This window comes from Lolium rigidum, chromosome 1, assembly GCF_022539505.1.
Source record: "Lolium rigidum isolate FL_2022 chromosome 1, APGP_CSIRO_Lrig_0.1, whole genome shotgun sequence".
Classification (NCBI taxonomy): Eukaryota; Viridiplantae; Streptophyta; class Magnoliopsida; order Poales; family Poaceae; genus Lolium; species Lolium rigidum.
This window is the reverse complement of record NC_061508.1, coordinates 9,939,156-10,008,479: the sequence shown is the minus strand read 5'-3', so window position 1 is coordinate 10,008,479 and position 69,324 is coordinate 9,939,156. Positions and strand designations below refer to the sequence as shown.

At 44.0% G+C, this 69,324-nt stretch overlaps 9 protein-coding genes across 9 annotated transcripts in view; 5 read left to right on the top strand and 4 right to left on the bottom strand.

The window, feature by feature from the left end:
- Positions 1-1,931, top strand: part of LOC124684890 (nonsense-mediated mRNA decay factor SMG9-like) — a 4,035-nt gene extending 2,104 nt beyond the window's left edge. The window contains exons 6-8 of the mRNA XM_047219152.1: positions 539-672; positions 877-1,141; positions 1,472-1,931. Coding sequence (XP_047075108.1) covers positions 539-672; positions 877-1,141; positions 1,472-1,624 — 552 coding nt within the window. The 3' untranslated portion in view covers positions 1,625-1,931. The remainder of the gene's footprint in view (positions 1-538; positions 673-876; positions 1,142-1,471) is intronic.
- Positions 1,932-2,777: 846 nt separating this feature from the next.
- Positions 2,778-5,417, top strand: LOC124703832 (putative laccase-9). Its single transcript, XM_047236073.1, has 6 exons — positions 2,778-2,783; positions 3,149-3,328; positions 3,447-3,598; positions 3,722-3,978; positions 4,088-5,179; positions 5,287-5,417. The coding sequence occupies exons 1-6, from the start codon at positions 2,778-2,780 to the stop codon at positions 5,415-5,417; spliced, it is 1,818 nt and encodes a 605-aa protein (XP_047092029.1).
- A 5,360-nt stretch (positions 5,418-10,777) lies between these two features.
- LOC124684888 (gluconokinase-like) lies at positions 10,778-12,234 on the top strand. Its single transcript, XM_047219148.1, has 4 exons — positions 10,778-11,040; positions 11,200-11,242; positions 11,449-11,528; positions 11,634-12,234. The coding sequence occupies exons 1-4, from the start codon at positions 11,013-11,015 to the stop codon at positions 12,071-12,073; spliced, it is 591 nt and encodes a 196-aa protein (XP_047075104.1). The 5' UTR covers positions 10,778-11,012; the 3' UTR covers positions 12,074-12,234.
- Positions 12,199-14,538, bottom strand: LOC124684887 (protein MODIFYING WALL LIGNIN-1-like). Its single transcript, XM_047219147.1, has 3 exons — positions 14,426-14,538; positions 13,430-13,641; positions 12,199-12,741 (listed from the first exon to the last, which is right to left on the bottom strand). Exons 1-3 carry the CDS (start codon positions 14,519-14,521, stop codon positions 12,423-12,425), a joined length of 627 nt encoding a protein of 208 aa, XP_047075103.1. The 5' UTR covers positions 14,522-14,538; the 3' UTR covers positions 12,199-12,422.
- Positions 14,539-27,736: 13,198 nt separating this feature from the next.
- On the top strand, positions 27,737-29,325 carry LOC124667315. Its single transcript, XM_047204621.1, has 3 exons — positions 27,737-27,831; positions 28,835-28,933; positions 29,026-29,325. The coding sequence occupies exons 2-3, from the start codon at positions 28,840-28,842 to the stop codon at positions 29,160-29,162; spliced, it is 231 nt and encodes a 76-aa protein (XP_047060577.1). The 5' UTR covers positions 27,737-27,831; positions 28,835-28,839; the 3' UTR covers positions 29,163-29,325.
- Positions 29,326-30,466: 1,141 nt separating this feature from the next.
- On the bottom strand, positions 30,467-32,613 carry LOC124703823 (uncharacterized membrane protein At1g75140-like). Its single transcript, XM_047236068.1, has one exon. It carries the CDS (start codon positions 32,611-32,613, stop codon positions 30,682-30,684), a length of 1,932 nt encoding a protein of 643 aa, XP_047092024.1. The 3' UTR covers positions 30,467-30,681.
- A 5,119-nt stretch (positions 32,614-37,732) lies between these two features.
- On the bottom strand, positions 37,733-50,326 carry LOC124684886 (phosphoglucan, water dikinase, chloroplastic-like). Its single transcript, XM_047219146.1, has 19 exons — positions 50,145-50,326; positions 48,449-49,040; positions 47,052-47,138; positions 46,673-46,804; positions 46,339-46,464; positions 46,083-46,261; positions 45,283-45,367; positions 44,621-44,761; positions 44,481-44,533; positions 43,030-43,235; positions 42,815-42,933; positions 41,992-42,062; positions 41,793-41,910; positions 40,427-40,513; positions 40,253-40,339; positions 40,097-40,173; positions 39,821-39,968; positions 39,555-39,678; positions 37,733-38,896 (listed from the first exon to the last, which is right to left on the bottom strand). Exons 1-19 carry the CDS (start codon positions 50,324-50,326, stop codon positions 37,992-37,994), a joined length of 3,519 nt encoding a protein of 1,172 aa, XP_047075102.1. The 3' UTR covers positions 37,733-37,991.
- A 3,462-nt stretch (positions 50,327-53,788) lies between these two features.
- Positions 53,789-56,788, bottom strand: LOC124703818 (cytochrome P450 89A2-like). Its single transcript, XM_047236058.1, has 3 exons — positions 56,783-56,788; positions 54,293-55,328; positions 53,789-54,199 (listed from the first exon to the last, which is right to left on the bottom strand). The coding sequence occupies exons 1-3, from the start codon at positions 56,786-56,788 to the stop codon at positions 53,865-53,867; spliced, it is 1,377 nt and encodes a 458-aa protein (XP_047092014.1). The 3' UTR covers positions 53,789-53,864.
- A 1,419-nt stretch (positions 56,789-58,207) lies between these two features.
- Positions 58,208-59,678, top strand: LOC124667304 (acyl-CoA-binding domain-containing protein 1-like). The gene is made up of 4 exons (XM_047204610.1): positions 58,208-58,307; positions 58,846-58,963; positions 59,314-59,376; positions 59,500-59,678. The coding sequence occupies exons 1-4, from the start codon at positions 58,296-58,298 to the stop codon at positions 59,589-59,591; spliced, it is 285 nt and encodes a 94-aa protein (XP_047060566.1). The 5' UTR covers positions 58,208-58,295; the 3' UTR covers positions 59,592-59,678.
- Positions 59,679-69,324: the final 9,646 nt, after the last annotated feature.

The window sequence follows — 69,324 nt, the reverse complement described above, 5'->3', positions numbered from 1 at the left end:
CAAAACCAAAAGCAGTACCGGTTTTACTCTTTGATTCCTGCAACCTTTTGACTTTACTGGAGCAGTTTGGTAATTTGCAAAGGTAGTATTCTCTTCTTCATTTAGTTTATTTGTGTGCTCTTCCATTTATATACGCTTGCAATGGAAACCGATATCTCTTGTCATTTTCTCGTTCTTCTCTTCAAGAAAGAAAAAATCTGGCGTGCGTGGGGTACATACTACTGCCACAGATCTTCTGATTCTTCCATTTGATTCGAAAATTGAAATTTTCTTGCCGTGTATCTCACTGTGATTGTTTCACCTATCACACTCTTCAGCATATTATGCATGTTTATATTCGTAGTTGGTAATAACACACTTTTCTTAACCAACACTTAGAGAGTGCAATCCTTGTATTGTATTCTATTGATAGAAGTTCGGCACTTGCTCTGTAGTCTGTTCATGTTATTAAAACATGGTGAGTGATGACCCTAAGCTACAAGTGATATTTGCCAGTATTGCAGAAAGCTGAAACGAGTGGTAAAATACATTTTTACAGGTTGATTTGCTGAAGAATAACATACCTGACCCATCATTATTGACCTCATCTTCTTCGCCAGATAAGGAAAATAAAAATGATAACCAATCAGTCAGTGAAGATTACATGGCTGATCTCTGTTTTGTGCATGCTAGGTGAGCATTGTGAAATGTTATACTTGTTTGCTTTAAGAGGGTGTATTTTTCCTGTTATCAGATGTTCATATGTATTTTTCCATTGGTTAAAATTGAATATTTCTGCCATATGGTCATATGAGTACATACCGCTTCCATACTTTATTCAGCCCTCTACTCGTTTAACATTAGTAATTTGATTGGTGTGGTTTTCTAATTGAACAGATTGCGGGAACATGACTTTTCTCCTTCAAAGCTCATGCTTCTAAGGAAGACTCTTGAGAAACACTTCGAGTCATCCACATTTAACATTGGTAGCTCTAGTGCGACACCTGAAGTCACTGATTGCTCAGTTCCTTTAAGCACGAAAGTTGAAGATTTGAGCTCCAGCCAGCAGGATGTATTTCTTCTTCCATTGCGATCACATGACAACTCAACGAATTTTGAGTATGGAACATACTCATCCATGTTAGGGATGCTTCGTGACCAGGTATGTTTGCTACTGTCTTTTTTGTTGTAGCGTGAGACAAGTCGATCTTTTGCATATTGTTGCTATCTTACTAGAAAGGAAAAATGAATTAGCCTGCAAATCTTGCATATTTTTTCATGTAACATAAAGGGATATTTCTTGATATCTGTAAGAACTGAAGTTACATCTAGATTTATACACTCGAGTATTGAAGCCGTTAAAACAGACAAAAAAAAGTTCATTATCAGATGCGGCCATCGTTGTGTCTTGCTTCTGTTGTTTTGTTACCTTAGAGCATTTATTCTTGACCCTGTTAAGTCGTTCTTGTTGCCATACTTTTTTCATCATCAGGTGCTGTCAAGAACTTATAGGCCATTCTTGAAGAATCTGACAGAGCGCGATTGGCTGAGAAGCTCGGCAAAGATTTGGGACATGGTGAGGAGATCTCCCGTCATCTCCGATTACTGCAAGGCGCTTCAGAGCTCGGGCTTGTTCAGAAAGTAGCCTTATCTGCTTGTATGTCCTTGAAACACAATGATTCGGCGTTGGATCATATTTGTTATATCCATGATGATGTATGGGACCCTTCGCGTTTTTTCTTTCTTTCTAGTTTGTGCATCCCAAACGCGATAGATTCTGGGAGCAGAAATTTTGAAAGTTGATGCTGTCCCTTTTAGTTTGGATGCAAGGATGTGTTGTAAGCTAGGAGTCAGCGACGTGACCTATGTATCTATGAAATTGAAAGTTGAAGTTCAAAGCTGATAGTGGCAGCCGAGGCCTGCAAAGTAATTATGCTGAATTAAAGAACTTATATCTACTATTGTTTTGGCTGAACGTATTTAACGAATTTCAAGGTCCAAACTAAAATCAAATATAAACATAACCACACCAATCAGTTGCATACCGATGAACAGAACAGCGGAGTTGTTGAAAGAATCGCACAACTGTACTGAATTATGTCAAAATTTGGTGGTGAAACGGCACGGCAAGTTGGTAACCAAAGTCAACCCTTAGAAAGAGAGCAGGCACGGTCGTTGTCATCCTCGTCATAAGTTGATGCAAAACGACATGATCACCGTCTAGTCGTTGGTATTCTACAGTACGTACTTCGAAGAATAGTTAATTACCGTTTGCTCTGTACGGACGCATGTTAGTATGATGCAGCCCGCTTGACATTATCTTTCCGTGGTAGCAGCAGCCCCAGCTGTTAGCATGAGCTGACATTATTTGATTTTATTGGGCAGCCTACTTAATGTTCCCTTAAATTTAAATGAAATTACAGCAGCAAATATCACCGCTGACATCTCAGGAATTGCAAACTCTATTAGTACAAGGGATCTTAATCACAAATGTTTCACATCTGCCCAACATTCACCGTAAAAAAAAACGGCTAGTGCACAGCAGGTAAATTCTTAAGTAGTATTACCTTCATCCCAAGGCTTAAGAGTTTTTTTTTTTTGAAAAGTTAAATAAAGTAAAGTTTGTCTGAACTTTTATAAGAATCTATGAAAAAATATGATATTTTGTAGATACCTATTTTATTATCTATCTAATGATATTAATTTTATAATTTTCATGTTAATATTTTTTGATAAAAACTTGATCAAACTTGACATAGTTTGACTTTATGAAAAAAATATAGACCTTAACCTTTGGGATGGAGGTATGTGATAGCAGCGTACGTGGTCGCTGACAATATATGTGCGCGGCAAAGTACGATCTGTGCGCATCTCCATATCTATGTTTTCAAACCTCGACTCCTCTAATTAACTTAGGCGTGCGCACGCTGTGGAATTATATGAATTAAACTGTTTAACGGAAATGACGGGCCGGCCGTCGTGCGCGCGTTGGCTCTGAAATCGGACAGCTAATTGAGACCATGTGAGATATTCGGAACAGTTTGATTGCACAAGTATTTTAAAGCATGCATGCCTGGTGGATCGATCGACCAGTCGGTAGGTCTATCGGCCTCTCGATCGACCAGCTGCTATAAGTACCTGAGGCATCTGCTTCAATTCCAACAACAAGCAAAGCAAGTGTTACCAAGCTAGCCAGCTCCCTACAGTGCCGCCTGACGGTCGAAGCTTGAAGGCAATGGCGGGCGTAGGTAAAATGGCGGCGATGCTTTGGTTACTTGCTGCAGTCTTTATGCTTGGAGCAGCTGTTGGCTTGGCTGAGGGTTCCAAGCATAACTACTATGATTTCTTCGTAAGTCTCCTTCTCATGCCCTTGCATTTTGGTTGATGTATCTATATTCTATAATATACGTGCGCAGCAATATTAGATGAACAAGCTAACGACATCAGTCGATCGTGTGATTTTGCAGGTGAAAGAGACTACCTACTCAAGGCTCTGCAAGAACAAGACCTTGCTCACCGTCAACGGCCAGTTCCCCGGCCCGACCATCACGGCCAGGAGGGGCGAAAGGGTCATCGTGAACGTGCACAACCAAGGCGATAAGAACATCACCATCCACTGGTAATTGCCTAAACGTTTTACGTTTACGAACAGACTCATAGTTAACTACGGCTGCATAAATATCGATCGTTCATATATGCATTTATGCGGACGTAACCAAGGAACTACGAATTGCATCCGCAGGCACGGCGTGGACCAACCCCGGAACCCTTGGTACGACGGGCCAGAGTTCATAACACAGTGTCCCATTCAGCCAGGAACCAACTTCACTTACGAGATCCTTCTATCCGAGGAGGAGGGCACCATCTGGTGGCATGCGCACAGCGGCTTGGATCGGGCCGGCGTCCACGGCGCCTTCATTGTTCACCCCAAGAAGGGCACGGACTACCCCTTCATCAAGAACTACAAGAAGCTGCACAAGGAGATACCCATCATCCTCGGTATACATGCATGGCACACACACATATATGTGTATATATATGTACTGAAAATTCCTGATCGATCCAACTTAAATGATCATCGCGTGACTAATTATACTCACGCATGCAGGAGAGTGGTGGAACAGCGATCTGAACCTTCAGTTAGAGGAGTACCTAAAGACTGGGGGCGAGATCCATAACTCAAATGCGCACACCATCAACGGCCAGCCCGGAGACCTGTACCCGTGCTCCAGGAAGAACACTTTCAATGTGGGCGTGAAGAGAGGGAAGACATACCTGCTACGGATCATCAATGCTGGACTCGACGGCGACATGTTCTTTGGCGTGGCCGGGCACCTCCTCACCGTCGTCGGGACCGACGGGCGCTACCTGAAGCCATTCACCGTCCAGACGATCATGATCTCGCCGGGACAGACGATGGACGCGCTCCTCCAGGCTAAGCGTTCCCCGTCCAGCGGCCGGTACTACATGGCCTCAAAGACGTACTTGTCCAACCCCCGGCTCGCGTACCAGAACGGCACTGCCACGGCCATCCTCGAGTACAAGGACATGCCGCTCGCTGCTCGTCGGGCAACGCCGGTCTTCCCCAACCTTCCCAACAACACCGACGACGCCGTCGCGACAGGGTACACCGCCATGCTCCGGTCCCTGGCCAGCAAGGAACACCCGGTCAACGTGCCGACGAAAGTCAACGAGCACATGCTCATCACCCTAGCCATCAACACTCTCCCCTGCACCACGGGCAACGGGACATGCGACGGGCCAAGCGGCACCCGCTTGGCGGCGAGCCTCAACAACGCCAGCTTCGAGGACCCTCACGTCGACATCCTCGACGCATACTACTACTCCATCCAAGGAGTCTACGAGCCAGACTTCCCCAACATCCCACCCTTCCTCTTCAACTTCACCAACACTAACGGATCCAGGAGGTATTGGCCCACAAAGCGCAGCACCAAGGTGAAGGTGCTGGAGTACGGCGCCGTCGTGGAGATTGTGTTCCAGGACACGGACATCCTCGGCGCCGAGAACCACCCCATGCACCTGCACGGATATGCCTTCTACGTGGTAGGGAGAGGGTTGGGGGTCTTCAACAAGACCACGGACCCAGCCACGTACAACTTGGTCGACCCGCCATACCAGAACACTGTCACCGTTCCCAAGGCTGGCTGGGTCGCCATGCGCTTCAAAGCAACAAATCCTGGTAAGTTTTTTTTAGCTTCATCTACAATCATTATTCATTCAACGAGATATGTGTATATTTCTTACACGTGACTCTAATGTGTGTTTGATTATACTTTGATTGGTTAGGTGTGTGGTTCATGCATTGCCACTTCGATCGGCATACGGTGTTTGGGATGAGCACCTCATTTATCGTGAAACAAGGCAAGACTCCAGAGTCTAAAATAAGGCCCCGCCCTAAGAACATGCCTAAATGTTAGGTGCCCTGATTGATTCAGTTGAGGGTAGCCGCATTCCACATGGCACAATCATTTTTTTTTTGTCAATTCATTTAACTCTTAATTTGTTATGCATTATTGGTTCGGTTGAAAGAGAAAAGTAAAATCTTATCATCCCGTGATGTAATTTGTTCAATTTGTTTGAACTTCTATCTCTACATGGAATCAAGAGATGTTTATTCTCAATATCCACGTGCATGGAAGTGACTAGTATATGACTTAATATCTGGACAGCGTTGCAAACGAGCTGTTGTAACTCCACATGTGTTTCTTAATAGACGAGACTACCCACTTTCATGCCAAATCTTTCCCTAGATACCAACCGGTAAGGGGTTGGGTCTTGTCAGGGCGAAGCCATGATTTATGTAGGGGGGATAATGGAGCTAAAAATGTCTCCCTGAACTACCAAAAAAATTTATATCAGCCTATCGTTGACGTTTAATTTTGCTCCTACGTAGAAAATAATTATGAGCATGACAACATAACTAAGAATGGTAAAAAATCATATATGTAGCCGTGTAACCGAGGATGGTAATCAAACTACACCTCTATATGGCGTGAAATGACCTTCCACAAAACACATCATATTAAAGTTTACGGATGAAGCCCGGTGATCAGGGGGTACGTGAGCACCCCTAGCTACTCAACACGTGTCTAACGGCATCCAGCAATCCGTTACCACACTGCAGTTTTTTACTCTCCTTGAAACATCCCGTCGGAGCACCTCCTTTTGATTTCGGACAGAGGAGGGCGGAGCAACCCGTCCACTGTACGCAGCGGGGCTCCTCTAGCAGTTCCATGTAAGTTAGGTCGATTTGGTCGGGGGTTTGTCATTGGGAGCGCGATGCAGCCGGTGGCGGCGCGTAGAACACAATTGAGCTCCTGTTGGCTCGATTTTTGGTCCGCAATGGCCGCGCCATGGACGACGCTGGCGCGAGGTGCCACAACAAGACGACGAGCTACGACGCATGGTCGACGGTGAAGGAGGTGGCCTCCCTGGATTGCGCGAGGTAGCAGAGGAAGGAGGTGGGGGTCGCCGCGGCCTAGTGCGTGCGATGCCATTCGTTCCCTTTTCCCTATCCAGACGTCCGTGCCACCGTTCCCCAACAAATAAATTGATCGGAGGTGCTCTCAGCAAATCGAGCTGTCTTCTGCGATTCGCGGCGCATCGAGCGAGGCCATCTTCTCAGATGGAGCTCGATCGACCGTTGACTCGATTGGCCCGCCGAGGTAAGGGCGTGCCGTTGGGAGAGCGATGCGGCCGGTGGTGCCGCATGGCATCGATCTGGAGGCTCGAGCGGAGCCGCCCGTTGGCAGAATCTCTCGATGGTGTGGAATAAAAGCGTGCCGTCCGCTGTAGTTGCGGCCGTCGACCGCCTGATGTAGTCGTGACTCGCCGCCGCCGCTGCAGTCCCGGCCGCCACCCGTCGGCGGGAGTCCCTGCCGCTGCCCGCCTGCTGTAATGGTGACCTGTTCTGCAGTCGCGGCCGTCGCCGGCATGCGGTAGTCGTTGTCGCCAGCCTGCTGTAGTCACGGCCGCCGCCCGCCTGCAAGCCGCCGTTGCCGTTGCGCAGCGGTTCGTGCGTCTGTCCCTGCTCGCTCCTCTCGGCTCAGGGATGGATCGCTCCTGCCCATGGTATCGCCCTGACCTCCAGCAGAGGAGCTCGGGGACGGAAGGTGGAGATAGAGGCGGGGAAGAGGGGATCGATGGGAAGCCGGCTCGGGGATTGGCGCAGTGGTCCGCGGCGAGACCGAGCAGAATACGAGTGCGATTTGGGCCGCCATGGCCGCGCCCAAGGTCCCCCGTTGACTGGATTTAGGTGCCCAAGGGGAAAGCAGGGTCTGGGAGGGGGGAAGCAACCAAAAAGGGTTTTCAGGCCGTTGGTCGCCGTGAGCCAGCAATTGAATCTCAACATTGATCCAACGGTGGTTAGGGGGTGCTCACGTACCCCCTGATCACCAAATCCACTCTCTTAAAGTTTAAAATAAACTAATAAAAGTAATCAGTTAACTAAATTGTTGGCTAGGTTTGGTTGCCAAATCATTGGTCGGATGCACAGGCGTACCTTAGTGGGAACGAAATGGGCTATCATCCCCAACCCATGAAGAAACTGTCTACTATGCACATACATAACGGAATGGGATTAAAAGAATGAAATTGTTTAATTAGTGTTGATCATTGTTTCTGGAGTACATACCTAGAGAAATGTGAATCTAGATAATGTGTGTTCCCTCCGCAAGTGAGTAGAGTTACAGGTTGAAGGGGATCCACTAAGTGGTGATTAAGCTTGTCCATGCCTATATCTTAGATTGGCGACATCGGGTGATAAAAATTACTCTAAAATTTGGTGGCACCACGACATTGACGAGTGGCTGAAATGCACAACGAGCGGTGGAGGCTGTTGAATAGCACGTCAACAGAGGGGAGGGGGTAATGGACCTAAAATTGCCTGACCAAACCGCGAAAGAAATTTTGATATTAGCATATTGTTGATGTTAATTTTGCACCTACATAGAAACAATTACGATAATATACAACATAACTAAGAATGGTTATGCAACCATGTAAACGAGAGAGGTAATCAAATTACACCTTTATATAGCGTGAAATAACCTTTCACAAAACATAGCATATGAAAGTTTGTGATAAACTAATAAAAGTAATCAGTTAACTAGACTATTGGATAGGTTTGGTTATCAAATCATTGGTTGGATGATCACTTGGCTTGATAGCTACTAATGCATGCACATACATAACCAAATGGGATTAAAAGAATGGAATTATTTAATTAGTATAGATCATTGTTGCCGAGTAAAACACTGACCTCTTAAAAAGCCGATCGTCTGTCTAGCATTCACCGGCCCGCAGAGTGAATACAAGTCACATAAAAAAGATCTTGAATGTATTTGATTACTTGCAAACGATTCTGTCAGCGTATATCTGCAAGTTTGCACACTATAATTTTTTAATAAACTGTGTCTGCATAATTACCTACGATTTAGTTATTTGTGGTGTCATTTTTCTTGATAGCTATCACAAATCTTTTTTGTACTTTGGTCGCGTGTAGGGTATTCCCGCATAATTTTATCCATATTTGTTCAAAAATAATTTTCAAACATATTGGGAGCGAAGGGTGTTATAATTTTCTACCAGCTGTTAAGTAATTTCGAGAACTGAATAATTATTAATAAGTACATTTCACACATGTTGTTTCTTTAAGTACATATTTTTTTAGTACTTATGGGCGACTGATGAAAGCGCACATCCGTTCTTGCATTAAGCGTGGAATGGATCAGAAAAACCCTCATTGACCCCACGTCTTCTCTTCCCTAGTCGACGTGCGATGAACTTTCGAAACCGCCTCCTCGATGGCATATTGATATGTGCATTATACATCATTCATATAGCAACTCATATGATTAGTTTTGAATGATATTTTCCATTATTCATCACTATTTATGCATTTTTAGTTGATTTACTGGACTTTCCTACAAAGTTTGTTTCATTGGTATTTGATATCTGGGCGGCATAAACCCTCATTTTTTTGTATTTTGCTGGTTCAGGGACCTTCTGAACACCTAAAAATCGAAGGAAAAATACCTCATCAGTTTTTCACTGGAAGAAAGACCGTGGGCCAAAGAAGCACGCCAGGGAGGCCACGAGGGATGAAAGAGCACATGTGGCACACCCTACCTGGCAGGGCGCGCCACCCATGCCCGAACAGGCCTCGAGAATCGCCTGAGGTCACCCATTTTTACAGTCGTTTCCGTCTCGCTAGAAAACCTAAGCCATATTTTTTCCTGGATTTATCGAGGCGGAGGCGAAAGTTCTCTCCTACTCCGAGAGAGGGCAGATCATGTCGTACCGGTTCCCTCAGTGAAGGGGAAATCGACGTCATCATCATCACCCCTCATCCTTGACGTAGGGGGAGGCATCTCCATCAGCACCATCATCACCACCATCACCATCTCTGAGATCGACTTCATCCCCCTCATAGTTTGTGTTTGATTGAACCCCGAATATTGTTTTAAGGGGTAGATGCATATTTATGATTGATACTTTGTCTTTATTTGGTGGAGAGATTATACTTTCAAATTGTGTTGCAATCATTATACCTCTAGTCCATATCATGTTTGACACTTGTGAGTAGTTCCCCATGTTCCTGAGGATGATCTGGCTATGATTGTATATGATGTACAATGAGTATTTGGTCAACTTTTTATCTTTTATGTTGTTCTATGATGGTTTTATGCGAACGGCGGCTGCATATTACTTCGCCTATACGGGCTCATAGGACTGCATTTTGATGCAATTTTACGTCAAATCGAGTTGTTCTTTCTCGATGAAAACTAGTAGTTTGTAATGTTCCCTCCGGCCCTAATTACTTGTGGCTGATTCAGTCAAAATGTACGCTAAAATCTATCTAGATTCATTGAACCTGCGATAAGTATTTAGGGCCAAAGGGAGTATTATAAATTCTATTTTAATATTATTTTAGAAGCTGTATATATTAGGAAGTGCCCCATATATTTAGGTAGCCATCTGTCTCATCGGTTCTTGGCTTTTATGTTAACAATTAAAGCACACTTAAAATTTATCTTGGACTTTTCACTTTTAAACTTTAGTATTCTCAAATGACATTTTTTAATTATGTTTTTTTTCAAAATCATTCAAGTGGATATGTGCATTGTAAGTGGGCTGCGGAGGGACAATGACAATGTATCAATAGTGTAGTCAGGGGTGGCTTGGAGGGGGGGGGGGGAGGTATTAAAATGGTAGAAAGTGAACTGTAACTGATATTTTGATCGATGTCATTTCTATATTTATTTATGTTATCTTGTACCAACTTCGAAGGCATAATCTACTGAAATGATAAAGTTGGAGAAAACATCGGTACACAAGGACAAGTGATATGTTGGAATAGGAAAACTATAGATTACTATAACAATACTATCTGTGTGAAACAACTATCACTTTTGAACCAGTAGCAAGGTACGAACATTTAACTAGTAAGTAGAAAAAATTTCAAGCTGCGTTGTAAGACATGAGTGAGCTAGATGGCCTATCTGTCTGTCCCGTTGTGAGCGGCGTCACCGAAGGAGCTTTCGTGCACGCCTCATGCTTGATTGCTCACCAAACTTTTCTCGTTATGTTCCTGGCCGTCCAATGTAAGCTGTTGTTGGTTGTACTTAACAGGCAAATCAAATCTCTCAAAAGAAAACCTGCAAATTAAATATCTTAACAGAAAAGGGAAAAACTTGCATGATACTACAAAAAAAAAATTAAACTGGCATGATACTACAATTTTGTTGTAGCTGGATGGTCCAGCAAAGAGCAATTATCAACATCATACTGAGGAACGGAACTGTAAAAGCTTTTGAGATAATTGTACTGAATTTAATGAATTATGCCAAGACTTTTGGCTGAATCTGAGAAACTGGGCAGCAAATGGTCAACCCCGAGAAATAGAGCAGCAACGGTCGTTGTCATCCTCGTCATCCATTCGCCGCTCTTGTGTACTCTTCCCTCACTGCCGCCGGAGAGAGAGAAGGCGAGGCCGTCTGGATTGGAGCACCATGGCCGGCTCTGATCTCCCTCATACAGGTCAGTAAGATCTTGAATTGCTAGATCATCATCGTCGTTTCTCTCTCTCACGATCTCTCTTGGATGGCCCCAGAATCTGTGGTTAATTGTTACGAGCTGAGCCGATTCGGTCATCAACTGGTTTAATCTGACCTTGCGAATTAACTTCTCTGCTTTCAGGATTGGCAATCGTAATCATGGGAGTCAGCGGCTGCGGCAAATCGTAAGCTTCTCTTTCCTCAACAATCCTCCTCCCTGAGGCTCTCACCGAATCCCCGATTGCTCTCTGATGAAGAACAGGACATGAGCTGACTGATTTGGCCAACAGTAGCCGGCCCTCTGATTAGGCTACCTGAATGAACTTTGCTACTATCTTCCTATGAGATTATGGCAATGGCGTTCCTTCTCAACGAATTTTGACGTGCGCAGGACCGTCGCGGCGATGCTCGCTGCAGCCCTGGGCTGCAACTTCGTGGAGGCAGACGATTACCACTCCCAGGCGAACAAAGGTATACAAATTTCCACAAGAATATTTTCTGTTTTCTGTGGTTTTGCCGTCCTCTCAAATTTACCACTACTGAACTTCTCTGCTCTTTTCTGCAAAACAATGGCAGCAAAGATGAGCAAGGGCATCCCACTCACCGATACGGACCGTGCACCATGGTTGGAGTCACTCCGGGACGCCATCAGGGAGCGGCTGGACCGCGGCGAGGACATCGCCGTCAGCTGCTCGGCACTACAGCTGAAGTACAGGGAGATCCTCAGGGAAGGAGACATCAACTACAAGGCAGGGTGCTATGGAACCTGCAGGGTGAAGTTTGTCTGTCTGGAGGCCTCAGCGGAGTTGATCGCTGATAGGGTGAGGAAGAGGGCGAAGGAAGCAGGGCACTTCATGCCTGCGAGCCTGGTGCAAAGCCAGCTTGACCTGCTGAAGATAGACGAAAACGAGGGGATCACTGTTGTCAACGCCACATTGCGTCCCGAAACCATTGTGAAAGCCACCATTGCTCAGTACAAGGAGGAGCTGGCATTGACAACGTCACTGATGGCTTAGCATTCTAGCTGCTTTGCTTCTTATTTCTGAATCAGTTTCATCTCTGTATACTGGACAAATTTCCAGTCCGCACCCATGATCCCATCCACCATGTACAACTTGAAGACTTGCAAATAAGCAAGATATGAATGTCAACATTACCCAGTTCATTTAAAATCAAACATCCATAGTGATGAAACAGGCATGCCGCAACCATTCCCAGCAAAGAAAGGCCATAAAAAAGGAAAAGATTGAACCTAGCTAAACAACAGCGGCGACTGCTGTTGTTCTACTCTGCAAGCCTATACAAACCAAACTTGCGAACATAGCACTCGTAGTGGCCGTCGAAATGGCTTAGATATGTGTGTGCTCAAGGGAACTGCTGCCGGTTGTAGGTGTCCTCGTGGACGAACACTGGTTCGCTGCTCTGCGGCGGGATCACGGGTTGGCCCATGGCGATGCCTTGGTTCTGCTGCGGCCCCCAGGCTGGTGGGTTTTTCGATGATGTCAGAGCAACATAGTACACTATTGCCAGAGCCACACTGGCGAGGGAGAGCACCGCTCCTCCTGAGAAGACCCCCGGCTTGACGACATAGCAGAAGCTGCCGAAGTACATGTTCTCTTGACCTCTTTGATCGTTCAGTGCGGCTCCAGTCAGTAGGAGAAGGAACGCGATTATAAAAGTGACCCTGCAAAATGTAACAATCCCCAGGATGCAGGAATGATGTTAATGACAAATAGTTGTTCAAGTCCTCACAAATAGCAACAAGAAGTTTGCAGGCAGAGCAGGAAAACAAGCAGCAGAATTCTGCAAAGGTGAATGCTACCTAAGAATATATCATAACTAACAATAATCAATAGGACAGGAAAATGCTCTGAGGAAAAGGAGTAAAAAATTGAACCACTGGGGCCTCATATGGACCATTCATGTGTGACGTTATCCTCCAAAAACTACAACGAGTATCAGGCTAGAGCCCTAGAACCAATCCGGAAACTCCTAAACCTATTTATGGGTTTTAATAAAGGTTGCAAGACTAGGACTACCTAATCTTCCTAATGGACATATTTCTGGCATAAAAATAAGAATAGCAAATTGACAGTCAAGAGCCTGAAGACGAATAATCAACATGAACAAAACAATTGGGCTTGAAAGAAGGAACTGATATCCAATGCGCTGCACAACTTTAGGGCCCCTCACTTCTTTTAACACTATTTCAGAAATATGTAAGATTAAGCGTAGGTTCAATATAATATAACGGTATCTAGAATTCTCTAGTTAAAAGGGTAAGCAAAATTTCATAAAACGCTATGTTAAATTCTTCAAAATATGGGAACAGGAAACGAAACATATAACAAACCTATTAGGCAGAACATTACCAAGATACGATGAATGAGATCAGAGCTACGCTCCAGTTAGTGTCCGAGGGAACCGGATGCCTCTTACAACAGATGCAACCAGCAACCGTGTTTATGATAGACTGAGCGACCATAAGAGCGACGGCAGACATTAGGCCAAGGCCCAAGGCTGGGCTTCTTGGGTATATGCATGCGCCTGGAGAATCCTCGGAATCTGTTAGCACGTCTGAAGCCTGCATGAATCAAGCAGCGCATTACACTTGGGTATCATATTGAGATGTAATAAAACTACAAGCGTACGATGCCATCTGTAGATCACGCACATTGAACCAGTGGGTTGTCTGCCAAATGTTGCTCACTGTTTGTTGGAAGTCGTTATCACAGGACAATACATCAATATTTACAACCTATATCGCATCCAAGCATACACTGGTAAATATGCCCCCCAACTACAATCAAGCCATATGCGAACTTCTTAATCAAGGAATAGAGTGTCATGAATGGCCTGTACATAGTAATAGCATACATAGTAGTATATATTTCAGCAGCTGTCATGAATGGCCTGTCAGCTACATGGATAGAGTTTTAACCAACAGGGGGTATTGGTCCAATCATAGTAAGCCAAACAACACCCACTCTGGCTCACATATGACCTCCAAAATCCAAGCCAAATATAACCAACCATGTTCAGTTTTCTTCTCTGACAAAAAAAAACTGTGTTCAGTTAGGATATTCCCTCCTAGCACATCGGCGGTGCGCAAATGCGCAGCATGGAGATTGGGCACCAGCCACACCGAAGCCGCGCGCGATCTGCCCACCACGGGGACAGGCAGGAGCTACAGTCTACAGGCTGGATTGGAGAAAGAGGAAGAAGGGGAGAGGTAGGTACGCTCTGAGCAAGAACACGCAAGTTGGTTGGGCCGCGAGATCTGCCCATCCAACAGAGCGTAACCGCATCGCTACGCGGTTGGTTTTGTGAGGGGAAGGTGGAGAGAGGGGGGAGGATTGGACGCTGACCTTGACGCGGGTGCCCTCGGCGGCGAACCCGAGCGCCGCCGAGAGGACGCCCAGGAAGCCCACCACGGCGCAAACCACCATCACCTTCCTCTCCATCGCCTCCTGCTACCCGGCCACCAACAACCTCCGCCTCCGGGTGCCTCAGGGAAGCCTCCCGCTCGATCTTGCGGACTCCGGTGGCTCTCGCTCCAGCACCACCACTGCGTGCGGCGGCGACGGTAGCTCCGGCTTGGAGCAAAGGCAACAGACCCGGGGAGGGAGAGCCTTTTCTTTATTCCTGCTGCTTTGGTTAGCAGCATCTTCAACCTTTTTCCCGGTTGCTTTGGTTTAGTGTACCTACGCGGTGACGCTGCGGGTGGGGCCGCGGAAGGAGTGGGCCCACCTGTCGGTGGGTGGTGGGCGGGAAGCGTGGGGTGGATGGCGCTGGGCGTCGGTTGCTTGTTCGAGGCACGGCCGGACGGTCGGTCGGATCTGAGCTTGGTGGCGCACGGTGGACCCGTACGGAAGGGAGGCTGTGTGGGGCCCGCGTGCAGTGGACGGTGTGCCGTGGACGCGGTGCATGGATGCTGCCTGCGTTGCCGTGGAAGCTGAACTACCTGTCGGTCCTACTGGTACTACTAGTTGAAACGTAGAAAAATCTACGACGAAGAACTCATGTGCGACATTAGTCATCCGTAAATCCTAACTACACAAGTTCAGTACTATAATAGTTACTAGAAGAAAGTTGACTCGGTGTCTCCTCTCGTGGACCATAGCCTGAAGTAGATCAGGTGAATCAGATCGACTTTACGAGTTAGTAGCATAAAATTACTTGTGCGTGAAATGTTCGGAAAACTACCACTTTACATTTTCGTGACAAAATGTGGTCAAATTAATGCCCACTAAACTCGAACTTCAAAAGATCTTGCTTTTTTTTTTTTTTTTTTTTTTGCGGGTAAAAGAGGATTTCATTACTCAGAAAGGGTTACAAGATGCTCTGCTTCCAGTTCCCGAATCATGATCTCAGGACCTGAACCGAGCCATACATCAGCTTTGGTGCTCGCTTCGCGAAATTCGCGAGACAGTGACTAACCCTAATCTGCGAGCGATCCACTTTTACAAACTTGCACACACGATCTTGGCTAGAAAGCCTTTTAATCTCAGATCTTGCTTTGAGCACAAGCTGGTTAAAACTAAGGATGGCAATGGAGCGGGTTTGGACGGATATGGGAAAACCAGATCCATGCCCAAATCCATCAGCCTCGCTCTGCCCCGCCCATGAAAGAATCCATGGGCATGGATGTCGCCCCAAATCCAAATCCGATGGATACCTGGATTGTAGGATAACGTTGCATAGAAAACAAAAAATTTCCTACCGCGAACACGCAATCCAAGCCAAGATGCAATCTAGAAGACGGTAGCAACGAGGGGATGATCAAGACTAACCCTTGAAGAGATTCCAAAGCCTATAAGAGTAGGCTCTTATTGCTGCGGTAGACGATCACTTGCCGCTTGCAAAAGCGCGTAGAAGATCTTGATCACGATCGCTTCCGCGCCACGAACGGCGCACCTCCGTACTCGGTCACACGTTCGGTTGTTGATGAAGACGACGTCCACCTCCCCGTTCCAGCCGGGCAGCGGAAGTAGTAGCTCCTCTTGAATCCGACAAAGACGACGGCGTGGTGTCGGTGGTGGTGGAGAAAACCGGCGGAGCTTCGCTTAAGCGTGCGGTATGTGGTGGAGGAGAGAGACCGCTAGGGTTTGGGGAGAGAGGGGGGTTGGGCGCCGGCCCTCTAAGGGGTGCGGCCAAGGCTGAGCTTGAAGTGATTCAGCCCCCTCTCTATGCCCCTCATTATATAGGTGGAAGCCCCAAGAGTTCTAGTCCAAGTCTTCGAATAAGACCCCAACACTAAAACCTCCCATATGTGGGAAACCTACTCAAGGGGGAGTCCTACTCAAGGTGGGACTCCCACCTTTCCTTGAGGTGGGGCTGGCCGGCCACCCTAGAGGAGTCCACCTTGGACTCCTCCCCTTTAGGGTTGGCTGGTCATGCAAGTGGAGTCTCTTTGGGACTCCACTTTCCAAAGTGCCATTCTTCCGGACTTTTCTAGAACCTTCTAGAACCTCGCCATAAATGCACCGGATCATTTCCAAACTTGGAATATGACTTCCTATATATGAATCTTATTCTCCGACCATTCCGAACTCCTCGTGATGTCCGGATCTCATCCGGGACTCCGAACAAATATTCGAACTCCATTCCATATTCAAGTTCTACCATTTCAACATCCAACTTTAAGTGTGTCACCCTACGGTTCGTGAACTATGCGGACATGGTTGAGTACTCACTCCGACCAATAACCAATAGCGGGATCTGGAGATCCATAATGGCTCCCACATATTCAACGATGACTTCAGTGATCGAATGAACCATTCACATATGATACCAATTCCCTTTGTCACGCGATATTTTACTTGTCCGAGGTTTGATCATCGGTATCACTCTATACCTTGTTCAACCTCGTCTCCTGACAAGTACTCTTTACTCGTACCGTGGTATGTGGTCTCTTATGAACTTATTCATATGCTTGCAAGACATTAGACGACATTCCACCGAGAGGGCCCAGAGTATATCTATCCGTCATCGGGATGGACAAATCCCACCGTTGATCCATATGCCTCAACTCATACTTTCCGGATACTTAATCCCACCTTTATAACCACCCATTTACGCAGTGGTGTTTGGTGTAATCAAAGTACCTTTCCGGTATAAGTGATTTACATGATCTCATGGTCATAAGGACTAGGTAACTATGTATCGAAAGCTTATAGCAAATAACTTAATGACGAGATCTTATGCTATGCTTTAATTGGGTGTGTCCATTACATCATTCATATAATGATATAACCTTGTTATTAATAACATCCAATGTTCATGATTATGAAACTAATCATCCATTAATCAACAAGCTAGTTTAAGAGGCATACTAGGGACTTCTTGTTGTCTACATATCACACATGTACTAATGTTTCGGTTAATACAATTATAGCATGACATATAAACATTTATCATAAACATAGAGATATAAATAATAACTACTTTTATTATTGCCTCTAGGGCATATCTCCTTCAGTCTCCCACTTGCACTAGAGTCAATAATCTAGTTTACATTTGTAAAGATATAACACCTTGGCCTTCTGGTGCTTTATCATGTATTGCTCACGGGAGAGGTTTTTAGTCATCGGATCCGACACGCTCGTAAACGTATGTATTTTGTAATTCATTTGCGTCTCAACGCATCACTCATTTCCAAATGAGTTGGCATTAAATATGTTTGATCTTCTCGGTGGAACCTTAATTCCGCCGTCTGAAATATGTCACTAATATTGTCACACACAATATAGCTTCAAAGTTCTGACTCTGTCGGAACTACACCAAGTTCTCAAAGAACCTCTTGACTTAACATCCTTTGTCATTGTCAAAATAATGACATACTTTGCCTTCTTTTGTAGAATCCGTCACAATATTTAGAACTCTTCTAAATCTAGCATAGACAACTTCTAGCTCATTGTGTTACCTTTTAAACAACACTTAGTCTAATTTGAGATTGAAATTATATTTTATATGTGACAAAACCAATATCGGTGTAACACCTTACAGCCGATTTGTTTGTCATTTCTTCATACAAAAAAAATATATATATCCTTAGTTCTTCTAAAGTACTCAAGGATATTCTTACCGTCGTCTAATGATCATCTTATGAATCATTCGGTATATGCTCATAACACTTTATAGCACATGATATCTCGATTGTGTACATATTATTCGTGATCTATAATCACTCATGTGTTTTTACTCATTGAGTGTCAGATACACTCAAGTCTTGTTAAAACTTCACATGACAAGAACATTTTCTTAATATTTCTATATTAAACTACTTCAATATCCATCATATGTACTTTGACTTAAACTTATTTAGTGTTTCAATCTATCTTCATAGATCTTGACACTAAATATGTTTCAGTCCAAATCCTTTCATTGAAGTTAATTTCTCAATGAAACCTTTTAATCAAGTATATAATTACATCATTTATAACCAACTATATGTCACCTACATAAAGTATTTATAAATGTGTCTTAGCGCTCCCACTTAATTTCTTGCAAATGCAAGCCTCTTCATCGTCTCTGATGAAATCAAAAACTCTTTGACTATTTCATCTGGTGAAGATTCCAACTCCGTGATATTTACTTCATCCAATTGAAGCTTGTATACCTATCTAGTATTCCACGGACCAGCAAAACTCTTGGTTGTATCTTGTATACATACTTCGTTAAGTAGTGTATTTTGCCATCCTACTAGCATATCTCATAAAAGAAATATGTAGTGATTACTAGAATAATCCACATAGACTATAAGCATTGCTACGGAAGATCTAATCTTATCGTATTCAACTCTTTGAACTTTGTCGTAAACAATTTTTCGATAAGTCAAGCTTTCTTCAAGGATATTTCATCCAAGTCTATCAATTTCATAGATCCATTTACTTTCATAAAGTATTCATCTATCTTGGATTTCATGGCGCATGGCCATTTTAACGGAGTCGTGGCCCATCATAACTTCTTTGTTTTGTAGTTGGTTTATCATTGTTCAAAATCAATCCTTTGTCCACAAATCATTTATTTGATCACAAAGTAAACCATACCTACAAGGTTCAATATGTACTTTGATCTCCATGGCTAAAACACTTTGTAGTCATGAGAGCCATGATCGTCGTGGCCGCTTCCGAAACCAATTCCGATGCTGCGCTACTCTGATCATTATGCTCAGGTTCATGAACCTTATCAAATTATATTGTCCTCCCACTCAAATACTTCACTTGAAACAATTTCTCGGAAATAAGAAACATTGACAAACACTTTTGTCTTTGTCTCGTGGGAAGAATTCCCAAATAAATCTCTGGGATAACCAACAAAGACATTCATCCGATTTTGGTTGACTATTAGGGTTTATACCCATGCCATAACTTGTATGGTGTCATTTCAACGGATCATGATGATGCTCTATTCAGTGTAAAAGCGGTAGTCTCTAAAGCATAATTCACAAAAATATAATGGCATTAATATTTTATCTCATCATTGACCCAACTAGGTTTGGATACATCTCTCGGATACTTTATCATCACTATGATACTCCAAGAAATGTGAGTTGTAGAACAATTTCATAACTCTCTTAGATGTTCGCTAAAACTAGTAATTCAAATATTTCCACTATGATCCAATCATAGATATTTGACTTTACTATTACGATGATTTCTACTTCATGCTGAAATTTATTTGAATCCATTCAAATGTTTCAAACTTCTTCCTTATTGAATATATCCATATATATATACTCAATTCATTGTTTGAAGTTTTCATGAAGTATAAGAATCTTCCGCACACAACTATGCCCAGTGATCCATATACATCATCATGTACATTTCCACTAAGTTAGTTGCCCGTTCAAAACTTGGCCTATGAACGGTATTTTAGTCATTCTTTTTTAGAAAAGATTTGCAAGCGCCAAACGATTCAAAAAATCAAATGACTCCAAAAATCCATTTGCATGGAGTTTCTTCATGCGTTCCTTTCCAACATGACCTAAATGGCGGTTCCACAAATAAGTGGAATTCAAATCATTTGCCTTATGGCATTTTAGCGTCAGTGTTATGTATGTGTGTTTCACCATTAAGATTTATAATAACTTATCCATCGTACATGGAGTAATGTCATAATTTAAACAACTCATTGTTTTCATTTGACCAGAGCAAAATAACAATTATTAAGTTCTTTATTATAAATTCTAAGGGCTAGATAGAATGCCAACGATGAACATAATAACACTTTATTTTTGTTCCGAGCGTGCATTCCTATCATATTCCTTGTCAGTCACTTAGGCCATTGTATTCTTGTATTGCGTTGTTTTTGTATGACACTTCATACCAACCAATATAGTACTAATACCCAAGAATTTCATAGTGTGACCTAACTAGGAATACAATCATAACATGTATATCATTTATATACACCCGAGCTAGACTTTCTAGTCTTTTCTTTCTTTCGCCAAAATATCTTTTGCGCTTTCTTTTAGCTTTCCTCATTATTCGTAAAAACACTTCAACATTAATAACTTCTAGGTTTGTTGGTCCGATACCAATAACCTTGAGGTTCTTATTTTGAAGTTGATCATCATATGACAAGTGTTCCGGATTTCACTATTAGTAACCTTGTAATATGATGAACAATTTCACTCATAATTTTATCCATCATATCATGACGACTTTCCGAGACCATGTCTGTACATGCTAGGCTCGTAAAGTTTTAACCTTGGTATTTGCATGTGCAAATCTAGCTTGCACCCGTTGTATGCACACGTAGAATCTATCACACCCGATCATCACGTGATGCTTCGAAACGACGAGTCTTAGCAACGGTGCATATTAAGGATGGTCACTTCATGGATATGCGAATATTGTTAGTGCCCCAATAGTTGGAGGATTGGGACGCCTTGCGTCTTCAACCTTCGTACATTCCCATAAAACTTATGAGTTTATGTAGTCTCACCAAATTATATTCTATCATCTTGCAATAAGGTCTTAGATATCATATATATCTCATACCTTGATTATTTCTGAAAACTAAATTTTCAGCTCCTTACTTTTCAAACATATTTGAACTTCAAGTTTCACTGAGACAAGATAACTTTAGGTACTAATTGAAACCATAGCTCTCTCGAATCAACAATGTGAGGTTTACTAAACGTTTGCAATAGGACTTAATCATTTCTTGATTCTTTAACAATACGGTACTCAAACCGTAAAGTTTCTTGTCGATTTTAACAAGTATTTCTATCTCAATAACAAGACTAGCGCATGGTAGAAAAACGGATGCCAATACTACAAAATTAATTCAAACTACTACTCGTACTATGTTTATGATAATTAGTTCATGTTTTAATCTAATTACTAATGAACTCCCACTTAATACAACATCCCTCATAGTTGTTAAGTGGTACACGATCCACATCCACTACACCAAAACCGATCATCACGTGAGATGATGTAGCTTCAATGGTGAACATCAACATGTTGATCATATCATCCATATGACTCGTGTTCAACCTTTCGGTTTCCGTTGTCCCGAGGCCATGTCTGTACATGCTAGGCTCGTCAAGCAAACCCAAGTATTCCGCGTGTGCAACATGGCTTACACCCGTTGTATATGAACGTTGAATCTATCACATCCGATCATCACGAGATGCTTTGAAACGACGAACTTTGGCAATGGTGCATACGAGGGGAGAACACTTTATTATCTTGATATTAATGTGAGGGATCATCTTATAATGCTACCGTCGCGTTCTAAGCAAAATAAGATGCATAAAGGATTAACATCACATGCAATTCATATGTGATATGATATGGCCCTTTTGTCTTTGCGCCTTTGATCTTCATCTCCAAAGCACGGACATGATCTCCATCATCTTCGGGCATGATCTCCATCATCGTCGGCGTAGCGCCAAGGTCCATGGCGCCGTCTTCATGGTTGTTCACCTCATGTAGCAACTATTACAACTACTTTGAAATACTACTCAACATGAAAATTAAAGACAACCATAAGGCTCCCGCCGGTTGCCACAATACAATAATGATCATCTCATACATATTCATCATCATATTATGGCCATATCACATCACCAAACCCCGCAAAAACAAGTTAGACGTCTCTAATTTGGTTTGCATATTTTACGTGGTTTAGGGTTTTCGAGAGAGATCTAATCTACCTACGAACATGAACCACAACGGTGATACTAGTGTTGTCAATAGAAGAGTAAGTTGAATCTTCACTATAGTAGGAGAGACAGACACCCGCAAAGCCTCTTATGCAATACAAGTTGCATGTCGAACGAGGAACAAGTCTCATGAACGCGGTCATGTAAAGTTAGTCCGAGCCGCTTCATCCCACTATGCCACAAAGATGCAAAGTACTCAAACTAAAGATAACAAGAGCATCAACGCCCACAAAACCATTGTGTTCTACTCGTGCAACCATCTATGCATAGACACGGCTCGATACCACCGTAGGATAACGTTGCATAGAAAACAAAAATTTTCCTACCGCGAACACGCAATCCAAGCCAAGATGCAATCTAGAAGACGGTAGCAACGAGGGGATGATCAAGACTAACCCTTGAAGAGATTCCAAAGCCTATAAGAGTAGGCTCTTATTGCTGCGGTAGACGATCACTTGCCGCTTGCAAAAGCGCGTAGAAGATCTTGATCACGATCGCTTCCGCGCCACGAACGGGCAAGCACCTCCGTACTCGGTCACACGTTCGGTTGTTGATGAAGACGACGTCCACCTCCCCGTTCCAGCGGGCAGCGGAAGTAGTAGCTCCTCTTGAATCCGACAGCACGACGGCGTGGTGTCGGTGGTGGTGGAGAAAACCGGCGGAGCTTCGCTTAAGCGTGCGGTATGTGGTGGAGGAGAGAGACCGCTAGGGTTTGGGGAGAGAGGGGGGTTGGGCGCCGGCCCTCTAAGGGGTGCGGCCAAGGCTGAGCTTGAAGTGATTCAGCCCCCTCTCTATGCCCCTCATTATATAGGTGGAAGCCCCAAGAGTTCTAGTCCAAGTCTTCGAATAAGACCCCAACACTAAAACCTCCCATATGTGGGAAACCTACTCAAGGGGGGAGTCCTACTCAAGGTGGGACTCCCACCTTTCCTTGAGGTGGGGCTGGCCGGCCACCCTAGAGGAGTCCACCTTGGACTCCTCCCCTTTAGGGTTGGCTGGTCATGCAAGTGGAGTCTCTTTGGGACTCCACTTTCCAAAGTGCCATTCTTCCGACTTTTCTAGAACCTTCTAGAACCTGCCATAAATGCACCGGATCATTTCCAAACTTGGAATATGACTTCCTATATATGAATCTTATTCTCCGGACCATTCCGGAACTCCTCGTGATGTCCGGGATCTCATCCGGGACTCCGAACAAATATTCGAACTCCATTCCATATTCAAGTTCTACCATTTCAACATCCAACTTTAAGTGTGTCACCCTACGGTTCGTGAACTATGCGGACATGGTTGAGTACTCACTCCGACCAATAACCAATAGCGGGATCTGGAGATCCATAATGGCTCCCACATATTCAACGATGACTTCAGTGATCGAATGAACCATTCACATATGATACCAATTCCCTTTGTCACGCGATATTTTACTTGTCCGAGGTTTGATCATCGGTATCACTCTATACCTTGTTCAACCTCGTCTCCTGACAAGTACTCTTTACTCGTACCGTGGTATGTGGTCTCTTATGAACTTATTCATATGCTTGCAAGACATTAGACGACATTCCACCGAGAGGGCCCGGAGTATATCTATCCGTCATCGGGATGGACAAATCCCACTGTTGATCCATATGCCTCAACTCATACTTTCCGGATACTTAATCCCACCTTTATAACCACCCATTTACGCCAGTGGTGTTTGGTGTAATCAAAGTACCTTTCCGGTATAAGTGATTTACATGATCTCATGGTCATAAGGACTAGGTAACTATGTATCGAAAGCTTATAGCAAATAACTTAATGACGAGATCTTATGCTATGCTTTAATTGGGTGTGTCCATTACATCATTCATATAATGATATAACCTTGTTATTAATAACATCCAATGTTCATGATTATGAAACTAATCATCCATTAATCAACAAGCTAGTTTAAGAGGCATACTAGGGACTTCTTGTTGTCTACATATCACACATGTACTAATGTTTCTGTTAATACAATTATAGCATGACATATAAACATTTATCATAAACATAGAGATATAAATAATAACTACTTTTATTATTGCCTCTAGGGCATATCTCCTTCATGGATATCCATGGATATCTATGCCCATAAAATTTGAGTACCATTTCAGCAATATTTCACTTGCATTTCATCAATAATAAGCTAACATGAATATTTTGGCAGCATTTCGACATTATTTCAGTAGCATTTCAGATGTAATTATGTCGACAATTCATAGGAATATCAAAGCAACAATATATCACATTACCCGGGAGGCGGAGCAATCAACGAAGATCCACAGTCAATGCGGCCGGCGGAAGCCCTACCAGCATAAGGCGGTTTCGTGATTATTTAGAGTATAAAATAATTAAGGCTTAAATTAAGGGTTTGGTGATTTGGGCCTAAAAAGGACAGCCAATCGTAGGTAAAATCACATGTGTCACTGACATGTGGGTCCCACATGTCAGTTGGATATCCATCGAATATCCATGGAGCAAAAGCTCTGATCGTGCCCGCTCCATGAATTATCGGATATCCGCCCCATGAAATCCGTGGACACAACCAACCCTCCATACCCGTGCCCGGCGGGTCGAATATCCGTGGATACCCGAATCCGTGGATAAAATTGCCATCGTGAGTTAAAACTCATTTTAAGCTAATAAGTTACTCTACTTTTTTTATGAAATACTGGGCATGTTTGCACAATGAGAAGGATGTGGACGATATCTAGGCGGGTGCTGATGGTTTATTGAGACTTGCTCGCTCTTCTGGTACTGCTGCACAGAATGCCCCTGATCATCAACAACGTCCTCTGTAGATAAGGGATGCAAGGGATGTTGAAGCCGACGCTGGTGACCTGGAAATGGAAGATCGGGGGGTGCAAATGCTTGAAACTGTTGGAGCTTTTCCTGCATGTATGTGGCTGTAATGATACTCTAAGCTTTTGTTGTGGGCTTTTGGCCGTTAAAAGACTCCTAAGCTGTAACGCTAGCACCAGGCGGCACGTTTTTTAGTTTAGTTTCCTTTGTTGTTTCGAACAACTAGCCCCTGTGGCTTGATACTCCTGTTTTCGTTATCCATGGGTAATGAAAATCGATCCGTGTGGATCGCTTGGAAAAAAAAATATGGAGTGGTCATCGCCCGCTTTCTCAGCGAACTTGTTGCCGCATCTCCGGCAAAATCACCGTGGAGAGCCTGCATGGAACACGTGGGCGAGCTCTCCCGTCTCAATCCGGCCGCTCGGGCACCACTGTCGTGTCTTCCCCGGCGTCATCATGTTGTGGAGGTCGGAGATATGGAGGTCTGTGATGGGTGCGCGAGATGGGCGCCACTGTGCGATGGATGTCCCTCCTTCCAGCCCCCGTCCTAGCCCTCTTGCGCCACAATCCCCCTCTAACTCTCTCCTTTGGGCGCCTCCAATTTTCTGGCCGGGTAGGAGTGGCAATGAGGGGACTTCCGGAATCTCGACCGGCGGCAAGGCACCGTGATGCAACGTGGATGGTGTCGGGGGACAACGGAAATGGCGCAGGGGCCAGCTGTGCGTCGCCAAATCTTGAGGATGGGGGACTTGGCACCAGAGCGTCGGCGAGCGGAAACACGGGTCGTGGATGACTAAGGGGAAAAGCTCCCTTCAATGGAGAAGAAGGTAGGCTATGGGGAACCATGGCGGTGGCTAGAATGAGAGCGAAGCGAGTTGACCTTTATTTTTTGATAGGGCTGACCCATTGGTCCTATGCCCACATCAATAAGTTCACTATGTTTTGTGCCACGTCGGCATGCCGACATCAATAAATTCACTATGTTTTGTGCCACATCGGCTTTACAGGTGGATCCCACCGGTTAGAATGACTGTCAATTTATTATCAATTTGAGTTGATGCACATTTAAAAAAAGATCTACCCAATAGTGGTCACATTTTCTCACGAAAAGGTAAAGTGGTAGCTTTCCAAACATTTCACGCAAATGTGATAGCTTTATGCTAACAACTCCATACTTTCTTTCCCCTATTTCTGAGTGGAGAGTGTGCGAGCATTGTGTTTGGTAGAGCTAAACGGGTGCACTCCGCCCCATTTAGGGATGCGTAAGTGGGACAAGTAGAATAAATGAAATAATTAAATTTTGATATACTAAAAAGGAAAATAAGTCAAATAAATTCAAATATCCCTATACCACCTTTTCACTTGCCCCAACTTTATATCCTTGGGCCCATTTTTGGTTGCCACCCCCATGAGCTCCACTCCTAAACAACATCCTTTTGGACAATGATCCAGTTAGCGAGACGGTAGCTCGTACTGTGTGTTCATAGTCAACCTGTATTCAGGATGTTAGAAGTTTGTCAAGTTCAGATGTATCTAGATATATCTAAATTTAGATAAATTTACCATGTTTTATGGACAGAGGTAATACTATAAATTATACACATTTTGAAAGCTTTCTCTAATACGGACAAATTGGTTCCGCAATGTGCATGGCTCGTCCATGATTGTCCCTCCTCTCGTTCTCCTCCCGTTCCTCCTCTCGTTCTCTCCGCTCTCGCCCCCTTGAGAGTCATATGTGTTCTACCGGCTCGCACGACTCTCCTCACCGGCAGCGCGGCTTTCTCGTGTGGTAGAGAGGGTGGAGACCGGCATGTACAGAGTAGAATAGCTTTGGTGTTGCCCCTTTGGCGTCTCGGCTTCATGTCTTTAGGGTGGAGCAAAGCCTAGATCCGTTTGACTAGATCTGCGGCGAGCTAGGGTTCTTCCTTGTACTCCAATTGCTCCAGCGGGTGGAGGAAGGTGCGGCAAGGAAGGTCACCGTCTCCTTCAATAAGGTCATGTTCGATGGCCATCTTGGGTTCTGCTGTCTCTTCGTCCTCTACACTCTTCCGGCTGGCCTTGGTGGCGAGGGGAGTAGGCGTTCCAACGAGCGGCACAATCCGGCGTAAAGATGGCGGGGAGTTTCTCTGCTGCAAGCGGGAGTTCACTACATGGTGGCCAAACTTGCCGCCATGATTTCTGCCAAGGGAGGCCACTACAAGCGCTGCATCGTCATCGTCTTTCCAACCTCCATAGTGGTGGCCCTTCAAGGAGATTCTTGCTGGAGCTTCGCACCTCCTCACTGTCAAGTGGTTCGCCCCCGGCGGAGTGAAGGTGACCGGCAATGGAGTCTCCCCGTCGGTGGAGAGGACCAATGACTGGATTGCATTCTCTTTTCTCTTTTCAGGGTCCCTTTTGTAAAGTTTTTGGGCTGGTTTTTATTTCTGGTCTTTCAGGGTCCTGCTTGTATTATGTACCCACCGTTTATATGAGTTAATGCAGCATCGGGGTCTTTCCAAAAAAAAAAAAAGAGTCAACGCAATATCTGTTCCAAAAATAAAGTTAACCCAATATGGTGAGAAAGGTCAGGAGAAGCCCGGTTAAGCCCACCAAGTAAACGTGGCCCAGTGGAGAAGCGGTCAAGATAGTCCCGGAGCTGAGCCCTTTTATGATTTCTCTCCGCCCATTCGCTCGCTCGCGTTCGTGCCCCTTCTCCACACGCGCGCGTCTCCTCCCTCTCCCTCTCTCTCCCCGGCGGCGGCGGCGGCGGCGGCAGGCGAACCGGATCACGAGGTACTCCCGTCAGCCTCCTCCCTCCCCCTCTCCCTCTCTACAAACGATGGCTGTGTCTGACGATCCGGCACGCGTGCGCGCGTTGGAATGACATTGGCCGCCTTTTGTTTTTCTCTCCCAGGGTTGATTAGGGCTCGGATATCATCGGGTATAATCGTATGATCTGGAAAAGACGAGATGAATACGGGTGTCTACGAGCCGATTAGATCTACCTGACCACCTGCGTCCCGCACGATGCGTAAGGTGTACAAATCGCGTGTTCAAAACCGTTTCGAAAGATGATCCTTTCATTTTTTTTGAGTAATATAATTTGGGTTGCGGTTGGTTTCTGGACGACCGATCCGTGTGGTTCCCCGCACCCTTGGATCGCACCCTTTCGTTAGGGTGCGTTCCAACGGATTGGGAATCATCCATCTAGCAAGGCTAGGTCATTCGTTATGAGGATTCATATTTTCATCTTTCATGGTTAACGCACGAACGGATGAGCCCCGATTTATTGCCTGCGTTTCGGTCGCTCGTTTATGTGGACAAATGCCATTTCTCATAACTGCGCTAATCTGTTGACAGCAAACAGTGGATGTTTTATATGTACACTAGCACATATCTGACCATTCCACTTGTATATGTACGCAAGTATAATATTGGCTGCCGGGCAACAGTGGATGGTATGTTGCCGGTGAATCCGTGGGTGGTTTTGATAGACAAATACCATGTGCTGCACTTGTACATCCATTTTTTTTTCTGTCAAGCTGGCCATCGCTACCTAATTCTTATACGAATGTTGCCTGTTGTATTCAAGAGGGTGAAAAGAGTGCATGATCTCTACTTTCTGTCGGGCATTGTTCTAATTTTGTCTCATGGCCGATGGCTCTCATGTTGATGTCTACGAGAATAGAGGAAACAGCTGATGTTATGTTTTGTGATGATTTGTGCGCGTGTGAATGATTTCTGCATAGCGGTTCACTGGACCTGACAATATGTACCCTGTTCCGGTGTTCTGCAGCAACAATGGCGGCGAAATGCATTGTGGGGGCGCTGATCGGATCCCTTGGCGTTGCGTATGTCTGCGACACGATTGTTTCTGACAAGAAGATCTTTGGAGGTGAGTGTAATCTGACATAATATACCTGTAGGATTGCCTCTGTTCTTAAGTGGTAAGTTTGTATCTGAAACCGCTGCTTCCTTTGGAAACAGGCACTGTTTGCAAGACTGCCACTGACAAGGAGTGGCAGCAGGCCACGGAGGCCAAGCTTCAGGCCTGGCCTCGCACTGCTGGACCGCCGGTCATCATGAACCCCATCAGCCGCCAGAACTTCATCGTCAAAGACTGAATAGGCGGGGCAAGCTGGGATCAGCGTCTTACTTCCTCCATGGAGTCAAAGTTTCTTTTCTAGGTTTTTGAAGTCCTAATAAAAGGGACTAAAGTCAGGGTATACCTTTTTTGCAGTTTTCACTGCCAGTGCGCCACTTTTGGGAGCATATTGCTCACTCGCCTTTTGATGAACTATGGTCTCGGTGAAAATTTCCACCAGGAAGTAAATAATTGCATTGCTTTCCCATTATCATCATGCGGTGCAGTGTTTCTTACTAATCTTAAGAAGCTTCAAGTTTATGTTTTGAAGTTATGCAGCATATCTTTTTTGTCCACCCCCATGTTAGAGTGTTATTTTGGCTGGGTTTCTGTTGCTTCTGCAGCTGCTTATGCTATTATCTGTGACTACAAACTATATCGACTGCGACAGTCTTGTGTTGCATCAATGCAAGCTGAAGCACAACACTCATAATCTGGTCTATTTACGACATTGTTCAGCAGCTGTTCTTCTATTTTGGCCAGACCAGTATGAGCGACTGAAAATGTTGCACTTCGAACGTACTAAAAAAAACCACTTTAACTGAAACTTGTACTGGTATTGCAGAAGTTTAAGATAAATTTGCCGTCAGATGGCACCAAAATAATGTCTCCAGCATGAAGTGAACCTGATATTCTTGAACCAATGAAATGATGAAAATCAAGCTCCTGCCACAATACAGTTTTTCTGTATAATTGGCAACATACATATACTTTATTAAGAAGACCAAATGATGGTAGCATAAACAACAGTTTTCTAAAATTGTATCATCCAGATGGGAACCAGATCACATGAGCTACACATAATGACAAAAGGACAAAGAAAAAACTCAAACTTGGATAACTGTAGCTCCCATGTCAACGTCAACATATTTGGTGATGTGGCACTATCAAACAGTGAGATGATCCTCCTTACATTGACGCAGAAAAGATAGAACATGGATTAGACAGCGACAGAAAATGGAAGTTCAAGTGTAGCACGTGATGCAATTTTTACTTTAAAGCGTGTGAATCACGTCGTAGTCGCAAGTACCCGAAACAAAAAAGACAACCCTGCATCTTCATCTTATAACATATGGCCTATGGCTACTAGAATGCTAATGAAATTGACTGAATCTACTAGTTGTTCCTTGATAAAATGCCAAGGCAGTTCTTCAGTGCAGCAAGACATCCAGTTCAGAAGTAGAGCAATTCCAAGCATCCCAGCACAACTGGAGGTCATTATGAACTCTGAGACTTAAGAGTAATTTTCTTACACCATTTAAGGTTAGAGCTACCGGTAGACAGTGTAAAATTGCACAGATGCAGCCCAGTCTTTTGTGTTATTTCACTATTTGCACCAACGTATCTTAATTAGTCATAATTTACTCGTACAATACAAACATTTTAAGTTTTACAACTTACAACAACAGGCTTGGTATCACTGGCATCCCTCTTAGGTGAGGAATCTTCAAAACCAGACCAAAATTTAGGGGGGCAGTCTACACCAACTACCGACACCCTCATTCGACATGATCATCTACTACAGGTTGGTTGTTCAAGAACAATGCGTCTCTTTTCTTGGGGAAACCAGGCGGCTCCATACCTGGGCCTCTATACTTCAGCTCTGGAGTGGCTCTAAGCCCAGGCTCGGACGAAGCAGGTCGATATGGAATGCCGGCTGCCCCTGCATATCTAGTAGGGGACACATACCTTCTCGGAGCAGTTCTTAGCGCCCCGCCACGTAGGTCCCCAGCCCTGGTAGTGTCAGCATAGCCTCGGTCGGTAGATCTGGTGGTGGCATCCACATAGCTTCTATCACCGGCTCTTGTCGCGCCATCCGCATAGCTCCGATCAGCAGCTCTTGTTGTGCTATCCGCGAACGCTCGTTCGCTAGCTGGATGATTCAAAATGCTCCCTGTAGGGGCAGATACCGAGGTGTTAAACGTCTCCTCCGGTGTCCACCCCAACGAGTCCTTCTTCTTCACATACACTTGCCAGATGCCAATCAAGAAGAGGAGGAAAAGCAGGGCCGGGCCGCTCCACACAACCGCATTGCTCTCCGGCTTGTACACCGGGAAGTTGGACCGGTAGATGCCAATGTAACCATCCCCAAGCCCCAGGATCACAAGCTTTTCCCGGTCCGCAGCGATAAGAGGCTTCCCAGATGGCATCACGGCTGACATCGCAGCGCTAGAACCCGCAAACATGGACTTGATATCCCTGATGGCAGTGTTGAACAGCGGCCGGGGCGCCCCAACCCTCCCGTAGTACTGCGAGGAGGTGTTGTACACCATGATCTTATCCTGGCTCGCTACTAGTAGATAGCCTTTGATCGTCTGTATCGCGACGGGGCTGTCGACCTCGGCCTTCTTCACCGCCCGGACCCGGCACTTGAGGTTGGCGACATCGCCGAGCAGCAGGACATGCACGAGATCACCGGCGTCGGTGAAGCCGTAGGCCTTGAAGCGTTCGGCAGGGTCGAAGGAGTATGACTTGACGCGGGAGCCGTTGAGGGCTTCCGCGAGGCCCTCGCAGGGCGTCTCGCGGACGGTCATGGAGCGGAGGTCGAGGGAGGCGGCGCCGGCGTCGGTGAGGAAGAGCAGGCGCTGCTTGACGAAGGCGAGCGGCGTGGAGGCGGCGATGGCGGTGCCGTAGAGCGTGCCGTTCTCAGTGAAGACGCGGATGCGGCGGCCCGCGTCGCTGGAGAGCACGTAGCGGGACCGCCCCGCGTGGTGCGCCTCGAGGTGCAGCACGGGGGCGCCGTCGAGGCCGCGCACGAGGAGGCGGGAGGAGGCGGCGAGGGTGAGGGTGAGCCAGTCGTCGCCGTGCGGGGAGGACTCCGTGAGGCGGTGCGCCGCGATGGAGCCGTCCGCGTGGCCCGCGAAGAGGAGGCAGTCCGCGCGGCGCGGGGAGAGGTACGCGAGCAGGGCGGTCACCGGGGAGGGCGAGGGCGAGTCCCCGGCGTGGAGCTCCAGCAGCGCGTCCCCCGCCGCGGAGAAGACGAAGACGCGGCCGAGGGAGTCGCCCACCGCGAAGTACTTGGTGAGCCCGTCCGCGTCCTCGTAGGGCAGCGCGGCCTGCGCCGCCGCGTGCGCGCCGTCCCCGAGCCGCACCGCCGCCACGAAGTTGAACCGCTCGGACCAGACCGGCCGGCGCTTCGTGACGGCCACCCGCTGCGGGGCCAGCTGGTCCGGAGCTCCCGGTGCCGCCGGGGCGTCGGCGGAGAAGTGCTGCCGCGGCGGCGGGGGGTCCGGCTCCGCGGATCTAGCGAGCGCGGACTCCAGCGCGCGGACGGACCTGGCGAGCGAGTCCGCGACCTCCTCGAGCCTCTCCAGCATCCCGGCCAGCTCCGCCGCCGTTTTCGCCGTCTCCGGCGCCTGAACCACCACCTCGGACTCGGCGGCGGCGGCGAGCAGGATGAGGAGGAGCGCGGCGGTGGCGCGGTGGGCCATGAGTGTAGAGAGAGAGGTTGGGGGATTGAGGTGGATCTGCTATTGGGTAAAGTGACACCCAGAAGATGGCGCGGTGGGCCCCGCAAGTCAGCTGAAGGCCATGCGCGGTGGGGCCCACATGCTAGTCTTGGTTTGGTCGCGTGTGCAGGTGCGGCGCTGGTGGGACCTGCATGTCAGATGGACACTAGCTTGGCACATTCTTTGCTCTCATTTTTTACTCGCTTTGTTTAGATAGCGATGTACGTAGTCAATAAACGTATCTAGCTACATCCGTATTTGGATAAATTTGAATCAGTTGATTTGGATAGAAAAGAGTATCAAAATTCCACTAATCTACTAAAACTCGACGGTAGGCCAAAAATTAATAGAAATTACATATATGTCTTTAGACAATCTAGCAACGACTACAATCACTAACACGAGCTCCCATTCTCAAATCTTCATCACCGGAGCCAGGCAAAGCTTATCGTAGTAGAGCTTATTGTAACAGACAAATGAGAAATCGTCAAGCTAAGGCCACGATGGACCAGCGCACCAGAGTACACGCGACTCTACGCATCCTCCGATGATACTAGATGCACCAACGGAGCAAAGATGGAGTGAGGAGGACCTTATTCTGACTTTAGGACGTAGCTGCGGCCTCGACATCTTGAAGAAGACACTGAAAAATAGGTTGAACGGCCTTTCATGCTCGGCGATGTAACCAGTGCCGCACACATCACCGGACGACAGTGCATGAAAGCCTCGATGCATATGCTGAATGCGAAAAACACCCTGTGCAGAACCCTGACATTAGGGAACTCTGGTATCACAAAGTCTTGTATGTCCACATGGGTGCCCGGATTCCGGTCCTTCAATGTCTGCAGGAGACGGACGACACCGTCATAAGCATCATAGAAGGTCCCGAATCTGTTCTCCGAGTCGCCGTCCGTTTAGCCCTCCATGCCTTGCCATATTCAATTACATACTTATATTGAAGGTGAACTCTTCTCTCGGATGGCTTTAACCCCCATTGCTGTATTCTCTACAATCTCCTTGTAGAACAGGCGAGCAATAAGAGTGGATGTAAGGTTTCGGTGATCCTTCAACATACTCTTAAGGACACATGTGTGCGGCACGAAGTCGCTCACCACCCATGTTGTGTCATACTTCGGACAGTACCCATGCACCCTTGATGGACATCTACCATCGCTGCAGACCACTGTCAAGAATTTCTGACTTGAAACGGTGGTTCGAATACCCTTTGCGTGTTCATTGCCCACCGAGTGATTGCTTCCTGCAGATGTCTCTTGTCGAGCATATCTAGCACCAACCGAGATGGTGTTCATGCTCGTACTCCCGTGCGAATCGTGCCGATCATCGACTATCATTGCCTCCGACAAATCATGGTTCCAAGAAGAGGGGATCGGATCCGCCTCTTCGTTATCATCCGAAGTATCGGATCCACCGGATTCATCCGAGTCAACCTCATTGTCCACTCCATCCTCGTCTTCCTCGTCCATCATGTTCTCGCATCTGTTCTTCTTCTTCGTCCACGCTTTCAAGCTCAACGGTATCGTCATGACCACCTGCTCGCATGGCTACTCTGCCCGGATTGGAAACTGCTGCCGCCGAGCATCGAACTTTGACTCGCTCCGGCCTGGATGGAACGCACCCTCGCCTTCTTGGAAATTCACCACCTTCGCCTCGGGAAGCATTAAGGCGATGGGGTGAGTTCCCTCGCGCCGCACGCTTCCAACCGAGTGCACCCACCGAGAGGTCCGCTCAATCGGCTTCAACCGCCAGAAAATCTGGGTACTGGAGCTGCTCCACATAGCATGCACACCAACAGTGTATGCTTCGGGATTAAGCCCGAAATTCACCGTTAACCACTCCTTCAACTGACTAACTCGCCATGTTTTTGGGTTTGTCAGATGCAACTCCTCGTACTGAAACTCGCTCAGATCAGCTCCCATCGGAGTTGTTCGGACCGTGCCATGACCGAAGTAAACAACGAATTTTAATCTATCTGACATATCTGCTCACCTATAAAAATTACATACTCGTCAAAAAAATCTAGCACCTACACTCTAAAATAAATAAATATCTAGCACCTGCAGTCCTAAATAAATACTATCTACCGGTACATATTTCAGCAGCTAACGAACGCAACATGCATTATGAGTACACCATCTAATACCAGGAATTAGGGTTTACCCTTGAAGCGTGCCAAACACCTCCGTCAGCAGCTCAGCTCCTCCACCATGCAGCAGCTGCACCAACACGCAGCAGCAGCAGGAGCACCACGAAGCAGCACCACCTCCAGCAGCTCCACCACCACCAACACCACCTCCACCAAAACGCCTCAAAAACTAACCCATCTATAGATCAGCTTATTCTACAGCATTTGGTGGTCAAACTACAACTAATGGCTGGATAAATCGCTCAGAAACGAGGCAAAATGGTGCTGGACTGAGAGCTCACGAGAGAGACAGAGAGCAGCGAGCTGGAGGAGGAAGAAGATGGTCGAGCAGCGCTGCGGGCGAATATTTTATCTGCCGCACTTCGGGGTCACTGCGCCCGAATCGCGCTACTCGGGGTCACTGCGCCCGAAATTGCCGCATCGGGATTCCTCTCCCCGACACAGTCTGCCCCTGGCCAGGGGACAGCCCGACACGGGCCTTCGGTGGCCGACACCCACGCTTCGGGGACGAGTACCCCGAAATTGGCCTGACACGGCAGATTCGCCTCGTCTCGGGCTCCTCAAACCCGATTTTGTAAATTCGGGTTCCCCCACCCCGACGGTGTATTATTTCTGAAATTTGCTGAAAACGAATATTATTTCTGGAATTAATATTAAAAAGTGTATTATTTAAAAAAAATCCGCTCAAATGAGACACTGGAGAGAAATGAGACCTTGACATAACAAGCCCCGCCTTCAAATCTAAGACCTTGACATAACAAGCCCCGCCTTCAAATCTAAGTCCATGACAAACTTCTTCCACCCTGACAGGAAACATATCCTACCATCAGTACCAGTACGGTATTCTGCATCCTGGAAGTTGCAACCACTATTTAAAAAGTTGATTATAAAAAGTCGCCAGAATTATAACAATTATAAAAAAGCTTTACATATGTGTGATATACTAAAAATAGCTGCCACTATTTTGCAGGATAAAGGTGATGTACTCTGGCATGAACAACATGGAATAACATATGCTTGTAACGATGAGAGCATGCTCCTAGAGGTATTTTCTTTATATTATACTTTACTGCTGAGAGAAAAAAAAAAGAGAAACAATTGAAAAATGCCCTCATGTAAAGTAAAAACTAACATTTCTTGTAAAAAAATTTGCATGACAAGTTCTACACACCTGACCCTGCAAATAAAAAGGTATGAATATACACAAAAAAGGAAAGCAACTAATATATATTCAATGATAATAAAATAGACAGTAAGAATGACATATTGATTGTGTTGTCTATCAAAAACATGCTTTGCAGGATGATAACTTATCTGGTGGAGGCAGTTGCAGTGAATCATATTTTGAGAATTTGAGAAACACGGGCTCTGGAACTTCCCATTCTTTTGCTATAGAAAATAATGTGAGATGAGTTAGTGTGACAAGTTTACTGTCTATGCATATGAGAAAAATAATAAAACCATTCTGACATTATCTCTTAATTTTTCCAGAAATACACCAACTCAGATACCATGTGTGATGACGATCCAGGGGCAAAAATTTATTTGAGGACATGGACCTTGACGAGGTAAAAAAAATAGGAAAACTTGGAATAAACAAACATTTTTTCTGCCATCTCTTGCACAGCTCAGATGAGATAAAGAAGTTTGTAAATTTTGCAGGTTGTGGATCCACACATATCTTCCACAGGTCCAGCTAATGATCATATCAAGAAATTCAACACTGGTTCAGTTGAAAGTTCAAGCAGCAAGTCAGCAGTTGATACTGAACAAAGCGACATACAAGCGGAAGATGATCAGAAGAAATTGTCTGAAGAGGACATTGAAAAAATTCTAGAGAATGATAATGCAGATGGACGCAATGAAAATGCTGATTTAGTGTTGGAAAGTTTGAAACCTGAGGTAGGAATGAGATTCAAAACAAGAGAAGACGCCCAAAATTTCTTCAACACATATTCATTTGCTGCTGGTTTCTCTGTTGCTATAGTAGGTGCTTACCGAACTACAAGCAAGAAAAGGCAGAATGAAATAATCAGGGTCATGATGAAATGCAACAAATCCAGGCATACTACTGAAGTAGAAAAGCACCAAATGGTTGCACAAAGACAAAGCACAGTCATAGTCAATAACAGCCTTATCCTGTGAAACATTCTTATTCATGTTCATCGTCAATAACAAACCATGAACAAAAATAAAAAATTCCCAAAGATGTGATCCCTCCTCCTTTTCCCAGGCTTGGAACCGGCTATCCAAAATTACAAATCTCTTAAAGATGAAAAATGGCATAGGCGGAGTTACCCACCCCTTATCCAAAACAAAACAAAATTGAAAAGGCTGCATAAGAATCAGGAACAAAATTTGAAGAAAGACAGGGAACAATGAAACAAACATCCAAATAAACTGAAGACGGGTGGATGACAAATTTTAAGAAAGAAAAGCATGAATGACTAAGGATCAAAATTTGAATGACTAACAAATACGACTAAGAGTAACACAAGAATGTGACTAAATTATGATGTGAATGACGAAATGGACTTACAAAACTGAATCAATTATGATGTGATGCCATCAAAAACTGAAACTTAGGAGTGATGACTAACAATGAATACATCCACTCTAAGACTGAAAAACATGAACTACAATCATGCTTTCAACTAAAAACACATAGAAAAGAAATAGGAAGCCATGAAGACTGACCCAAAGAATGACGAAAAATGGCATAGGAAGACTGACCCAACGAATAAGAAAAGAAATCATGAAGACTGACCCAAAGAATGACGAAAAAGACCCAAAGAATGACGAAAAATGGCATAGGATTACTGACCCAACGAATAAGAATCGGGATAAAAACTAATTATAATAACAAGTCATGAAAATGAAGAAAGACTGGAAGAGCAAAAGAGCATGAAAGCCTATTTTTCAAGTACTGGTCCAATCTGGTTGACACTGGTTACATATTCTATTTTCATTTGAACGGCCTCACAAATAAAAAACAAGTACTGTATGTGATTACAGTGGATACAATCCACACCCCGAAAGTTAAATACAACCCGAAGCATTATTCAGACCTGTTCAGTTTCGCCACAGGGCTCTTCTTACCCGGACTTTATTTTGCCACGCGGTATTACAAAAACCGTAATACTTTCAGCAAATTTTATTCAGCTAACAAAACTTCGCTCATGAAAGCAAAACACTTCTACAGTGGTTGTGGCCTGCTCTGTACTATGTAGATATCTTCGCCGACCATGCAACCTTCCACATCCTGGGCACTGCCGAATTTCTGCTCCAGGTACTGGCCAATCGCGGCGAGGCGCTGACCAAACTGTTTCCTGAAGGTCGAGTCAACTGACAACGGCTTCTTGCTGTAATCCACGGTGAGATGAACCACCTCCCCATCGGCGGGGCCAGAGTTGAGCACCAGCATCTCTTCGCTGAAATTCGCAAAGGCTAGAGTGGTGACACTGGTGTCAAACTTGTCGCACGAGAGCCTCCATGGGGTGCCACGGGTCCCTGCAGCTAGTGTTTCGCCAAGCCCAGGGGCAACCTCGGCTTCGACGACCTTGGTGTCATGGTCAGAGGGGCTGACAGTGTGAAGCACAAACGATAGTTCTGGCTCCAGCATTTCCTGGACCAAAATAGCCATCTTGGCGTCTCTCTGAGGCACACCAGCCACTCGGCGGCTAAGGATGGCTCTCCTCGTGTATAGTGAGGCCCAAACCCGTGCGACCGCAGATCCAAAGGAAGTTATGTCCGAGAGACTGACGTTAGGAATGGATTCGTAGAGCCCAGCTGCTGACATACCAGCCAAATCCTCCACATTGGCACTAGATCTGACGATTAGCCGACCATCCTTGGAGAAGATTGTTTTCAAAGACTCAATGGTTTCTTCAGATGGTGAAAGTAGTGATACTGTTGATTGTAGCTCAGATGATAAGCTATCGAGTTCACCATTTTCGATTTCAGCTGTCTCGATCTTCTCTAGAAGGCTGGTATACGATTCCAGTGATCCACTTTTCTTGAGTGCATCCTCCATTGATCCAAATGGAATCACAGCACCACAAGGAACTTGAAATGCCGCTGGAATTCCTTGATCGCTGTAAACTAACCAATGATAAAAGAGAAAAATAATAAGATCATAAAATGTTTATACAAAGGAGTTAAGCTTACATGAGTTACGATATGTGAGACCATAATGACTATGTTTCTGTCATTCAACAAATCTTTAGCAGAATAAAAAGATGCCCACCCCAAGATACCAAAGCTAGCAATTTAGCACTATATACCAACTGTACGTATAGATAAAATGACTAGTATATTTCGAAGGTACATGATTTTTTTTCGAGAAAACATTTCATTGAAGAAGGTACATGATTAGATGATCTACCATCGGTGTATCGAGATTCTACCAAATTACACACATGAACGATTTCACAGAAAAGTGTCACTTGCAGCAAAATACCAGGGTGTATTTTGGTTGAATTTGAAAATGTGAAATTCAGTTTACATTACTATTTCTCTTCAACACTTTTTGGCTTCCCTGATATTAATCAGAAATGTATCATGCCCAGCTGTTCCAGCAGCTTGACTGAATCTTCACTTCAACACTAAGAAAATTTAGGAGTATCTCTATTCGAAATGCCATGATTTCTAAAATAACGCACTTAACTTCATAAATCTCTTAGAAGTTATTATCTTGCAGAAGTTAGTTTCCATTCAGAAGAAAGACATTACTGTAATGAATGTTACTAAAAAGTGATACCTTTGCTTGACAGTGAGGCTAGCACAGAAAGAGTTCCACAAGCTTTAGCTTTAGCACCAGATGATTCAATTGATGCCTCTGAAAGCTCAAGAACACTGGAACTATCATTTTCTCCAGAAGTTGGCTGCAATGATGTCCCATTGAGAATATAAAAATGTAAGTAGGAGCAACTGAAAAAATTATGCAGGATGATAGCAACATTTAGTGTAATATGTAATACAAATAAGACATGTATTTCTGTCATCTGTGTAGTAATGATGAAGAACCTCAGATATGTATGATGACTTGTCCGTAGCCAGTGGTAAAGAGAACTCATTTGAGGGTTTCTGTGTACTGGACAGCTCTGAAGATATGCTACTGACATGTTCATCTGAAATTACTGACAAATCAACATCATTGGACGATGCTCCCAACCTGTAATAAATCAAAGTGAATTCTTGTCTAGTTTCAACAGGCACAAAAAATTCTGGACCTATACTGGTACCAATCAAATTCTTGTCAAGAGGCCACAAAAAGACATGCATATGAAAACAGAGCATAACCTGACATGTTTTCCTTCGAGCAACCTCAGACCTGCAATTCTGTCATCATCTTCACAAGTTACAAATACAACTTTCTCCTGGAAACATGTCAGCAGTTGCAATATTTCAGAACTGGCACCAGTAAAAGTACAAGAACATAGGTTTAGTAAGACTAACTTGACGAGCTCTAACACCAAGATGTGATAAGTGAGGTAACTCTTGTAGGAGAATAACCCCCACAATATTATCACCAGCAGCTTTGACCTGTCAAATAAAGAAGAAACCCTGTCCATATGAGTGATTTGTCGAGACAAGATCAGTAAATCAAAGCATTTGATGTTCCGAGAGTACCTCTTCATCTCCATCAGCCTTATTTACAAGTAGAACCACAGGTCCTTTGATGGATGAAGACAATGATCCAGGAATGATTCTTTCTACCTAAGTAAACAAACCATTGCAACAGAAGCATGAGTTTTGACTGTAATACAACTAGAAAGGATAGTAAGGATAGTAAGGATTCCATAATCGGTAAAGATAATTCTCCTGAGCTTTTTACCAGTAAAAAACCTTTTTCTACCAAACAATTATAATGATCAAATTCAAAACGAAATTTAAATTTGGCCAGTTACCAAAGCTCAATTTTTTTTATCTCTTAGCCTGGTTCATAATCTCCGGGCCAGACCAGATTTCAGTTTAGACTGAGCGCATATAGAATTCATGTATCTGACCTGGAGTCATGTCAAAAATCATGTAGCCTGGGCACACACCAATATTTCTCACGTGACCCAGGCCTAAGCATAATTATATTACACATGAAGTCTATGAGAAACTATTTTTTGTGAAAACGATGAAAACTTTTGCGTTTCATTTCATTGAAAAGATTTACAATCCTCCTAGGAGGCATGTCTACGAGAAATTACAGATGATCTTTCATGAAATCCAAAATATATATTATGCATAACATAAAAACAAGTATCAAATACAAAAAAAATGCATATGTTATTTTGGATCTTAGAATTAAATCATAAGTTTTCGCAAAAAAAAGAATTAAATCATAAGACATTTAGAATTTCAAATATAAAATATGATAAATCTCTCCATGCCAATGTCGAAAATGAAAACCAATGAAAACTGTCTAGTTTCTTGTATGCCAAAGGAAAATATTATTTCCTTGCAAAATGTGACTACAGTAGAAGGGCTTGACTGGGACTTAATTGACTTGCATACAGCCTGCCCTTTAAAATAATGAAATATTCATCCAAATGACACTGGTTATTTTTCCGTTCTAGGCATGCTGTTGAACAACTTGGGCATTCCACACAGCTCATGACATAGTGCCTTATGCACGCAACTCATGTGAAGCTGATTGGGATTGCAGTAGCCTAAAGCAAGTGATCACCTGCGAGAGGGCTTTGCACATGTCTGGCTTAAAATTGCATCAGGCTACAGTATTCACATCAAGCTGGCTCAAAGCACTATTGACATCTTCAAATTACAAGGATTACAATATGTAACAATAGGATAACTACCTGCTGGAGTTTCAAGATAAGAATTGTTGTACGACAGTGACCAGGACAGGCCTTAAAAGTGAAACTAGTATCTTTTTTCAAAAGGATAGAATTTTCATAAGTGACAACATCTCGCTAACATGGCAGCAAAACATTAGGAAGTTCATCACAACACTCATTCTGCTTTCCTGCATTGTTTCAGAAGATACCTGTATCAAAGCTCCATGGGTCTCTCCAGGAACAAGAACATCCCAGCCGGACAATCCAATTACTGCTCGAACAGCTTTCAGAAGTACAGTGCAAAGTTTGGAGACCTGAAAAATAACACTAGAAAGGATATACAAAGTTAGGATTACCCAGATTATATGTGACAATAAACTACAGTGGTTCACTAGGAAAAAGGATTACCCAGCACGAATTTCAGCCTCGGTGTATGTTCTCACACTGTTCTCTGGTATTCCAAGGGCTTTCCCAAGGACCTACAGAAACAGACATCTATTATATGATTCCAGTCCAAAACATAGCCAAAAAATAATGAGAAAATTCAAGTGTGCCAGCAGTTGTAGATGCCAGTAAGGATGTGATTTTTAAATGTGTAAGGTGCTATTTGTGATGATACAGAACTTATTACTTCAAATGGTAATACTAGGCCCACTTTTGTGTTGTGGTGAAGCACCAAGGTTTGGTCAGAGCCTGTCAGGTGCGCTCTTCTTGAGAGCCATTCCTTTTGGAAAAGACTGGTAAGAAGTAGCAATCACACTAACAAATACTAGTGTCAACGGCAAAAACTGAACAAAAGGGAAAACGGGAGTGGCAAAAACTAGACAAGTTTTATCCCACAGGCACACAACCAAGATGGCCAACATTTGGAGTAGCGAATTTTTCCCAAGATAGTATATCCAAGACTTATGATGTTCTGATTGATCAACCATTTGCCCGTGCTTTTGTTTCATTTGTGGAATGGTGTCACCTCATTTCCCATAAGCATCAAGTTGGTAATAAAAATAAGGAATAGGACAGTCCCAGCAGAATCAAGGGATAAACAATCCAATGGTGGGGTGGTTCCACAAACCAAATGCTACATGAGGTAAAAAAAATCCCTAACCTAAATTACTTATGAGTCGACTAGCATTCTAATTAGGTGGGCTGACTTGCCAGTATGGGTACCAACCATGCAGTTCTCATCCATCAAGCAATAGGAAGAGAACACAATCACTGGGCAAATTCTCACCTTGACATTTTCAGGGAATATAGAAAGCAGTGCTTCAGAATATTCTTCCGTTAATCTCCTTGCTCTATCAAGTGTAGCTTTAAGTCTCAGTGCCCAAATATACTTCCCATCTTCACTGCCTACATAAATGACACGAAATGCTTTCAGGGCACCAAAAACATACAATGATACAAGGATAAAACATTCACACTAGATGTTAAAGAAGAAAAAAGCACCTTCACTTTCAGATAGACCTTTTTGCTTCCAAGAAAGAAGCTCGTTCCCTATTGCAGTGCATTCCTCTGGCTTCCAACCTGAAAAGCTAACTTGGTTGATGCCAATAATAAGGGCATCAAGGGTATCGTCCCATACACTTGTATCTCGAGCCACACACTGTGCAAGCGAAGCTGATCCACCTAAAGCTTCAAGACCATTGATGTATCTGTTAAGGCACCAGAGCAAATAAAATAAACTCGCTGTATCTCCATTAGAATAATCTAAGTCTATTTTGCTAGATCCTTTATTTTGACAACTCGAAAGATAACATAGCCAGATGAATTATCTTTAAACAACTTTAGAAATAAATTAGTAGCAGTTGACAACTTTCTAATAATGCATATGTATCACCATATGTGAGCTAAACATTTATATGCAGTGTCAATTACCTACCAGTGTACCTTTACTAAAATGATCCAAAACTGTTCGCTGATATTATTTCTGCAGTATAGCGTTTGTGGAAGGAGGTGGATCTCAGACTTTGATCGCACTGGATAAAGAGGTGGTGTACACGAGGTATCATGGTCCTGATAAGGCGGGACTTGTTCCTGGCCGTAAAATTAGGCTCTGATAGCTACGGTTGATGAAAAGCGCTCTGAATAACTCCTGCTTAAGAAATTAGCTGATGGCTACCTCTTTAAGTTGGTGCCGCTGGCAACCATATATAGCTTAGAGATATGGTAGTTAATCAAGTTAACAAATCCTGAACTAACTTCTATAAGTCAACTCAATCTCCAGCGCACCCCTGAAGTATTGCGCACTCCAATTCTCCTTGTGCAGTTTTGCAGTGGTGCCTTGTGCAATAACCTGATGACGATATGTTATACCCAGTAACAAACCCACATCAACTCCTACTCTTCTACCTCCTGGAAATACAGCTCGTCCTCAAGCTGGAATGCAGGGTAGCAATGACAGAATTCAGAAAGTAATTCCCAGGTAATGGTTCCACCGCTGGCTTTCCATGCTATGGACCAGCAATTCCAAAACATTTTTTTTGCCTTAACCCTATGGGAACACCAACTAGCCATGCTTCCTCATATGGTAGGTGTGCTTTCACAGGGCACCTTTTTGCATGGGCAGGGTGATGGGCCTGATGTCGTGGCTCGTGGAGCAGTTGGGGAGCAAGGAAAGATAAGGTGGCGTGAGGGCCACAGTCATCAGGATGGTCGGCGATAAATTGTATAACTTGTAGTTCAAAGATATAAAATAGCCCTTTATTTTACACTGATGTGAAATTGCTCCTTAAACCTGTAGGTCCTTCATATTGGGACACAGTTGTAGTTCTGTAATTTGCTCTAACAATGAAATACTAAACCAATAATGTTGCACTGAAAACTAAGATATGTTTTCCAGGAAATCACAGTTTTTTCTAAAGCAAAAACAAATTCAGTTTAAACTAATTAATTAGTACCTGCTTAACAAAACAAACGAGTAGTCCTCAAGACCAATCTCACAAAGGCGCCACTGCAAAACTTCACAAAGTAATTATAATTGAAAATGTATGCAGCCAATATGGAATAAAAGCTCTGGGTTCTGTTTTGATCAAATAACCTTTTGTCGCATTGCTATACCAGCATCAGTCGCGTCATTTCTAAGGCCACTTTCAAGGCCCTTCATTAGAACTGATCTCAAATATGATAATGCTTGCAAGGTCTTCATCAAAACTTTTACATCTTCAACTTCGTCCAAGCTCTGAAAAAAATGCGATATAAAAACAAATTACACATGACAACTGAAGAAATGGGTCCATCCTACAACTGAATTTGTAGGCAAGTGATCTTTCATAACATGTAGCTAGTAAGCACAGTAATTATCGAATCCCGATATACGTAACATCATATCTTACGAGGGTATTTAAATTCACAAGAACTGCAGAGCATTCATGAACTCCAGTAAAGCAAGCTGGAGCTAGATGCTTTCTATACAATTGAGAAAATAAAGAAATGACCTTATGCAGATGTGTGTGTGTGTGTTGTGTGTGTCCCTCCTGTGGAGGTTGTACCCCTGATGTTTTCTTCCTGTTCAACGAAATGAAACGCAAATTCTTTTGCGTTTTCTCGAAAAAATATACATTTTAACTGTGTTTCCTTGTCTATATTAGGTGAACAGATCACAAAAGTGCCTAAACAATTGAAAACTTTGAGTATCCCCTGCAGAGTACTATCTTGTATATAAAAGATTGAGATATGAAAGCAAGAAAACAGATCACTGACCTTTTTGGTTTTCACAAATGATGACAGTGCTTCCAGGCCAGACTCACTCAAAGATTCCTTGATGGATTCCAGTTGTTCAAACAGGCTGCAGAATTACCCAATACCATGTCACATTATCATACATTTAAAATGAATCGTATTTGATCATTTGCACAGAAAAGCTTTTGATGATCATCTGAGGGGCTGCTCATTGCTATAGAATAACATCTGATGCTCAGCAGAGGGGCCACTTTTCACATTATTCACAGAATTGTCTCTTTAGCTTCAAACTTGAGTGAACAGTAGCAATGCATCCTACATATCTATACACATTTTCGAAGTAACATTTATTATTCTAGATTCTTGTATCTCAAAAAGTTTTTTTTAGGAAGTATGTTCAATACATAGTTTGAACTATAATCACATATTGTACTAGTTCCAATCTATGACACTGCTTTATGTTAAATGATCGTTTATAACTTTGTAAGTATCCTGGTAAATATATGGAATTCTTATTGCTAGAATAAGTTAAAGAGATTTGCTATTCTCTTGTTTCTGGACAGTTCCTTTTCATTTCTAATAAAAATAGTTCCATAAGGTACTATAAGGACCTCTACACATACAAGTCTTCTGCAATGACTTCTCCATCTATTTAGTACTTCTGAGGGCAATAAGTCAGGAACTAGGAAAAAAAAACAAAGGATAGAATCTGGTGACTATGTCTTTCAGTATGACATAAGTTTCGGAGAGTCACAGTTTCATTAGTTTCTTTTAGCAATATTCTGGAAGTATAAAATATGAGAAATAATGAGTTAGACAACCTGCCAGCATTAAAGAAGTCCTTTAGTTCGCCATAGAATATTTTGAACTGTTCTACAAATGCTTCGTTGTATTCTCCAGGATTCTTCGTAATCCTGGTAAGCATGGCTTCTGTAGCAATAAGATCCTCAGGGCCAGCACTACGGTGTAGCTTGTTTTGTATAGTATGCTTGATTTCTTGCTGTTGACGGTAGAAGATTAAGTGAGTAGCAAAAAAAATATGGGAAGTTATGCTAAGCTTTCGAAAGGGGGCATCACCTTGAGATCATGTGGGATGTCATTCCGGTGAGCAATATCACGAATTCGTGTTAGAGGAACAGCTGCAGTAAACTCCGCCTTAAATGAAGGTAAACAAGGATGAATCTTACGAATCACAAGCACATCCTGCACCAATGTATACCGCATTACCAAGATGAATAATTAATGATTTAAAAAGCATTAGATTGCACATAAAATCAATATGCCACAGTACCAAACTGACAGTACGAAAGTCGAACTGGTTTATCTTAGCTAAAGGCACAGTGGTCAAACGCAGCATTAGAGGTAGTCAAATACTGATCTCCATGAAACATTTGTAACTGATTGCACAAACCTCAGGTGATGTGCCTTTTATGTAGTACATCTTTTCAAGTTCACGGAAAATATGCCTCGATATCTCAGCATGTTTGTTGGGTCGATAATGACCACCATCTTCGAAACACGATATTTGACCTGTATAAATCCACTGCAATAGAGGGAAATTTTAAAAAACATTAATGCACTTCTAAACAGTCTTGCTGTTTTCAGTTTACAATTTAAAAATAAAACTAAAACTTCTATGATCTATACTGACATAGCATATTAAAGTGCAACCAGAGAAACCTTTAAATAAATAGCAGATCATATGTTTTCAGATGATCATTTCTACAAAGGAAAAAAAAATGGTAGGAAACACAGTGACAAATAGCACAGTAAAGGGTAATTGGAGAAACCTTTAAATAAATAGCAGAGCATATAAGGGCATCCAATCTACTTTGATCATCAACAGGTTCTGACAAGAGTCCACGTACAAGCTCCAACTGCAAGGGAAAAAAAAACTTGTTAAAAGAAGTTACTACAATGAAACGTAGTATTTTCAAAGAGACGCCAAGTTACAAGGTGGGGACTGCATCACCCCATGATTGTTACCTTTTTGTTAATTCTATAAATGAGGGTTAAATACTAAAAATAACAGTGACCAACGTGGGACCTTATGAGCCAATTTTATCTTTTTGTTGTTTCCATGCTTTTCCCCACCCAATGCACCTCATAAGTCATAACCACCTAATCAGTGGTGCATCAACTTGGTCGGAATGGAGCAACTACCAACAATGGCCATCTGACCATTGATGGATAGCTGCAGCAATGGTGTGGCAATTGCTTAGTTAAATCTGTGACTCCCATGTGAAGTGTGTGAACTTTAAATAGTGCCTACCATTTTACTAATAGTGTTGCTTACTCTTTAATGTCAGGCTACCACGACTTCCTCTTGGGTTCAAATCGAACTTGGTTCTTTACTCCTCAAAGCAGCAGCTAGTTAAAGTGGTTTCTTCACCATGGAGGGCATTTACTCTCTTTTTTCGAGAATATGGAGGGGCGCTGCATGTAGATATGTTGAAGGACATTTAATCTTATTATGAAGAGGTACCACATGTTTATATCTCTAGTTCGTCAACTTAAAACAAAGGATACTGATGGGTGAGGTATTTTCAAGGCTAATAAATCACCGAAGTTGCACGGAAGCTGAAATGGTGCATCTGAGTGAGCTTGTTCTCGGCATTGCCGCAGTGGTACTGTTAACTTGAGCACCTCGATGGTACCGGCAATTAATCTAGCTAAATATGTGGCACAAAATGTGCTTGTGTAGGCTCATGGTGCTTGGCATGACATGCGAATGTCTAAGAACCTAAGATACTTACTGCAAGGTTTTGTAGCTATAAAAGAAATATGATTCCACCTGATCTCAAGTAGTTGGAGATGTTGGTAACCAAAATATTAGATAATACTTACTACTCCCTCCGTTCCTAAAAAAACTTCCAAACTTTATTTAGATACGGAGGTATATAGACATGTTTTAGCTATAGATCCATCCGTATCTAGAAAAAGTTGCGAAGCTATTTTAGGAACGGAGGGAGTATAAAACTATTCGAAAATCAATTTATAGCAGCCGATTCACACAAGACAAACCATAAACATGTTCCAGACCTAAAAGTACTATACGCGTGTAACGCGTCCCTCCATGGACATTTAAAATTTTAGCATTAAGGTTTTACTTTTACAGAGGAAAAAATAACATAACAGCATGGAACATTAGACCTACTTGACAAGGTGGAAATGATAGAGAACTTACCTTCTTCCACCAGTTCCTAGATGCTTTATCACCCTCCACCAATTTCAGTGCCATTCCACCAAGCCCAGCTGTATCCCACCTCCTGTCAGTTGACTTACTCCCATGCTCATTTGACCTCATGAAAACAGCTTCGCTACCTTGCCACTGCCCACCAAATGCTGAATCGCCATTCTCAGCCACTGAAGCATCTCCAACCTTTTCTGGAACAACATATCTGGATACTCTATCAACCTTTGATGTCCCCGAAAGATCTAAAGGCTCTTCTGTCTTATCCCAGTGGAAAACTATATCAAATGTACCATGTTTTGGCAGCTCAATAGCACGGTTGTTACCACCCTCCCATGTTTTCTCCTTCCCTCCTTTCAAAACTACAACAAACTTGAACTCCACAAGCGTTTCCCCAGGGAGCTCGAGCTGGCTGACCCAGCCATCCGGTGTCCAGTCCAGTTCAACATGCTTCTTCCATGACCCAAGCTCCTCCGTCGATCCTATGATACCAACATGCTCGCCATACTTAACCTGGTGCTCTAAGCAAACCCGGAGCAGCACCGCATCTGGCTTTGAGGGGTCTACTCCGCTTTTCTCCTTCGTTCTGTAGAAAATATTAAAATATATAAAATGTAATAATCAAATTGTCCAGAAAATGGAAGTGGGTAAACTGAAAAGCTGCATTTGTGTGAAGAACTCTTTCCAATGAACTGTCTCAGTTTTTGAACTTCATTTGATTCTCATGCCAGAAAGATATATAAGCACTGTGGCAAAAAGGGCCACGGTAATAAATTAAGAGTAACCTGACTGACAGGATGGCACTAAACATGAATCCAACGTATCAGGTTTAGCTTTTATCTAAAACTGTATATTTATAGGATGGGAAATATTTTGCATGTCATCTGCAAAAAAATTTAACTGAATGTCTGAATCTCTCGCCTGATCGAGTTTGCCTGGAACTGTACCCATCCCCGGAAACATACATTACTAATGTTATAGTATGCTGCCTGCAACTATCGGGGAAAAGGCCGCGCAACATACCAATATCTGATGATGTGTTGCGGTCTGGGATAAGGGAGCAGGGGCATGTGAAGGTAAATGGGGGAGTCATGTCATTGTCACCAAACGAAGTCTAGGTCACCCCTGAGTTACCATCAAGTTCGCGTCGCTTTCCTTTAATAATAATAAAGTGTGTTTGCAGCATTCCCTAACACTTGGCTTTCCTTGGTTTGTTAGTCTGATTTGCCCCTGCCCTTACGGGTTAGCATCGATGCGCAGTAGTTTGATTTTTCCGTGGTTTTCTACCATTAATTATGCTAGTCTGCATGCTTGTCCCGCCATTAGTGTTGCGGTACATGTGTGTTGTTGGGTAGTGGGATTTCAGATCAATTTTGTATTGTCTTGCTATTATAGACAGTGGTCGTGCTACATGTTTGTTCAGTGTGGGTTTGGGAGTTACGGCTGCGATCGATTCATAGATAGAACTGCATTGGCTGTGCTATTAGAGAGCGCTGGATCAACTTTTTTTAAATGTTTTTGCAGATTGCAATCACCATTGCTCAGCAAGAAGGGAAGAGACGTCCCTACAGAGCAGCAGTATTCTATCGAGCGACATGTCTGATGATAAGCAGCCCCAAACCAACAAAAAAAAGAGCAGCAGTATTCCGCCCAAGTAAATAAATAATAAGGAGAAGTAACGGGGCATTACATCTCTGAGGCGGCGGGCCCCGCGCGGCACGAGAACCCGCGCCGCCGTGCGCGCAGAAGGAGCGCGCCGCTTCGCCGGAGCAGCGCGCCCGCGGCGGAGGGCGCGGGCACGAGCCGCGGCCTGGCGGCGGCGGTGGCGGTGGCGGTGGCGAGCGAGGGGTCGAGCGGCCGCAGCGACGCCATGGGTGTCGTCCCGCAGCGCAATCCGTCGAGCAGGTGGCGGTGGTGGTGGTGGTGGCGGCGATCGAGGGTGGCCTCGGGATGGGCGAGGAGGGCGGAGTGGAGCGGAAGCGAAACCCAAAGAAAGAGAGGAGGAAGGAGGGCGGAACGGGTGGACGTGGTTACCGTGGCCGGTTTCACGGATCTCTCGCGTCGGGGTGGGTGCCCATGCTATTCCATGTCCCTCTCTATTTCTATTTTTGTACTGACTTTGAACCTGTGGTGACTGGTGTGCCATGATTTATCTAATTTTGGAAGGACATATCTAAATTTTGATACATCTAAAACAACTTTTGTTATAGAATATAGAGGAAGTACATGTAGCAAGCAAATAAAAAAAAATATGTTAAACTACAAACATCACATCGTCGCTTTGTCTGTACAACACGGCCTTGTGGCATGAGATCAGCAGTAGGAGCTGCGGAGCTTGAAAGAAACAACAAAGTCGACTAGCGAAATTGGTTTTGAATTAGACCAAGCACAAGCTAATTCACATGTGGAACTCAACATCTTTAATTCGAAAAATTGAAATCCCCGTGTGTCCCAGAATCAGTCTCTCGGTCGGTTTCCCCATCTCTAAATTCAATTGAAGCGTTGCGACATGAAGGACCGTTTGCTTGTTTTACCTGGCAGTATCGTCATGCCTCTCTGCCCTTGCACCCGTGGCAGATATTTGTCTGGCTCAACCGGGGTAAGGACTAAAAGCGAATGATTCTGAGAGTTCAATGTTTATGTCAAACCAAACAGAAGTTCTAGAAACAAAAAGTGAACTAGAAGAAAGAAATCCATGGACGGACCAGACTATAAAAAGAAGCACACAAAAATCTTTTTCTTTCTTATGGCTATTGAAATTTGCAAAATGGAAGAACAAATTGGATAAACAATCGTTTGTACTTTTAAGTTGCTAACCAAGATGAAGTATATTGGCAGGGAAATTGGAGTAGAGCAGGGGCTCTATCCCGTCACAATGTCGCATGTCGACCACTGGACCTCCGACCGGTGGCAGCGCCTGTGTGATGCGGACGAACCGATCCCCATGGCCGCGCCTGGCTGCGGGTGGCATAACGGCACTTATGACTCTCGTGCCTCTCTTGCTCCACCGATTTCCCCGACACCACTTGCTTTTCACTCTAAGTCGCTAGATCTAGCGATAGCGAGGAGGTGCCCCCATGCAGCCATCCCCATGGCCTTAGCTTCTATCGAGAGAAGGAGACTAGGAGAGTCAAGCGAACAAGACATACAACATAACTGGCAGGCCAGTGCAAACTGGTGGGTTTGGGCCTTTTGATCCACACGAGTAAGTGTATTTTTTAGCAGAAAACCAGGGCGGGCCATGGTCCAGTTAGGCCCCAATGAAGCTCCGTCAGTGAGTAGTAGCCAAGACAAGGAAAACAGAGAGGCATCGGCCTATATTGTGACTTTACCCATAAAATTACACTTCAGACATGCGAAGCTTTCACAACTTTTTTTTGGCAAGTACGAGCCTATACAATAAGGTACACCATTTTGGAAAGCATTCTTAGAAGAAAAACTTAATTATTTGCGTCACTAAATTGCACACATGAAACTACTAAAAAAAATTCAACTATTTAGTAACTGTAGTATAGTAAAATAAGATCAGAAAGATGTTAGAAGAGATAGCGAAAAAATCATGGTTCCACGTGTACATCCATCTTCCAGATGATGGAGAAAGCAACCTGACAATTCTCTACCCTAGTGAAATATGGTCATTGTTAAAAAAGCCCTTGTTCTTTTTAAAAAGTTGAATAATACACTTTGCCACACCATAATCTAACCAATATCGTTACACTATGGTCCATTATCTAAGTAGCCTATTGTCTCTTCACACCAATCTTTCTTGACTGTTTCACATCGATCTAAACCTCGTGAGATACTATCTACTATCAATAAGGGTACATATTAAGAACACACATTCTTTCTAACAAAGAACTTCAACGGGATCACCTTCGTCCACACTGTGATTTCATTCTAACCACCGGGTGATCTGTATGCACATGTGTCCATATAGAGCCCAAGAAACTAGGCAACCGGCTGGTAAAGTGGAAAAATGTTCAAATTTTCTTCGACCAAGTAGTCCCATAAGTCACAACTCTTTCAATTAAAAATCGACACCAATAACGCACAATCTATTGAACAACTAGACATTATTAACTAATAAAAAAGTTGAGAGACACTAATATCACATAATCTATTAAACAACTAGACCTTATTAACTTATAAACAAGTTGAGAGATAGTATCGCATATTATATGTTCCCCATACAGTTCAGCTTTTCTAGAAACAGAGGTAAATTCTTAATACATGTTATAGCATATCGCGGGGTTGTTGGGATAGTACATAAGATCAAATTAGTGACCTCGAGAAGGGGAAAAGGGGAAAACATTAACTATAGTCACCACATGAACTCATTCTTGCATGGTGATTGTTGTACTCATTCATCAACTGCGAGAGGGTGAATTTCATGAATTTGTTCATAACGACGTGGAATTCAAGAAGAAGAATGCCCCATCAATAATGTTGTTTTATCAAAAGATTATAATACACAATTTTTTTTTTACTTTGAACTTCAAACAGAAAACTGGGCTTATTGCAAATAAAAGTTAGATGCACACATGGGCTTATTGCAAACAAAAATTAAGAACCAGATCACTTTTGAGAAAAGAGTTGTGATCATGTGGTGACGATATTCTCTATGTGCTTGTTTCTTTGTTATTGGGCATGTTAGTATTGTGCCGATGACATGATGCTGATCAAAGGTGGTGATGAGCAGCTGATGTACAAGGCGTCGGAGCATGCTGGATTCCAGGATGGGATGGTTGGTGATGGAGTATAGCGCGCTCGTCGGCTATGGTTCCTGGAAGGTTTTTTTTTTATAGATAAACGATATTATATTAAGCTAGCAAGCCGCCTCATTAAAAACCTTCCAGTCCCCTTAGATACCCTGGTAAGGATCGTTTATCAGTTTCTCGAGAAGGAAGCTAGGGGGTTCGACAACCCAATTACAAGAACATTCAGAAGAATAACAAACTCTAGCTATTTCATGCGCTACTTCATTGGCCATCCTGGAGCAGTGTTTGAAGGAGATTTTATCTATCATCGAGCAAAGATCAACACAGTCAGCAAAAACAGCCGAAGAATCTCCCCACCAAGCTTCATCTCCTGTGCACGCTTCAACTGTTTCCAAAGAATCTGATTCCATCATGATATTATTGCAGCCCAGCCTATTTGCAAGGGACAAACCCTCTTTCATGGTTCCTGGAAGGTTGATGATAATGGAAAGCTGAGGGTTGTGTTTTGCTGATGTTGGTCGTTATCCTTTGTAGTGTTGCTCTTTTAGCTGTGGGTGGTTGCATACTATGTTTAGAACTACCGGATGCTTTTGTAAAGTAATAAAGCTCTCTTTATTATATAGAAAATACTAGCACATGATAATATGAAAACACATAAAATACACATGCATAGAGATGATACATATGGTTATTTAGTGTGTCGGCGTGACACACGCAGAAAGCGGCTTCTTCATCAGCTTCAGAAATCCATCAACCTCAGTCATGTCGACGCCACTGCAGCCATTGCTGCAGTCTTCCGCCGACGGCGCCCACTCAAACTCACGAACCAGCGCGGCAAGGAAGCACTTGATGTTCAGCATCCCCATGTTCATGCCTGGGCAGTGCCTGTGTCCCGCGCCGAAGGGCATCATCCTGATCTCCTTGGGGCCGGGCGACGGGCCGATGTCCTCCGCCTCGCCTCCGGCGAGGAACCGCTCCGGCCAGAACCTGCCAGGATCCGTCCATATCTTGCTGTCTCGTCCGATGTCTCCTAGGTTGAACAGCACCCTCAACCCGTCTACCGGGACAACGGCGGCGGTGCCGCCGATTATTGCTTTGGCTCCCTCGCCGTGGGCGCCGCGCATGATGAAGGGCACCGGCGGGTGCATGCGGAGGCTCTCGAGCACCACGGCGTCGAGGTACGGGATACTGCGAAGGCTCTGGCCGGAGCCTTCGGCGGCGATGATCTCGCGACGCAGCTTGTCCTGGACCTCCGGCTGGTCGATGAGGTGGGCAAGGGTCCACTCGAGGCAGGCCGACACCGACCCCATGCCGGCACCGAGGAACTCCAGCACGAGGCCCACCAGCTCGCCGTCTCGAAGCTCGCGCAGGGCATTGTCCGCCGCCTCGTCGGGGACGCGGAGATCAACGAGCGAGTCGACGTATGGATGGACTGGAATGCCGCCTCCGGCACCGACACAGAGCGGCGACCGTGGCTTCCGCCCCCTTCGTGCCTCGATCAGTGGGAGGTACAGCTCGCCCTGCCGTCGGATCATGCCGGTGATCCCGCGAAGCCCCCGCCAGTTCAGGAGCTTGGACAGAGCCGAGCCATCGAACCTTGGGCTCAGCTCCCCGGCGGCGAAGAGGAACCCCCGTATCATGCTCCCCATGGCGCGCACGTCGTCCACGGCTGCCTCGTCCCCGAAGCACAGCTGCGCGACCAGCGCGAACACGGCGGCGGTGATGTGCTCGCGGACGTCGGCGACCTCTGCGCCGGCGCCGGACAGGCGGGAGATGAGCGCCCGCGCGGCCTCCTGCTGCAGCGGGGCGAGCGAGGCCAGGCGCGTGGGGTGCAGGATGTCGGCCGTGAGGTTGCACCGGAGAGCCGACCAATGCCGGCCGTAGCTCACCGTGGTTACGTTCTCGTTCGGCTCGCCGTCGCGCCAGGTGGCCAGGGACACGGGGAAGATCCCGGCGGGACGGTCGGAGAAGTCATCGGCGTTGTCGATGAGCGCGCGGTGGGCGACGGCGGGGTCGCCGATCTTGTGGACGGCCAGCTGAGCACGGACCCGCCTCGTGTAGCTTCCGAGGAAGCCAAGTATGGGCACGGCTAGGAGGCACACCAGGACAGCAGCAAGGAGCTCCTCCATGAATTCCCGCGTTGGGCTTCTAGCTAGCTAGCCGATCGAGGCTATGTATACACTATGTGAGCGGATGCAGTTGGTAATGGTACAGGTACCTGATCGATCGTGTCTCTGACACCACACACATCAACTCCACTAAGGCAAAGCTGGATGCTTTTGACGACTGATGAGCGTCCGTGCGTTTAAATAGCTAGTACGTACATTAGATAGTAGGGGAGTGGTAGGTGATATGAAATTGCATGGCTAATGCATTCATCCAAAGGACAATGTGATATGAATTCCTCATGGCTTCGTACGTGGTAAATGACTGAGGTTGATGGATTTTTGAAAGGGTGTTTCTAACGCTCAGTACTTAACTTATGTCTCAGTTGAATTACGTCAGCGTATTTCAACGCGGGTCTAAACAAAGTACAAAAAGCAGCAAACGCGAATGTTTAAGCAGAAGTAAAATTCGACGTAGGAGCACGTGGCTGAGACATAAGCTACGTCTAAGCTAGCTGAAACTTAGCAATTCCGTTTTTAAAATTGACTAAAAAGCTACTTTCCGCGAGCATGTACCACATACACACATATCTTTGTAAAAAAAACATACACGTATATCATTCCCGTCTCCTTCCACTTTTGTGCTTCTTTTCTAAAGGGTGTGTTAGGGCTTAGTACAGTTAACTCTCACTAGACTGGGATAAAATTGAGCTCTTGAGTTGTTGGGCCCGTCCTTGATTTGTTGGGCTTATATTTTGTTGTTGTGCCACTTTTTATCCACCATTTTCACTACCTATACTTTGGATCGATGTATATATCCGGCCGTGAGTTGTTGCGTGCCTTGCGGACAGAGATTTCGTGCACATGAGCACCAATGATCTCATTATTTTTTAAAAAATGAAAAATTATATTTCTAAGTTTTAAAAAATCTAAAAAGAAATAATAATATAGCTAGTAATGTATCTCACAATCGTGCAAATTTTCAATTGGAAATACTATGTATTTTGGGCTGCACAAAAATAACAAAATTGTAGATTGGAGCATAGTGATTTCAAATCTCTGAAATAAGACAGACTTTGTCATTTCTGTGCAACTTAGTATACAAAATATTTGAAGTTGAGATTTTGCACGTTAGTGGGGTATATCATTAGCTATTTTAGAATTTTATTTCATAATTTTTGAAACCTGCAAATATAAATTTTTGAATTTTCTAATATAGTGAGAGCACTGGTGGTCGGGAGCCAAAATGGCTTTTCGCGTGCTTTTTTTTAGGTAACACATGATATATTAAGCTATCAAGCCACCTCATTAAAATCTTTCAGTCCCCTTAGATATCCTGGTAAGGAAAAGAGTGCGTCCGAAACTTGCTGCTCTGAACTCTCGTGGGTGTGACACGCACGGTACCTTCCGACATCTGCTAGCTAAATCAACTTTATTTTTGTTGTCTAAATCGATCAAGACATCCTCTTGATTTGTATATGTTCCACGTCACCGGTAGAAGATACCGACATGTGTGCAACGACACCAGTATTATAGACGGAGGGAGTATTTGGGGGAGGGGGCTCAAAAGAATGGAAGCACAACAAAAATAACTCAATAAGATAAAGGTCCAACAAACATGCAGGAAAAACTTAGGCTTAATTCTAACCCACAACAGCTGCTGAATGTTCAATATGCTAAGAGCAACTCTAGCAGAAACCGCAAATTGGTCAAACCCATAAATTTGTAGGCTAGTTTCAAGGTTTGGAATTTTTTTTTTGGCTAGACCAGAGACCTTAAAATTGTCAAACCGTAGTTTTTTTGTAGCCAACCTGCCCGCGATCTCTATTTGGAGTTCTGAAGGCGTTTTTTCAGGCCAACCCCGATACGGTTAACACTCCTGATTGAAAAAAAATCACCTCGTGCCGACACATTTCGTTGGTAGACTTGCCGGAGTCCGGCCAAATTCCAGCGAAACTCCCAAGTAATCGACCGGAGATCGACAGAATTAGACGGGGTGGGCTGCAATTGGCCGCCGATTGAGTCAATTGTGGAGGAGCAGCATGGCGGAGCTCGCGCATCGGGCATGGGCATGGCGGAGCTCGCGGTCGTCGGGACAGGGGCCAGGCGACACGCGGAGGGTGGAGGGTGCAGGGTGGAGGGTGCAGGGCGGAGGGCAGTGGCGGAGCCAGGACAACAACACAGTGTTGTCAGTTTAATATTGTGTAGTCAAATACATGTACTTATATAAATTTTTAATTATTTTTTGCACACATTTAGCTTGTAGTGTTGAAAACCTGTGTAGTCATTTGACTACACAGCTCAAGTGTGGCTCCGCCACTGGCGGAGGGCATAGGGCGATGGGAGCAGACGACGGGGAGAGCATTCGGCCGGCGGCCGAAGGGCAGAGCGGCGCGGCGGAGGCAGGCGTGGCTGTAGTCATGTAGGAGGAAGAAGTTGATGGAAAAAAGAAGAAGATGTGAGCCTATTATTGAAAGATACCTGAATATGCTATTTTACAGTTCTCATTTGCGAGCTCGGTCTGTGGAGGCTTTTCTCAGCCCCAAATCGCGAATTATTTAGCTTGCATACGTCTATTTAGAATATACGGTTTGAGATTTCTGCTAAAGTTGCTCTAACAACAAGAAGTAGACTGAGCCCTACAGAGACTTCTATTTTTATTTTTTAATTAACATCAAAAGGTTTCTGTGCGTCGTGGACTCCGTGGCTACAGGTGACGAAATCTAGGCAGAAACCAAGCACGCCACGTAAAACGGATATACCTAGACCAAGAAACCTATTCGACAAGAGAAGAAGTTATCGCCACGCGACGAGACCGTCTCCTTGCCGTCCACGAGTCCTGTCGGACGGCCGCGATCGGTCCTGATACGTACGGACCTCCTTATACCATATAAACGACCGGCGCCCACACCTTGGAGGCTTGGACTACTCATACTATTTGTCTCGCTCGATATCGCTTCCTGGCCTCGAAGGTATCGAAACCTAGAAAGAGAGCAGCCGGCGAACCACCGCTTCGACATGGGCCTCCAGGTGAGCAAGAAATTCTCTTCCAGCTCGATCGTCTTTCTCTCTCTGGTTTGCTGCGATTCATGCATGTATCTCGGCACTCCTCGTTTCTTCCTAGATTGAGCGAACGAACGATCGATCGATCCCGTATATTTGAGTAAATTTTATTAACGAAATCCTTCGTGTTAACTGGAAATTCTTGGATGTGTTCTGGGGGTTTGGTATCCGATCGATCTACCTGCGAATTGCTGGTGCAGAATTTAGGAGTGCAAGTGATTATTCCGGGCCAAACGATTATTGGGTTTTTTGTGGTTCAGGTTTTAGAGCCCTGCAGAATCGATTGTAGTTCTCAGCTTTGTTGTCTGAATCCTCTTCAGATATTTCTGCAGATCACTGTCACTGGTTCAGCTTATACTAGTATCTAGCTAAATATTAATCCTTTTTTCTAGAATACGCTAACGATTACTCTTCGATCTTCATACATATATTGGGGAAAATTTAACTACCAGCGAGTTTAGGATCAGTCGGATTAGAATGCTTTGTTTGACAGTTCTTTCTCCAGGAGGAGTTCGAGGAGTACGCGGAGAAGGCCAAGACGTTGCCTGACTCAACGACCAACGAAAACAAGCTGTGCCTCTATGGCCTCTTCAAGCAGGCCACCGTCGGCCCCGTCAACACCGGTACGCACGAGCCTTTCTTTCTAGTCTTGAGTATATGATGACCAAATCTTGAATTTTGTTGCAAATGCACAAGCAGTGGATAAGATTGGTTGATGATCGTGGATGCATAGTTGGTTAGCCTACTTAAATACTATATATCTTTTTATGGCGAAAATCATTAGCACTCGAGATTTCCAATGGTTTTCGGGTATGTATAATCCTTCAACCTCCAAGGAAGAAAGTGAGATACTTACAACTCTGCTCCACTTTAAGAAGACCAACCAACCATTCACACTGCTTCTACTTGCTTCACTGCAATGCATCGTCACCGTCGATTTTTCACTCCTAACTACTCATGTCTCGTCTTTCAGCCCGCCCCGGCTTCTTTGACATGGCCGGCAAGGCCAAATGGGATGCTTGGAAGGCTGTGGAAGGTTGGCAAATTTCTCAATTCTTCTCTTTTCTTCAATCCATTAAACCATACTTTACGTTCATTTTGCGCCAACACAAGACTAACGCATATTCAAATAATTCTATCAAACTTCAATTTGATGCAGCAAAATCCAAGGAGGAAGCAATGACGGACTACATCACCAAGGTGAAGCAGCTGCTCGAGGAGGCGGCTACTGCCGCTGCATCCACTTCTTAGGCTACGAGCTACGAAAGGACACAAACTACATATTTTATCACACATATATGAAGCTGCGAGTAAATAATAACAGTTATTAGTAGTTGCTACTTGTCAAGATTATTGTTCGTGGTGTGAACAAAGAATTATTTTTCGTTATTGGACCATATTACCATGGTTTGAAAACGTACATGAGATACTCTGTTACACTACCCGGAAATTAAATTTGGATCCAGGTGTTTACACACTCGTTGTCTAAAAACAGATTTCAAAATACCAAAAAAAATTCTAAAATGATTTCATGTGTAAATCCGAACATTTTATGTATACACATAAACTTTCTGGAAATAAGAACCTTTTGTTTACGCTCTGTACCCGCAGCACTAGGTGTGATATACCACAACCCGTGTTGCAGGAAGCCAGCTGAAAGCGCGATAGGCAAGACATTTCAATCGACCCTTTTTATACATGAAACCCATGTTTTCTCAGGAGGGACTCATTGGACGTTTCGGTAACTATGAGCTGGGCTAGGCTGGTTCGACCGCTCCTAACTAGGTTATCAATCTGCAAACAAAAGTCACTGAAAACGGAAGAAAGGATAAGGGTTCGAGGAGATAAAAGTAGATGTATTGATAAATAGTCTATTATTAGTCGGTTGTACGGAAACCACAAGTGTAGCTCGAGCTACACATAGCTCGTTTTTTGAAAAAAATTGAAAACAACATTTTAAAGTTTCAAAAAATTCTAAAATTAAATGCACACGTAGATAATACGTACTTTGATATACAAACGTGGAAAATTCCGACTTGAAATACCTTATATTCGGAGCTGTGCAAAAATGAAAAATTCTAATATCAATATTACTGAACAATCTCAAAATCTGTCAGATTTTATCACTTTTGTGCATGCTAGAATATGAGGTATCTCGAGTTCAAATTTTACAGATTGGCAAATCTCATCATTGTCTACATCCAGATTTTTTATCAGATTTTTTTGAAACTTCAAAATCTCATTTTCAAATTTTACAAAAAAAAAGCTACATGTAGCTCGGGCTAGAAAATTCACTCTCCTCGGTTGTAACGCTTTACAATATATAGAGTGATTGGTCTTTACGTAGAAGTTTTGAACACTCTAAGTTAAATTCTACGGAGTAGTTCTAAACTAGGTAGAAACTGCAAGCAACCGCTTTGTACTATATCTGGACCGAAGTGTTTGGGTTGGTTCATTTGGAGCAGCCTCATCTTTCAATGTTGGAGTAAATTTCCGTCTTGTTTTTGTGCTCGCTCCAGCTGGGTCATGGGCTTTGAACATAAAGTGTTCCATATCTGGCTTTATGTGGTGTAGCTTCTAGAATCTCCTAACTATTAAAATGAATGCAAGCACATGCCTCCTATTTGCTAGCTATTCCGTGCAGGGTGTTAGACTAAGGGTGATGTTCAAAATCATCGGGCATGCTTTGCTAAAGAAAGTATGTGTATATCGAGTTATCGACCATAAATACTCCTAGGCGTATTGCCACACGCTTGGTAGAGTTTCTTCATGTACCGTCCATTGATGGCTCTAAGGCAGTAGGCTTCCTTCCATTGTGAGGTATTTACTGAATTTCTAGCTTTTAGAGCCAATTGGTAGTATAACTTTGTAGACTAAGAGCCCCAACGAGAGTATCACAATTAGTATCATGTATGTCATGTTGGCAAAAATCTGATGTGGCAAATCAATTAATGACGTGAGAGATGGTGGTGGTATCATAATATGATACCGTATCATAGAACATAAATCTAGAAAACTCTATGGCAAATACATCATGTACACACATTTGCATTGAGATTCTACAAAATATTAATATGATAGAAGTATGTTATACCATATTATGATACTATGCATTGTTAAGGTGGTATCACAAACTAGTATCATGTACATGATATAGTACTAGTATATGATACTTCTCATTGTGACTAGTCTAAGTCATCGATACATCTAATTAGAGGACTCCTAGAATAGTAAGTAAAAAAACAACCTAACCTCTGTATAAAAACATATAGTTCGGGTTCTTTTCCTAGAACTTTTCATGATGAGGACATCCCTACCTCACTACTACCTCCGTCATTACCAACCTAACCTGCTGTGAAGCTCAAGTCCAACGAAGTCAGGATTGGACCAATGACACGAGCTCGTGCGAAGCTACTTAAACAACATGTGAACTTGTTTCTAAACGATACTTTGATTGATGAGAACTTTATACTGCCTAAGTCCTATTACTTATGTATCATCAGGTATCAAGAGGAGACGAGCATCGCACGAGGAGAGGAGCAGACTGGACATGAAGACGCGACGTCAAGATGGCCGTGAAGATGGACATGGATCCGGACATGAAGATATCTCATGGACGCGCGAGGGAGGAGCGGGAGGCATGCGCGAGAGGAGATGACGACGTCCGTGCCGGTCCGTAACCCGGTCGGACCGGCCACCGCGACCGGACCGTCCGGTCCTCGGTCCGGCCGATCGGTCGCTAACCGGCCGCCAACCGGACGAAGCCCTCGTACCGGACGAAAACCGGAAACCTCGCAGATTTCCGGTTGCCGACCGGTTGACCGGACCACGGACCGGACCGGCCGGTCCACAGCCCGGCCGACCGGATTCCGGCACTGCACCGGTCCGAGTCCCGTCTCGACCGCATCTATTCCGGGTCGGTTATTTTCGTACTTTTTGGACCTCGAGGTCGTCCCGTACGCTTATATAAGTCCCCGGGACGCCCCACAAGTTGCTTTAGACCACGTTTAAGATAAACCCTAGTTCTTAGTTGTTTGCTCGCAAAACTATTGAATTCCCTACACCATATTGCTCGGATATTGTGTAGATCCCGTTTAAGTCTTGTGTGATCTCGTCGTTCCATTGGGAATTAGACGGTTGCAACTTACCGCTTCGTGGTCGGCGGCTACGTGTGCAAGTGTGTGGAGTTGCGAATATCTTGCAGTGGTTGAGAGCCGTTGCATCCGGCGACAGTGGACCAATCGAGAGATCTCGTTGCGTCATACAAGTTATCATCCACTACATCGTCGTGTTTCTCCGCTGCTATCACCCCGTGATCATCATCACCACCGTTGCTTACCGAGAAGATCGGGCCACCCATTATCATCTTGGTATCAGATTTCCAGTTTTCCTCGGTGAGCCATCCACAATCCACCCCATAGTTGAGTTGTGAGTGTTTTCCTATCCAGAAAAAGCCAAAAAAAAAATAGGGTTAGGGTTTGCCATAGCCATAGATTGCACTAATTTCGAGTTTTAGTTGCTTTTCGTAGTTGTTTTTGCGTACCTTTATCTTTCTTCTAGTCGAATTGTTAGGGTTTGTGTTTTCTTTTCATCTAGTTTATCATCTAGAGTCAGTTTTTGTTTACTCCGAGTCCACATAGCATACAGTGTGTTTGTCCAAACCATAGCTACAGCCTTTCGATATACGTGACTAGGAACTTCCCCAGAAGAGACTAGTTTTACCGCTTGACAGGCTGCTCATTAGGGTTTTGGTGCATTGCATATCTTGTTGGCCGTGTTATCAAGGAGTTGAGTCATAAAATCAAAAAAAAAATAGAAAAGAAGCAAAAAGAGCTACATAGCTGCGTGTGTTACAAAAAGAAAAGTGTGTGCTAGTTGAAATCAAGTGAAAGGCCTAAGTTTTCTTTACTGCATCTGTAGTTGAGCAATCTTCTGCCTGTCTCGTTGAGCTTTGCTAGCGTCTCTGTTGTGCATTGCAACCTTTCCTCCATATAGTTGCATTGCCCCATTATATCGCCTTGTGTGAGTATCTTTGGTTGTCTACGGTCAGCGCTAGAGCTTGTTATTGGTGCAAATAGGTAGCCTACCTACAGCCCCACATATACCCTCGCTTTGTCGTGTGATTGTTCTTATACCCTTGATATTCGCTTCGCTACATCCGTGCACTAGTTGTTACTACAAGTGGTAAGCAACACTAATTTACTTTGGAACGGTAAGATTTCCTTTTCTTATCAGCTTTTGAGTGAGTTGTGAGAGTACCACCATATATTGTTGATTTAGTGCACTAACCTACTAATCATGTCTGCTAGTGATAATAAGATTGTTAACCAGGAAAACAAGAACTCAGCAGATATCATCACATGGAGGGAGTATGAAGCTCTTCGTAATGAGATGCGACGTGAATTCCGCACTAAGGATGATGAGCTTAAGGGTACAGTTGACGAGATCAAACAAACGATGGATGCTACTAATGCAACTGTCACTGGATTGGCTGATCAAGTGACGGATATACAGCGCAATATTGCAGACATGCTCATCGCTATTGAGAATTTAACTGCACAACAACAACAAGAAGACGATGACGAAGATCCTGAGCTTGAAGATGATGCACACAATGCTCGTGGTGCACCTCGTGGTCATCGTACTCGTGGTTGGGTTCCACTTGGCCGCAATGGTCGTGGACAGGATGAAGAAGATGGATTGGGTAAGCCCAAGTTTTCCATACCCAAGTTTGAAGGAGGAGCTGATGTGGAAGAATACCTCACTTGGGAGCTCAAAATTGAGAAGTTGTGGAGCTTACATCCCAATTACTCTGAAGATAAGAAGATCAAGCTTGCTTCTTCTGAATTTGATGGTTATGCATTGCGTTGGTGGGATTCTTTGGTTCGTAACCGCGACGAAGATGGTGCGCAGCCTATCCGTACATGGCGTGCAATGAAGGAGGTTATGACTTCTCGTTTTGTGCCTACAAATTACATGCGGAATATATTTGATAAGCTCACACTATTGAGGCAAGGTGTGAAGACTGTTGATGAGTACTACATGGAGATGGAGATGCTTATGCAGCGTGGTCGTGTCCGTGAGTCTCTAGAGATGACAATGCAGCGTTTTCTCAATGGATTGAAGTATGATGTTAAAGGCATTGTTCGTCATTACACCTACACCAATATGAATCAATTGTTACATCATGCAAGAGAAGCTGAATCACAGTTGGCTGAAGAAGCAAAGGTTAAAGGACGTGCTACAGGAGCTGGGCGTTTTACACCCCGCACGCCCTCTATAGCGCCGGCGCCTTCGACGCGCTCTGCTCCTTACTCTACTCTGCCTAGCAAACCGGTCTCCAATGTATCTAATGCAAAGAAGTCCGAATCTGCTGCAAGTACGAGTGGTTCTGGTGTGTCTACAACGCGCAACCGCGATATGCTTTGCCATACATGTGGTGGAAAGGGTCACTTCAAGAGAGATTGTCCTAACCGCAAAGTCATGTTTATCAATGAGGACAATGAGTATGAGACTCGGAGATGATGTTGATCCAAATGCTCCGTACGATGATGACTATGACACTGATGGTGAAGATGCATATCCTTCTGATGCTCGCACCATTGTTGTGTCGCAGCGTGCTCTAAATGTGTTGCCTAGTGCATCTACTCAACGCTGCAATTTGTTCCAAACCAAAGCTTTAGTTGGTCCTGACAAGGCTTGCAAGGTCATTATTGATGGTGGGAGTTGCCGCAATTTAGCAAGCAAGGAGTTATGTACCAAGCTGAAGTTGAAGTATCTACCGCACCCGCATCCATATTATATTCGGTGGTTGAGCGACAATGGTGAGATGAAGGTAAACCACATGGTGCGTGTTGAGTTTGCGATTGGACCGTATAAGGATTGCATTGACTTCGATGTGGTTCCTATGACGGTTTGTCACCTCTTATTGGGTCGGCCTTGGCTCTATGACCGTTCCGTGCAACACAATGGCCGTGCCAATACATATCACTTGGAGTACAAGGGCAAGAAAATTAACTTACAACCTATGTCACCACAACAAATTGTCAATGAGTCTCGTCAGAAGATTGAAGTCAATTTGGAGGATGCACCTCTAGATAGGCGAGAGAATTGTAATGTCGTGAGTGATATAACGAAAAGTGAGAGAGTGAATTCCTTAGTTTCATTAGCCACCAAAGAAGACATGAGAGAATTTAGTGAGGATCCTATGGCCATGCCTCTTGTGCTTTTGTACAGGGGTACGGTATTGGTTTCTAATGACATGACCCCTCTTCCTCTTGGTGTTTCTAGTGTTTTGCAGGAATTCGGCGACGTGTTTCCGGAGGAGGTACCCGCAGGACTACCACCATTGCGAGGTATTGAGCATCAAATTGACTTGATTCCCGGAGCATCGCTGCCCAATAGGCCGCCGTATCGCACTAATCCCGAAGAGACGAAGGAGATACAGAAGCAAGTACAAGCGCTACTCGACAAAGGTTATATCCGCATAAGCCTTAGTCCTTGTGCTGTTCCTGTTATTCTAGTTCCTAAAAAAGATGGTACTTGGCGTATGTGCGTAGATTGTAGAGCTATAAACAACATTACTATTCAATATCGTCATCCTATTCCCCGTTTAGAGGATATGCTAGATGAATTGAGTGGTGCTGTTGTGTTCTCTAAAATTGATTTGCGTAGTGGTTATCATCAAATTAGGATGAAAGAAGGGGATGAGTGGAAAACAGCATTTAAAACAAAATTTGGTTTATATGAGTGGTTAGTAATGCCTTTTGGGTTAACTAATGCACCTAGCACTTTCATGAGACTGATGAACCATGTTTTGCGTGAATTTATTGGCAAATTTGTAGTTGTGTATTTTGATGACATATTAATCTACAGCCGCAATGAATCTGATCATACTATACATATTCGACATGTTTTGCAAGTGTTGCGTGATAATCAACTCTATGGTAATCTTGAGAAGTGCACATTTTGCAAAGATAAGGTCATATTTCTGGGTTATGTTGTCTCTAAGCATGGAGTAGAAGTAGATGTGTCTAAAATTGAAGCTATTCAAAATTGGCCTACTCCCATGAATGTGAGTCAAGTAAGAAGTTTTCATGGTCTAGCTGGGTTTTATCGCAGATTTGTGCCCAACTTTAGTACTATTGCTGCACCTTTGAATGATTTGACTAAAAAGGGTGTTGTTTTTGAGTGGGGTGATACGTCTCAAACGTATCTATAATTTCTTATGTTCCATGCCACTTTATTGATGATATCTACATGTTTTATACACATTATATGTCATTATTATGCGTTTTCCGGAACTAACCTATTGACGAGATGCCGAAAGGCCGCTTCTGTTTTCTCGCTGTTTTTGGTTTCGAAATCCTAGTAACGAAATATTCTCGGAATCGGACGAAATCACCGCCAAAGTTCCTATTTTTCCCGGAAGCTTCCGAGCACCGAGGGGGACGAGAGGGGAGCAGGGGGGCCCCAGACCACACCCCGGCGCGGGCCAGGGGGGGGCGCGCCCCCCTATGGTCTGGGCACCCCGTGGCCCCTCCGACTCCCTCTCGGCGCCTATTTAAGCCTCCCTAACCTAAAAACCCCGAGAGAGACCACGATACGGAGAAAAACCTTCCAGAGCCGCCGCCATCGCGAAATCAAGATTCGGGGGACAGAACTCTCTGTTCCGGCACCCCGCCGGGACGGGGAATTGCCCCCGGAAGCCGTCTCCACCGCCATCTTCACCGCCATCGCTGTTCCCATGATGAGGAGGGAGTAGTTCTCCCCCGGGGCTGAGGGCTCTACCGTAGCTATGTGGTTAATCTCTCTCTCTGTACTCCAATACAATGATCTCATGAGCTGCTTTACATGATTGAGATCCATATGATGAGCTTTGTATCGCTACTAGTTGTGTGCTACTCATGTGATGTTATTAAAGTAGTTCTATTCCTCCTACTTGGTGTAAAGGTGATTAGTGTGTGCACCCTGTGGTTCTTGTCGTCGGCTATGATCACGATCTCTTGTAGATTGTGGAGTTAATTATCATTATGATAGTATTGATGTGATCTATTCCTCCTTCATAGTGTGCACTATGTTAGTTCTTGGTTTATTTTACAATGATCTATTATGCTCTAAGGTTACTTAAATATGAACATGGAATTGTGGAGCTTGTTAACTCCGGCATTGAGGGTTCGTGTAATCCTACGCAATGATGTTCATTATCAAACAAGAGTGTATGTAGCACATATGAGAAGAAGTATTTATTATGCGATCAATGTTGAGAGTGTCCACTAGTGAAAGTATGATCCCTAGGCCTTGTTTCCAATACTAAAAACACCGTTTATTTATCGTTCCGTTGCATGTTTACTCGCTGCCATATTTTATTCAGATTGCTATTACCACTCATATACATCCATATTACTTGTATTTCACTATCTCTTCGCCGAACTAGTGCACCTATACACCCGACAAGTGTATTTGGTGTGTTGGGGACACAAGAGACTTCTTGCTTTGTGATTACAGGGTTGCTTGAGAGGGATATCTTTGACCTCTTCCTCCCCGAGTTCGATAAACCTTGGGTAATCCACTTAAGGGAAACTTGCTGCCGTTCTACAAACCTCTGCACTTGGAGGCCCAACACTCGTCTACAAGAATAGAAGCTCCCGTAGACATCAAGCACTTTTCCGGCGCCGTTGCCGGGGAGGAAAGGTAAAAGGCACTCATACTCCGGTTCCAGTGTAACGATACTTTTCTGGCGCCATTGTGTGTGTGCTCGAAGCTATTTCCTTTAGACTCTGCAATTGCATCTTTTTGTTTCTTGTTTTTTATTTACACTAGTTAGGCATAATGGACAACAATGACCTTTTTATTCTATTTCCTGATTTAAGACATGGATGGTTTGATGCGAAAATTAAAAAACCCATGGAACATATTAGTATGAATGCAATTACTGCTAATGCTATGAAGAAGTCTAAGCTTGGGGAAGCTAGTTTACATAAAAATAATCTTTTTTGCTCCTCAGCTTTGGAAGAAATATTTTGCTCTGATGATGCTTTATCTCCCATATGCGATAACTCTAATGATGCTTCGATATTTTAAATCCACCTGCTGAAAGTATTCCGTATAAAATACCTATGGAAATTATTGAACGTGTTATGAATAACCGCTATGAAGGGGATGGAACTGTCCATCCTGGGAATCATTTACTGTTTTTGCATGAATTATGCGGGTTATTCAAGTGTGCAGGTATCTCTATGGATGAAGTGAAGAAGAAACTATTCTCTATATCGCTGTCTGGTAAAGCGGCGCATTGGTATAAACTGCTGAAGGACGGGCGCTCTCTTGATTGGAAGGATATTATGCCTCTATTTTGTTCTAAGTTCTATCCTCCAAGTGAAATTCACAAAGATCGAAACCATATATATAATTTTTGGCCTCATGATGGAGAGAGTATTGCCCAAGCATGGGAGAGATTGAAGACTTTAATGCTCAAATGCCCCAATCATGAGCTTTCAGGTAATATCATCATTGATAATTTCTATGCAAGACTTTCTTTTCAGGATAAGACCTTGCTGGATACTACTTGTTCTGGATCATTCACGAGCAATAAAGAAGAGTTTAAAAGGGACCTTCTTGATCGGATTAAGGAGAACGCTGAAGATTGGGAGAACGACAAAGGTAAAGAGTCAGGTATAAATTATGATTATGAATGCATTGAAACTTTAATGGATAGTGGTAAATTTTGAAATATGAGTGCTACTTATGGTCTTGACTCTCAAGTTGCTGCAAATCTTTATAAAGCCTTTGCTTCTCATTTAGAATTGCCTAAAAAGAATTTTGATAAGTATCATGAACCTTTTAAAGAGGCTTGCATGAAGAATGACATTGTTGTTAATGATTGCAATAAGCATGCTCAAACTCCTAAGAATGCTATTTCCTATAAGCATGTTAATTTTTGTGGAATACATAAACCTTGTGGAATTAATCAAATAGAAGATGA

What these genes read in the sequence shown, in the direction of transcription:
- LOC124703832 (XM_047236073.1), top strand. An exon ending in AAGAACATCACCATCCACTG is followed by an intron (nt 3,599 to 3,721) that starts GTAATTGCCTAA and finishes TTGCATCCGCAG; the next exon opens with GCACGGCGTGGACCAACCCC. An exon ending in CTTCAAAGCAACAAATCCTG is followed by an intron (nt 5,180 to 5,286) that starts GTAAGTTTTTTT and finishes TTGATTGGTTAG; the next exon opens with GTGTGTGGTTCATGCATTGC.
- LOC124684888 (XM_047219148.1), top strand. Translation starts at nt 11,013, where the DNA reads ATGGCCGGCTCTGATCTCCCTCATACAG. An exon ending in CTCTGATCTCCCTCATACAG is followed by an intron (nt 11,041 to 11,199) that starts GTCAGTAAGATC and finishes CTCTGCTTTCAG; the next exon opens with GATTGGCAATCGTAATCATG. An exon ending in CCACTCCCAGGCGAACAAAG is followed by an intron (nt 11,529 to 11,633) that starts GTATACAAATTT and finishes AAACAATGGCAG; the next exon opens with CAAAGATGAGCAAGGGCATC.
- LOC124684887 (XM_047219147.1), bottom strand. Translation starts at nt 14,521, where the DNA reads ATGGAGAGGAAGGTGATGGTGGTTTGCGCCGTGGTGGGCTTCCTGGGC. An exon ending in CCGAGGGCACCCGCGTCAAG is followed by an intron (nt 13,642 to 14,425) that starts GTCAGCGTCCAA and finishes TGATTCATGCAG; the next exon opens with GCTTCAGACGTGCTAACAGA. An exon ending in ATCTCATTCATCGTATCTTG is followed by an intron (nt 12,742 to 13,429) that starts GTAATGTTCTGC and finishes TACATTTTGCAG; the next exon opens with GGTCACTTTTATAATCGCGT.
- LOC124667315 (XM_047204621.1), top strand. Translation starts at nt 28,840, where the DNA reads ATGGCGGCGAAATGCATTGTGGGGGCGCTGATCGGATCCCTTGGCGTT. An exon ending in TGACAAGAAGATCTTTGGAG is followed by an intron (nt 28,934 to 29,025) that starts GTGAGTGTAATC and finishes CTTTGGAAACAG; the next exon opens with GCACTGTTTGCAAGACTGCC.
- LOC124703823 (XM_047236068.1), bottom strand. Translation starts at nt 32,613, where the DNA reads ATGGCCCACCGCGCCACCGCCGCGCTCCTCCTCATCCTGCTCGCCGCC.
- LOC124684886 (XM_047219146.1), bottom strand. Translation starts at nt 50,326, where the DNA reads ATGGCGTCGCTGCGGCCGCTCGACCCCTCGCTCGCCACCGCCACCGCC. An exon ending in AGTCATCATACATATCTGAG is followed by an intron (nt 39,679 to 39,820) that starts GTTCTTCATCAT and finishes ACATCATTGCAG; the next exon opens with CCAACTTCTGGAGAAAATGA. An exon ending in AGCCTCACTGTCAAGCAAAG is followed by an intron (nt 38,897 to 39,554) that starts GTATCACTTTTT and finishes ATCATTGGTTAG; the next exon opens with TTTACAGCGATCAAGGAATT.
- LOC124703818 (XM_047236058.1), bottom strand. An exon ending in GCCGGTGCCCTTCATCATGC is followed by an intron (nt 54,200 to 54,292) that starts GCGGCGCCCACG and finishes TCAACCTAGGAG; the next exon opens with ACATCGGACGAGACAGCAAG.
- LOC124667304 (XM_047204610.1), top strand. An exon ending in CGTCGGCCCCGTCAACACCG is followed by an intron (nt 58,964 to 59,313) that starts GTACGCACGAGC and finishes CTCGTCTTTCAG; the next exon opens with CCCGCCCCGGCTTCTTTGAC. An exon ending in TGCTTGGAAGGCTGTGGAAG is followed by an intron (nt 59,377 to 59,499) that starts GTTGGCAAATTT and finishes AATTTGATGCAG; the next exon opens with CAAAATCCAAGGAGGAAGCA.